The sequence below is a fragment of the Aedes albopictus genome, chromosome 3, assembly GCF_035046485.1.
Source record: "Aedes albopictus strain Foshan chromosome 3, AalbF5, whole genome shotgun sequence".
Classification (NCBI taxonomy): domain Eukaryota; kingdom Metazoa; phylum Arthropoda; class Insecta; order Diptera; family Culicidae; genus Aedes; species Aedes albopictus.
This window is the reverse complement of record NC_085138.1, coordinates 241,940,856-242,012,944: the sequence shown is the minus strand read 5'-3', so window position 1 is coordinate 242,012,944 and position 72,089 is coordinate 241,940,856. Positions and strand designations below refer to the sequence as shown.

Sequence of the window (72,089 nt, the reverse complement as noted above, 5' to 3'; positions counted from 1 at the left end):
GGTAAATTACTGGGAAAACCTGGTGGAATTACTGGAGGCATCCCTTGAACCAATTCCTGGTGGAATCCCTGGATTCTTGGAATAATGCGTGTATAAACTCCGAGAGGATGATTTCTTGAATAAATTGCTGTTGTAATTTCTAAACGAATTACTGCATTAAATTCTGCAACAATTCCTGAGGTAATTTCTGCAGGAGTTCCTTGGGTAGTTTCTAAGGCAAATCCTGGTGGAATTCATAAAGTTATTCCTGGAGAAGTCCCAAAATCAAATGCTGAAGAAATGCCTGGATGAATCTCTGGGGGAATCCCTATGAAAATCCCTATGAAAATCCCTGGAGGAATGCCTTGAGGTATTCCTAAAGGAATTCCTAGATCGATCCCTAGAGGATTCCCTTGAGAAGCTCCTGAAGGAATGCCTGGAGACATGTCTTTGCGAATTCCTGGACGAATATCTAGAGAAATTCCTCGAAAAATCTTCAGATAAACTCCTGGAGGGATTTTTGGAAGATTTCCTTGAAGAATCGTTGGAAAACTTTCAGTTAGAATCCCTGGAGAAATCCTATAAAAATTTCTGGAGAAATTCCTCGAGGAATACCTAGTGGAATTTCTACAGGAATTTCATGAGGCATCTCTAGAGAAATACCTGGAGGAATTCCTCGAGGAATCCTTGAGAAATCTCCAGAAGAACTCCCGGACAAATCCCTGCAGAAATTCCATTAGCAATTTCCAGAGGAATGTTTGGAGGAATTCCATGAAAAAATCTTAGAAGAACATCTGGATGAATTATTGGAGGAATTATCGAAGGAATTCCTGGAGGAATCTCTGGAAGAATCTTTAGAGGAATCCCTGAAGGAATTTCTGGTAGATACCTGGACCTATTCCTGATAGAATTCCTGGAGGAAATGCTGGTGTTATTTCTTGAGGGATCCCTGGTGAAATCTCTGAAGGAATCCTTGGAGCAATACCTGGAGGAGAAATTTCTGGAAAAACTTCTCTAGGAAACCCTGGAAGAATTCCCGGAAAAAATCCTGAAGGAATTAATTAAGAAGTTCTTGAAAGAATTTCAAAAAGGAATCCCTGGAGGATTTTCTGGATCAATTCTTGGGGTGATTCCTGGAGGTATTCTTGGTGACAATCCTGCAAGAAATGCCTGGATTTAATACAGAGTTCCTGAGTTAATGTCTGCAGGAATTCCTGGGGTAATTCCTCGTGAAATTCTCAAAAGCATTCCTGGAGAAGTCCCAGAATTAAATCCAGAAGGAATGGCTGGAATCCCTGGAGAAATCCTCATATAAATCCCTGGAGGAATGCCTGGAGGTATTTCTGAAAGAATTCCTGGAGGAATTCCTTAAAGAATTTGTGGAGGAATTCCAAGAGCAATCCCTAGAGGAACTCCTGAAGGAATGCCTGGAGAAGCTTCTGAAGGAAATCCAGTAGACACACCTGAGAGAATTTCTGGGAATCTCTAGAGAAATTCCTTGTTCTATCTTCTAAGGAACTCCTGAGAGGAATTCTTAGAGGAATTTCTGGAGGGTTTTCTTGAAGAATCACTGGAGAACTTTCAGGAAGACTCCCTGGAGGAATTCTTTGTCAATTCCCTGAAAGAATTCCTGGAGAAGTTCCTGGATGATTCCCTGGTGTAATCTCTAGAGGAATTGCTTGAGGTATATCTAGGGAAATACCTGGAGGAATTTCTAGCGGACTTTATAGGGGAACTCCTGGACGAATACCTGTAGGAATTTTTAGACGAATCCCTGAATGAATTCACAGAGTAATCCTGGAACAATTCCCGAAGAAATTTCTGGAGGAATCCCAAGCAGAGTGATTGGAGTCATTTTTAAAATAATCCCAAAAGGTTTTGTACCAGAAGCCTTTACCACTCTTGTATTCCAGCTACGTGTGGTCACCTGAAGTTCGTCTGGAGTCCCGTTGCATTCTGGGCTTTTAGCAAATAGTTTGTTTGGAAGAATCCATGCGTCGTGCTGTCCAGAAGTCCGACCTACAGCATCAGATCATGTATTCTGTCTCGAGTCCAGAGGAGTCCAGCGTCGTCTTCGCCGGACCGTTAAGTTCTACGTGGTGCCAGTTACTGGACACCACTCGACGCCACGACGCTACCACTCACGATACCTGTCACGTCGCATTACCCCCCTGTTGTAGAGTAGATAGAAATAAAATAGGACCACCCACATCCGAAAACTTCCCCACACTTACAACGTTCTGGGGCCCGGGTGCATTAGAAGCCTTCTGTGCCCACCCCGAAAGCGGCTGCGGCTCAGACCAGCTGCTTGGGGCCTAGTAACGTTTCCTTCTGGAGCGTGAAGATTCTCCCGGGGTCAAAAGCGAGTTTCACGCTCCATTTCGTGTGCCTTTAGTTTTAAAAAATGAACCACTTTTGAAATGTTTATTGCACATAATTGATTGCTGTCGACAATCGTCGTACTGCCTGCCTACTGTGTTTTTTGACACACAGCTCCTTAGAGAAGTGCCCCGAAAACTCATCTGCATGGAAGCCCCCCGTTCCAGGGACCGGAGAGGTCTCACACCAAGCTAAGAACCTTCCCCGGCCTCAAACATACCCTCATACAAAATTTCACACCGATCGGTTCAGTAGTTTCCGAATGCATAGCGGTCAGACAGACAGACAGACAGACAGACAGACAGACAGACAGACAGACAGACAGACAGACAGACAGACGGAAATCCATTTTTATATATATAGATAGATAGATAGATAGATAGATAGATAGATAGATAGATAGATAGATAGATGATACATAAATTATGTCACGCAAAAATCAACATTTTCCATAGATTTGATACACGAAAAGGATGGGAGATCTGGGGGTAACCGTTGGGTCCGCATCACCAATCATGGATAGGGGATATTCATAGCGTTCGTAAGGTGATACATTGTGTGGTGATATTAGGGGGTTGGGGTATAATGCCCAAGTAACATTTTCAGTTCTATGAAGCACTAGAGGATAGGAAAAACTATTCCATGTTCACAATGAACACTACCCGAATACGTACGTATAAAAGTAAACCATATGCAAAAGCAGCATTTAACGCCAGGTATCAATTATTAATTATTACTGCTTGTTTTCAAGATTATCTAGAAATACCAGAGTTCATTTTTATCAAGTTCCGGGTTTTATACATCCATTTTTCTTTTGGGTTCATATGTGACCCTTCCGGCCCCAATAGTTTAAAACCTCTCAAACCCATTAAGGCCACAAACCCTCATGAGCCTCTCTTCTCGGCTTCTTGCATCCCCTTTACGTGCAAGTTAGTTTTACATATTCTGAAGAAACAAAAAAGCAGTTTGTTGTGCGCATCGAAATGGAAATTTATTTTAATTCAATTATGTCTCGCTCCCTACTTCTACAACACAGTTTTCTCGCCCAAATTTTCTTATTCGGTTTTGAAAAACAATCAGCGTGTTTTTATAGGGGCAATTCTCGCTGAGACCGGCCCAGTATTTACATCTTGTCTTCAAACATGTTTAAGTTGCCGATTTTCTGAAGGTCCTCGCTAGAAAAGTAAGGAAAATGTATTTTATTACTCAAATTGTTGGACCCCTCGTTAGTTAGAGCCACAACAATTTTTGCCCTCGATTTTGGTCAAATGGTGGCTCATTTAAACCGTTGTAACGCGAAAGTTTCGCTATAAACCACCTCAAAACGACATGTTGTTAAAACGAGGAAAGATAGAGCTACTATTAAGAATAATAAAAAGTTGAGTTGGCCATATTGATTTTGGCCGCCATCTTGGATTTTTATACCAAAACATTTTTTTCACCATGATGCCAACCACCGATTTTCAAAATGTTGGCATCAATTGAAAGCTGAGACATTTATACATAACATATAAAAAAAATAGAGATGTCTTTTTCTTCTTCCATGGAGAAAACATGGTTTATTTTCAAAACTGCAGATAACTTTTGATAGGAATAAAACAATTAAAATATGAATCTGAAATCTGCATTTTTGATTTTTGAATATGCAATGTGCCAATTTGATTTGATCCTTAAACTCAAGCCAGTTGTCTCTCTTCTCTCTCACTTAAATCCCTCAGAAACCAAATATACTATATTAACAATATAGGTCACTCTCACGATTTTTTGGCGACACCTTTTTAGTGAATGTGGCGCCACCAAGCGTCAGAAGAGGTACTACTACACACTAAATGCATGCACTATCCGAATGACGTTTATTCTGTCGAACTGTAATTGCATGATGGAGATGCCCATTTCTTCTGAAATAATCGAATAACATTAATCGATTTTTTTCGACTAGGGAATCGCGCCACTTGGGCGGTGGCTTCTGTTTTCCACTATAACTCAGTCAAATTTGAACCAATTGACACAATTTTTGGAATGCAGTGAGATATGTATAGTATATACCCGTGTACAACATTTCAAGTCAATTGGTTCAAAATTGACTGAGTTATAGTGGAAAACAGACGAATATAGAAGCCACCGCCCAAGTAGCGCGATACCCTACTCAAATTATAACAAATTTAATTCTCTCTTCTTGAACAATTTTTGGCGTATATTATCGTTGCAGCACCACTCGCGACATGCGAAATAACTTTAAACTGATTAACGTACATAACAGACTAAAACACAGAAGACCCTAAACGAGCTTTCCGTTAGCGAGTTATGAACGGTATTTTCCCCGGAAATTACACAAGAATTTTCTTGTGGGATCCCTTTAAGAATTGCACCCTGGATTGTTTTTCTCCAAGATTCCTACAGAAGCTCTTGGGGGATTCCTCCTAGAAATAATTCTGGAATTATTTTAGGAACTCCTTTCGGGATTGCTTAGGGAGAGCGTTTCAGCGTTCCTCCGTCCATCCTCCAACATTTCTTTTTATCAAATTGCTCCAGCAGTTTTGAAAAAAATCCTCCAGATATTGGTTCTGGTTTTTCTCCAAAAGTTCCTTCTGGGATTACATATCTCCATGAATAAAACGCAATCAGTTTGTAGTAATAATCTGAATTTTTGTATAATGAGAAAAGAAATTCTCTGTTACTGCAATAAAATGGTAACTGCAATAATGGTATTGTCGTCGCGGTTCAAACCCGAAGATTCCCGACACCCGACTATCGAATTTTCTTATAATCCATACGTAAAACCTAACGTCGGACGTAGTGTGCTGGGCAGCGGATCTGGAACTCTATCCAGCGCACATTGCCCGACGTAAGTCCGACATACGGTTTGGGATAAAAATCGATTTTCGCGAGTCAAAAATTCCGATTTTCAACTGCACGAACAATAATAAAAAAGCAAGGGTTTTATGACTGCTAGACTGATTTGATGTTGTTTGAGCAAAACTTTGGGTAACTGTGTTGTTGTATTCTCATTTATTGCAACTTCAACAATATAGTTCCCCAAAGTTTTGCTGAGGCAGCATCACCGTTTCAATGCAGAGTTTAGCATCTCACCATACAAAAAAACCAACTCATTACTACAAATCTAGTATTCACTTATTCCTTCTGGGAATTCCCGATAAAGTACTTCTGAAAACATTCCAAATTTAAAGAAATCTTGGAAGGAATCACAAAAATAATTCTTGGAGGATTTGTGATACTTCAAAGAGAAAACTTCTGAAGGAATCCTGGAAAGATCCCTCGAAAAATATTAATTAAATTGTTCATATATTATTATTTATTTATTTACACCGTCTTCGATAATAAAAAACCGTACAGACTGCACTTAGTCTAATGTATCTTAAATACTAAACTACTTCACTAATCCGGTTTTTAAAAACAGCTTTCGTGATGTTGAAATCGTACACGTTTGAAACATCATTAAATGCTCGAATGCATGAGTCCAGTGGGTTGTTGTAGCCGTAGTTTGAGCGATGATACGGAACAGATAGTAAGCTGGAAAACCGCAAACTTCGGGGGGGGAACGTTGAACGATATCTGTTGCAGGAGTGCAGGGCAGTTGATTGTTCTTTGAATATTGCTTTTTTTGCACCGTATTCGACCCCCTGCAGAAATTTTTTGTCACACCACAATATGCTCCCACCAGTTTCAGCATACATTGGTTCGTTTCGCTGCTAGAAATTTTAAGCGTCGGTTACACTTTTTGGGTGGTGCATGGAATAATCGGTTTGTTTACTTGCTACTTTCTTTGGTGTTTGACGTGTGAACAAATATTTTAGACGATTGAACATTTGCACGGTAATCTATAAAGCAAAGCAAGATGCAATAACATCGAAAATAAACAAGCGCTGCAGCTTGGTACGTCTAGTGGACAACGGTTCTAGGCCAATTAGTTTACACCGTTCAGAATAAGCGGGAAGATTGATTGGGTCGTTCCAGGGCAGTCGCCTTAATGCAAATCGCACAAACTTTTTTTGTACACGTTCGATTGAAAGTATGTGCGTTGTATAGTACGGGATCCAAATAGGAGCCGCGTACTCCAGGATGCTGCGCACTAATGAGCAATAGAGCGACTTCAGGGCGAATATATCAGTAAAGTCTGAGGCATGGCGATGTATGAACCCCAGAACTGAGAAAGCTTTGGCAGTAGTTATCCCCACATGCTCATTAAATGTGAGCTTGGCGTCGATGGTTACTCCCAGGTCACAAATTGACGTAACACGTTGTAGTGGTTGCGCCTCTAGGGTATACTGGTGATGCATTGGATTCTTTGAACGGGAAAAGGAGAGAACTTTGCATTTCTGGCCGTTGACGAACATTCCATTGTCGTTGCACCACATTAACAAGGAGTTAATATCCTCTTGTAGAGCGGTACAATCATTTGGAGTCTCTATAATGCGAAAGAATTTCAGGTCATCGGCGAAAGACAGCTTGAACGATGAGAGGACCATGTTCAGGTCGTTTACAAAAATATTGAATAATAGAGGACCAAGAACGCTGCCTTGGTGCACTCCAGACATGACGCAGAATATTCTAGAGCATGCTGAATTGACCGTAACGTATGAGGAGCGACCGGATAAGTACGAGGAAATCCACTTTGTTATCCAAACCGGAAAGCCAATATGTTTGAGCTTGTCGACTACTAGGCTGTGGGGTACGGTGTCGAATGCCTTGGCAAAATCAACGTATACTGCGTCGACTTGCCTTCTCCTTTCCACTTCCCGTGATAGCGTAGAAACATAGCACATCAAATTACTAGTTGCTGAGCGATGTCTCATGAAACCGTGTTGCGAGTCCGAAATAATAGGTTTTGCGATATTGTAGATGCTGTTATGCATCAGTTTCTCGAATACTTTACTCAAGAAACATAGTATGGAAACACCACGATAATTAGTCACACGGTTGATGTTGCCGGACTTATGAATTGGTACGATAGAGGCAGTTTTCCACGCTACTGGGAATGTACCTTCACGTAGGGAACTATTGAAGAGAATGGCTATAGGTGCTGCTAATTCTGCGGAACAGTTCTTCAGGAACAGAGGAGGAATACCGTCTGTGCCGGCTCCTTTCTTGGAGTCGAGTTCGTCGATGGCCAGCATTACTTCGTTTGGTGAAAATTGAATGGTAGGTAGGTTGATGTCATACGAAGGAATGTGAACGAAGCAGTTCTCACGAAGCACTGGTGACACCTTGCTGAACACACTTTCAAAAAACTGAGAGAAGAGATCTGCTGCTTCTGAATTGGAACTGGCTTGGGTACCGTTGTAATTCACATTTCAAGGAATACGAGCAGATGATTTTTGATTCCTTACGAAGTTCCAGAATCTTGACGGGTTCTGTTTTAAACTGGACTGGATCTCGGATGGGCTCCAGAAGAAACTGCGGTCAAAAAAGATTCACCCCCGCACCAAATGTACCATGTACAAGACGTTAATAAGACCGGTGGTTCTCTACGGGCACGAGACGTGGACGATGCTCGAGGAGGACATGCAAGCACTCGGAGTTTTCGAGCGACGGGTGCTAAGGACGATCTTCGGCGGCGTGCAGGAGAACGGTGTGTGGCGGAGAAGGATGAACCACGAGCTCGCTGCACTTTATGGCGAACTCAGCATCCAGAAGGTAGCCAAAGCCGGAAGGATACGGTGGGCAGGGCATGTTGCAAGAATGCCGGACAACAACCCTGCAAAGTTGGTGTTTGCTAACCATCCGGTTGGTACAAGAAGGCGTGGAGCGCAGAGAGCACGATGGGCGGACCAGGTAGAGCGTGATCTGGCGAGTGTTGGGCGTGACCGACGTTGGAGAGCTGCAGCTGCAAATCGAGTATTATGGCGGCAAATTGTTGATTCAGTTTTATCATGAATTTGATGTTAACTAAATAAATGAATGAATGGATCTCGGATATGTAGGATTCGTACGTGGACCACAGAACAGATTTGTACGTTGCCTCTGCCTCACGTAGAATGGCCTTTTCGTTTTCTGATTTCGTGAGAAAGAAACGACGTCGCGCTTTCCTAAGGGTGTTACGAAGCACTATGGGGCGGCTCCATACAAAGTGGTGGCCAAAAATATTTTTTGGGTTTTTCCGCATTTTTTGGAAGTATTCTAGTAAGATTAGCATAACATTAGTCAAATTTATGTATTTTCATCACTGAATGAGTCTCTGGAAAAAAAACTCTAGGAGGAAACCAAGGGGAATGGCATATCCTTTTTTAATTGGAAAATCCGCATTTCAGGCCAAACATTTCAATAGGTCCTATCTGCATTTGAGAGGCTCTCTTTGTTTACTTTCTCTTTCAGTTATTGCAATATAATGGTACACTTTTTAACTGTTTTTGCAGTACAAATCAAAAGACGATTGTTTTGACCATCGTTCAATGCAAGGAGACAATCATAATTCAAATAAACAGCTGAGTTATTAACGAAAGAGAGGGAAACCAAAGAGAGCCTCTCTTCTGCAGATTGGACCTTTAGACATGTTTCGCCTGAATTTATCCGTTCCTAACCGTCGCTAACCGCTGCTAACTGAGCCGCAGGCGCAAGGAAACCGATTAGGCCGGAACAAAACTATCAGTATTCGAATAAACTCACAGTTCACTTCGGAAGAACAACGAAATTGATCGAAATTAAATATTTTCATTCTCAGGTCCGGTCCCGGAGCTTATTTTTTGTAAGCACGGGATGGATGCAATGTCTTGCACTATGCCACAAGAAATTTGACGTGCACTTCTCGCGCTTAGTATCATACGGGCGTATCTACAATGATCGATTTCTTTTCATCGACTTTCTCTTTGGTTAATAAATTGACCAGCAAATCATTTTCGGCTGTTTTTGTTGTTTTAGATGCTAGTTCTAGTAGTCCTTTACACGCCCAGAGATCATCCGAATATTGGTCGTATTTCCCGGGATAATCCAAAGGGAAAATCGATGAAGAAAAATCGATCATTGTAGATACACCTGTATGATACTAAACGCGAGACTTGGTTGGTGATCTTCCGGATTTTTTGTAAGCTATCCAATCCGATGTATGTATGTCAGCGTGGACATTAACCTTCCAGGACGCGCGCCATCAAACAACCGAAACTGCACCGCGCTCGCGCTGTATACAAAAAGCGAGGTTCTTTGGTAGTGTTGTACTTTTTACAACAGCGCGCGCGCTGAAGGGTTAAGAAAGATGACATTAAAAGCCATCGTTAAAGGAAAATAGCAACCACCAGGGCAAAATATAAGTTAATTTTGTTGGAGTAAAGTAGTAACAGCCCCCTTGTACTAGAATTATAATAACGATGAATGATGATTACTGATGAGATCTGTCTGAGTGTGTATGTGTACGAGTACCGACGAAGCATATTGCTGAATAATTGTGTTGATTGTTTTGTTTTTATCATTAGTCCGTACTAGTCCGTTGGCAAATAAACAAATGTAAAAACGCACTCTGAGAGTTAATCAATTTTTTCTTGGTTACGCGAATCCTGGGACGGTAGTGATGTGATAGATCGGTTGGAATTACAGTGACGATTCGTTCGTTGAGAGCTCGTTAGATGGGCTGTCTCGATGGTTGAATGTTCACTGGTTGGGGCAAAACCCAACTAAAAAGCACTGTCAATGTCAAAATAGATGTCAAAACGAGTTTGACGTCTGACCTCCGTCGCATCACAGCTCCTGTATACAGAACGATTGCGCAAGTATGTGAGTGTTCCGTGACGTATTTCTCGTCACTTGCGTGTGTCTAGAGCATTTTGATCAGTTGTCAGTTGCCCCAACGAACGAACACGATTCACTAATCGGGACGCAGTCGTGACCCAACCAACGAATCCGGACTGTATAACCGTGTCCACTGCGAGGCCAAGTTCAACAAATTTTGAGGGTGAAAATTTTAAATTTCGAAGTTAAACAATTGAAACTCCCTAGGTAATGTAAATAGGAATTCAGGGTCGTTATTCCAATAGGAACGAAGTTCCCCTTTTCCCCCACAGGCTGGGAGTAACTCACTGAACGGTAGGAACGCAAGCAAATGAAACACTTGTCCACAGGGGTGTTACATGCAACCGCTACGAACGTACCTACCAAGGTCTTTCAACACAAGAGGTCTCACAAGTCTAACGGAAAAAGCATATTTAAAGCAAACCAAAGGAGAACGAGGCTTGATGGCTCCCTTTTGGGCCCGGAGGAAACGTAAGTGAACCAGTAACCTTATTAAATCAAGGATGCGCTTTTGTAAAATAAAAATAGCGATCACCTTCATACATTTTACAACATTCTGGGTTTATTCGCCCATTATTGGGCCCTATAGGACGTCACACAATGATAGGGAGTACTTGCCGAAGGCATCGTCATGCCTGAAGATGTTGCGACTGCTGGACGGGCGGGAAGCGGGTGGTGCTCGGTCGGTTTGCCCGCCAGATGGGACGGGGCTGGTGGTGAGTCCTCTGAACGACCGCCGGGTGAGGCGGGAAGGGTGGTGAATCTTCTGAACGACCGCCGGGGGTGGCGGGGCGATGGTGAACCTTCTGAACGACCGCCGGGGGTGGCGGGGCGATGATGAACCTTCTGAACGACCGCCGGGGGGTGGCGGGGCGATGGTGAACCTTTTGAACGAGTGTACTGGCCAGCAAGTGGCCCGACACGATGAAACTGAGGAGCCAAGCAGGCGAGCCGATGCTCCGGCACTGCTCTCGGGGCTTCACGGACGGAGAGGTGTCACTGATGGCTCGCGGAGGGTATCGACCCGCGATGGCCGATCCAAAATGGCTGGAGGATGTCTATGGCCGATCCCAGAACTCTAGGCGGTTGGCGCGGATCTCTTCTGCACAACTTCGGGGTTTTTGGACGTCCACAATAGCGAGTGGTATCACTGGTGGCGCGCTGGGGTTACCAACCGGAATGGCGTCGGAGTATTCCTGGGAATTAGGCCGGAAACAAAAGAAAAAAGGCCCTGGTGTGGACCTACCACATGGCTTTAGACTCCCTACCGTGACGTCATAACCTATTGTTTCACTATCACCAGTTTTCTGCGTATAATTACCTTTTTTCAGCTTATTCTTCTTCTTAAACTATTAACAATAGCTCTTCACAATAGCTTGACAATAGCTTATTGTCGAATCTAATTCTTCAAACAATTAAACAAAAAGAATCACAGTTTAGCACATTTACTACAATGAATCATTTTTCACCAACCTAATTATTTTTCTTTTCACCACTACTTCAAATTTCTGTAACTATTTTCTAGCACACTATTTTATTCTAGAAAAAACACAAAATTAAATTAATAAGGTCACAGAGAAACACTTTTTACAAATCCCACCTTGGGAAAATTTGGAATTAAGCACGGCGCGCACTACTAATTGTCCAAAGGTTGTGACAGAAAAGAGGCTTTTTCCGTGTTGACTGAGTAGTTTTATTAGTTGGTGGAAATTCGGAGGGCAAACTTCGTAAAGATACGAAGTTTGACGTTTCAACAACCTCCTACCTTGGTATGTAATGTCTTGTCGAAATACATTAACGACCTCTATTTGTGATTTTGTTTGAGTGTTCAAGCGTTTGTTTCGCTGCGTTCGAACCGCTTACAACAAATTAGTCCGAGTTGTGAGTGAAGGGGAAAGAGGAATCGTGAGCGTGTCAAATAGACATGTGAGAGCCGGCACTCATCCTTCGTCTGAATTTGTATACACGGTAAAAAACATTATTATAATGTGACTTGTGTTGGAGGCAACAAGTGGAATATTTGTGACCATCGGTTACATTACCCCATCGTCCCCTCCTGAAAGAAAAAGCATTCGCATTTGCTTGATAATGTTCATTGATTATTACATCAGTTATTTGTTTTCTCTAATCATAACTTCAGCTACTGAAGATAAGATAGGAACAAAAATTTTAATTTTCAGCTGATTTTTTTTCAGTGTACGCTTTCACTCACGCGAAAGCGAAAATGATTATATCCATAAATGTCAATTATGAGTGCGCACTCAACTGGAGAGATCAAGAGCTAGAACAGTGTAGTTTGTTTTCCTTTGAACCATTCACTTCGCGAGGGATGCAGAAGAAGGTGAGAAATCCGGATTTAATTGAACCAAAAATCCACAGGTGAGCTCACAAAATTGCATAATTCTAATCTCTTCTTTTGGTTATGATTACTTTCAGCAGTTGTGTCGAATTAGCAGCGGGAGAAAGGTGCAATTTTTCGGATCGGCTCACCTCCGGCGGAGGAAAACGTTCCAACATGACAGCTCTTGGAGAATCAAATTGGAAACGTCCAATTGGATCGACGGAGATGGCAAACATCCTCAACCAGATCAAAATTGTTGCTGGATGGGAAAGAACAGGTGTTTTGTTTAGATAAGTGAACTAAATTTCTCTTCCAATTGGAGAGTAGATACTTTGTTTTTGGTATTTATTTATTTTTAGGAGGGCTTCAGATCAGCGGCTGAAAACACACCAATTGGTTTACCAGATTCATCGGCAAGCTCATAGGAACTGGTTCCGATTCTGGCCAGCACGGTACAGGGCACATAGCAAGGACCTAGCTTGGCGTTGTATTTGTCGATGGCCGATGATTGACGGAAATTTCGTTTGAGGACTTTTTGACCCACGGAGTAAACGGGGGCCTTCTTCGGGTGACGAAGGTTGTAAATTTTAACGTTCTTTTCGTTTTGTTTATGAAGGTTTTTGCAAACAAGGTCCTGAATAAAGTTATCAATGACTGTTTTCTTTTTTAGCCGGTTTTCTTCAGAGATATCTTCATTATCCCGATCGATTCGATGTTGATTCCCGGTTTCAACGATTTCGTGACCGTAGATAGTCATGTAAGGAGTGAATTTCGTGGCAGTGTGGGGGGTGTTGTTTAAAGCACACTCGATTTCTGACACTCGAGTGTCCCACAAAGTTTGGTCGGTGCGAACATAAGTCCTAATACAGGCATTTATCGTCCTATTGAGACGCTCGGTCGGATTAGACTGGCTATGATGCCTTGAGTTTGTCCAATGTTGAATCTCATATTTCTCCAGAAGCTTTTTGAATTCTTTGGATAGGAAAGTGGACGCATTGTCCGAGATGAGATACTCTGGAGCAGAATACCTCCTGAACCAACTTTCTTCTAAGATTTTACACACTTGTGGAGTAGAAATTTTTCTAACCGGAAACAGAAGACAAAATTTGGAGAATAGGTCCATAATTATAAGCAAGTGACAGTTGCCCTGCTTGCTGCGAGGCAACGACTGTATAAAGTCCAACGCAATAATTTGGAACGGTTTGGTCGTTATTCTCTGGTGTCCAACTGGTGGATACTGTGCCCTATTTGCCGGTTTGGATTCCTTGCAAATGGAACACTTTTGTATATGGAGCCGAATCTCTTTGGACATCTGCGGCCAGTAGTATTTCTTCTGAATCTTGGCCAGCGTTTTTTCGAATCCGAGGTGCAACGCGTTATCGTGTTCCTCGACTAAAACTTTCTCTCTCAGATCTGTGGGAACACAGATCTTCCACTCAAACTGATAATCAATCTGGTCGTGGGGGGCAGCTACAAACTTCTTTAGAATGCCTTCTTCAAGTTTGAAATCCTTAAAATTTTCTGGGTTGTCGGTTATGGCTTTGACCATTTGGGTGTACCAGTCGGTCTTCTTCACCTCTACTTGAAGCTCCTCTATGGCCCTGGATAGAGCATCTGGGACCACGTTATCAACTCCTCGGCGATGTTTGATATCCATCTCGTGTCTCTGGAGCTCAATGCTCCATCGACAGAGACGGGAAGAAGTTTTCCAGCTGCTTCTCATTATATAAGTGAGAGCAGAGGCGTCGGTAAAAACGATAAACTTTGTCCCCTCGATGTAGCAGCGAAATTTGTCGATCGATTTGATCACGGCCAGACCTTCTTTTTCGGTGGCACAGTATCGCTGCTGAGTGGTTCCCAACTTTTGAGAAAAGTAGGCCACTGGTTTGTCCACACCATCGTAGGATTGGGTGAGTACCCCCGCAATGGCCGCATCGCTGGCGTCGCAGTGAATACAGAAGGGCTTGGTGAAATCTGGGTTTGTCAAGATAGGAGAGCTAATCAATAGTTCTTTTATTTTGACGAACGCCGTTTCAGCCAGGGCATTCCATCTCACGCTTTTCGGTTTATCCTTGAGGAGATCCGTAAGAGGACGTACAATGTCACTATAGCTAGAAATAAATCTTCTATAGTAATTGCACATCCCTAAGAATCTCCTTAAGGATTTCAGGGACCCCGGCCGTTCAAAATTCACTATCGACTCTACGCGTTCCGGGTTTGGCCTCAATCCACTTCTGCTGAGTATGTACCCTAGATATGGTACCTCGGCAACACAGAATTTGGATTTGGCCACATAAATAGACAAATTAGCGGCCTTAAGTCTTGAGGCTACTTCCCTAAGCTTCTCCAAATGCTGTTCGAACGTGTCGCTGACGATAATAATGTCGTCCAAGTAGACGAACACGTTCGGTTCGAGTTCACTGCCCCTTAGCACTCGGTCCATTAGGCGAGACAAAGTCGCCGGACTGTTCACCAGACCGAAGGGCATTCTTGTGAACTGGAACAGGCCACGTCCTAGCACCGAAAACGCGGTATATTTCCTACTTTTGGGGTGCAAGGGAACTTGAAGAAATGCCTTCGATAGGTCAATGGTTGAAATGAATCTACAGGGTCCTAATCGGCTGAGTATTCTGTCGGCATGTGGGAGGGGATAAGAATCTCGGACTGTTCTGTCGTTTAGCTTACGAGCATCCAGACACAATCTTACGGTACCGTCAGGTTTATCTACCGGCACCAGTCGTAAAGCCCAATCGCTGTACGATTTTTCAATCACTCCTGCCTTCAACATATTGTCCAACTCTTGTTCAATCTGTTGTTGGCGTTTAGGGGAGGTTGGAAAAGGGTTGATCCTAACTGGGGGTTGTTTTTTGGACTCATCCGTTAGTTCAATGCGATGTGCAATTAGGTTGGTTTGGTCAAGGACTCCTTCTACCGTGGGCTTAAACAGAGCTACCACACGGTCTAGTTCCTGCTGTTGTTCAGGGGTAATGATTATATTCTCTGAGATGCCTTCGATCTCTTCGATCTGGGGACTGGTCACCGTGGGCACAATACCAAAGGCTGACCAAAAATCAGTGCCAAGCAGGAGTCTTCTCTTAAGGGACGGAATTACCAGAGCACAAATTAGCTTGGTCATCCCGTTAAAAGTGACAGGGAGATTTACGTAGCCTTGGACATCCAGTGTCTGTCCGCTGGCAGTCGTAACGTCTATGTTTGTCTTGTGAATTTTCAGTTTGCAAGCTTCTAAGATCTTGCTAGCTCCAATTCCCAAAATGGAACGGTTAGCTCCACTGTCCAACAGGCCGACGATGGGTATCCCGTAGATGCAAATCTTTACAAAAGGTCGATCATCTTGTGATACCTTAAGGATATGTTCATTAACTTCTAAATGGGTGGTATGTACATATTCTTGAGGGTCTACTTTTCGGTAGCCTTCCTGGAAAAGAGTTATTGGTAAATCTACAAAGTTGTGGGGGTTTTCAGGCAAATTTTGACCAGCCTGCCCCTTCAGACGGTCTACTGAGCGTTTTTTGTGCAGTATGGACAATTTTTAGTATCCACGTTGAGGAAACCACAGCGTGCACAGAATTTGTGGCGAGGACGATCACACTCTTTCTGGTGATGCCCCATCAAACGGCAATTAAAGCACATTCCCTCAGTGGGTGGACGGTAATTGTCCACTAACATTTTCATCACGTCTGGCGTCTTCGGAGGCTTATTTCCGGATTCGGTAGGTGTGTTAAGAATCTCTCGGGGTTTCTTCGGGGGTTTTTCATCTTCCGACACATCGGTTTTCGCGGATCTATAAAAGTTTCTCGTTTTTACGAATTTCTTTTCGTTTTCCGGTTTTGATTTCGGTTTTGTTCCGGTGCGTATTTCACTAACGTTAGCACGGTTTCGCGTCGACTCTTCCGCAATCGTATTGTATTTGTACCAATACGTGGCGTCTAATTTACGACCGAATCGCTTAAGGTCCGCGAGATTATCTATATTAGACGCGACCGCGTGTCCTTTATAGTCCGATCGCATATTACGGAAAACGATCTCAAACTTTTTTCCCTCTGATACCGGTTTAGTCAGAGAGTTAAAGATTTTCTGCATTTCATGCAGATAATCTTGAAACTTCTCTTTCGACCCTTGCTTCCTGGAAATCGCGCGAATCTCTGACACATGGTCGTGGTCCGGACTTAGAAATTCTTTTTTCATTTCCCTAACCAAATCGTTCCACGATTCAAACTCCTCATTCTCGATTCCTGTCATAAACCAAGTCTTAGCTGGACCATGGAATAGGTAAATAGCTGACCTGAATAGCTCCCTCTTCGAAATGTCTTCCGATTTCGCGAGAAACTCGGCCTCCCGTATGAAACGCATTAATCCTTGCCCGTTGTCCTTCCCGTCATAGCGGAGGTTCCACTCCGACACGGGTCGGGACTTCCGGATTACGTTACGGCTACGCTTCTTTTTCGATTTACGCGCACGCGAATTGTCACTCGAGGAAGTTGACGAGCTTTCACTACCGTCGGAACTGGCATTCGAATCGTCTGGACCGGATTTGTACGAATCTAACCGGAATCGCCTAAGTATTTGTTCTTCATCTGCCCGTGACAAATTAGATCCACCCGCCGCAGTCGATTTTAAATTTCTACGCGAACCTACCCCAGAATTTTCACCTATTTTTCCGGATAGCCCTTCTGACCTATTGTTCGTGGCTGGAGACTTCTGATTATCCGGTTTTGAAACCTGAGAAATGCTCATGTTAGAAAGAGACTGAACAATCTCATTCAATATCTCAGTACGAACCGCTGGGATTGATGAAAAAAGCGAAAAATAGTCGTTCATCAGTTTCCGTATAGAACATTTCAATTTGTCCAAGTCCTCAAGATCATTGTCCTCATCCGCTAATTCCTGAAGTCGGGCACAACGAACAAAATAGTGAATTAGTCTGGTTTTCAACGTATCTTTGATCCCATCGAATGGAACCTTGTTCTCTAATATTTCCCTAATGGAGAGAACATTAGCATCTACCAAATGAATTTCTTGATCTATAGACCGATCACAACGTGTGAGATCGATGTCCGGTGCATTTGAACCTTTCTCTTCCTTAAGGCGATCTCTCAAACGCCGCCGCAATGCTGCTTGAGTATCCTTTGCTTCAAATTGTACTGCTCTAATTAACAACTCATGTTCTAGTTCCTGCCTCTCAAGGTGGTGAACTAGTAGGCTTGAGTATTGGGTTTGGATTTCAAGATCCATTTTTGAATCACTCTATTCAGCTGAATCGTTAGGAGAACGATTGAAAAAAAAATAAACGAATGCTTTTCCTCCCGTGGTAGGGAAAGATTGGAAAATGTAATTGGATTTTACAATCCTTTTAGTTGGGCGCCAATTGAAACTCCCTAGGTAATGTAAATAGGAATTCAGGGTCGTTATTCCAATAGGAACGAAGTTCCCCTTTTCCCCCACAGGCTGGGAGTAACTCACTGAACGGTAGGAACGCAAGCAAATGAAACACTTGTCCACAGGGGTGTTACATGCAACCGCTACGAACGTACCTACCAAGGTCTTTCAACACAAGAGGTCTCACAAGTCTAACGGAAAAAGCATATTTAAAGCAAACCAAAGGAGAACGAGGCTTGATGGCTCCCTTTTGGGCCCGGAGGAAACGTAAGTGAACCAGTAACCTTATTAAATCAAGGATGCGCTTTTGTAAAATAAAAATAGCGATCACCTTCATACATTTTACAACATTCTGGGTTTATTCGCCCATTATTGGGCCCTATAGGACGTCACACAATGATAGGGAGTACTTGCCGAAGGCATCGTCATGCCTGAAGATGTTGCGACTGCTGGACGGGCGGGAAGCGGGTGGTGCTCGGTCGGTTTGCCCGCCAGATGGGACGGGGCTGGTGGTGAGTCCTCTGAACGACCGCCGGGTGAGGCGGGAAGGGTGGTGAATCTTCTGAACGACCGCCGGGGGTGGCGGGGCGATGGTGAACCTTCTGAACGACCGCCGGGGGTGGCGGGGCGATGATGAACCTTCTGAACGACCGCCGGGGGGTGGCGGGGCGATGGTGAACCTTTTGAACGAGTGTACTGGCCAGCAAGTGGCCCGACACGATGAAACTGAGGAGCCAAGCAGGCGAGCCGATGCTCCGGCACTGCTCTCGGGGCTTCACGGACGGAGAGGTGTCACTGATGGCTCGCGGAGGGTATCGACCCGCGATGGCCGATCCAAAATGGCTGGAGGATGTCTATGGCCGATCCCAGAACTCTAGGCGGTTGGCGCGGATCTCTTCTGCACAACTTCGGGGTTTTTGGACGTCCACAATAGCGAGTGGTATCACTGGTGGCGCGCTGGGGTTACCAACCGGAATGGCGTCGGAGTATTCCTGGGAATTAGGCCGGAAACAAAAGAAAAAAGGCCCTGGTGTGGACCTACCACATGGCTTTAGACTCCCTACCGTGACGTCATAACCTATTGTTTCACTATCACCAGTTTTCTGCGTATAATTACCTTTTTTCAGCTTATTCTTCTTCTTAAACTATTAACAATAGCTCTTCACAATAGCTTGACAATAGCTTATTGTCGAATCTAATTCTTCAAACAATTAAACAAAAAGAATCACAGTTTAGCACATTTACTACAATGAATCATTTTTCACCAACCTAATTATTTTTCTTTTCACCACTACTTCAAATTTCTGTAACTATTTTCTAGCACACTATTTTATTCTAGAAAAAACACAAAATTAAATTAATAAGGTCACAGAGAAACACTTTTTACAAATCCCACCTTGGGAAAATTTGGAATTAAGCACGGCGCGCACTACTAATTGTCCAAAGGTTGTGACAGAAAAGAGGCTTTTTCCGTGTTGACTGAGTAGTTTTATTAGTTGGTGGAAATTCGGAGGGCAAACTTCGTAAAGATACGAAGTTTGACGTTTCAACAACCTCCTACCTTGGTATGTAATGTCTTGTCGAAATACATTAACGACCTCTATTTGTGATTTTGTTTGAGTGTTCAAGCGTTTGTTTCGCTGCGTTCGAACCGCTTACAACAAATTAGTCCGAGTTGTGAGTGAAGGGGAAAGAGGAATCGTGAGCGCTTCACCTGTCAAATAGACATGTGAGAGCCGGCACTCATCCTTCACGCTCGTTGAAAACTACTCTCAAGTGAGTAAATTTTACTCACTTTTAAACTTTTACTAAATCTGTCAAAGGTGAGTAACATCAATTTGTCAAGGTGAGTTAATATCTACTCTGTCACATTAGATCTCTGCTTTACTCACTTTTGAGTAAAGCGTGTTATTTACAAAAAACTCAATGTTGTGATAGATTGCATCAGAAAGAAAAACAAAGTCACAGGAGTGTGTTGTGTGCCAACCGGTAAGCCGGCGGAAAACCTGCGGAAACCTGGGAAAATGGATCAAGTTGAAGCAGCTGTGGACCCGGCAACCTTCCGGCAACTAACAGGTAAAACTTTCAAATTTTTAAGAATGTTAAGAAGCAATTTCGTTAACACTTAATATTGTTAATTAAGGATTTCGTTGCCACCTGCCGACGTGTAAAATGTTTGTGGCTGGTTATGTGGCGGAGCTGAAACGCCACTTCCGGGAGGTTCATTTACTTAACACCAGTAAACCAGCTAAAGTACCATTCGTATGCTCGGAATGTGGGAGCATATACAGACGGTTCACAGCATTGAAACGTCACATAATATCACTTCATCCTCCGAAAGTCGATGCGCGACAGGAGGATAAATTGAGTGTTGCATCGGGAGGGGCGATTGATTCCGTCTGTTTATCTTCTGATGTCCCGGATGCGGAACATTCCGGCATCCCGATTGAAAAGTTTTTAGCAACTACTGTTACTCCCGAACAGTTGAAAACGGCAGCCGCTGATTTCATCACAAAGATGCGGTGCGACGTATCAATTCCGGAATCCCGAATTCTGGAGTTCATGGAAGCTGCCGATCAGCTTCATGAGCAACATGAAATATATTCAGTAGGAGTATTCAAGGAATTTCTTCGAGCGAAATCAATTCCGTTCGACGATAAAGATGCTGTAGAAGCGATGAATAAACTATCCTTGAACAGTTTGTTCTCGGATGTTCGCACTCCGGAAGATAGTTTAGCTCATCTTTCGAAGGCTTCTAAATATGCCATACCAATTCCAAAGGAGGTGATGCTTGGGCGCACCAAAGTCACTAGAGTTACAAACAGACCAGCTAAAGTAGAAGGCCGTCGTCTTCAGCCCAAACAAACAGTAAATAAAATTAAAGTGGTCAAGCATGTGGCTCATTATGTGCCAATCAAAGATACACTGGCACTCATTGTACAGAACCGTAAGGCAAGGGACATGATACAGAAGGAAAACAATGACGGAGTTCTACGCGGATTCAAAGACGGCACACGCTTTCAAGAGCACCCATTTCTGTCGAGCTTTCCCACTGCTATAAGACTCTCGCTGCATCTTGACGATGTGGAACACAATAATCCTTTGGGATCCCGCAAAGGGATAAAAAAGATGACTGTGTTCAGTTTTAAAATTGAAAATTTTGATTCAATCGTTAATTCTGATCTCAGTCGTATTTACTTGGCATTAATCGTAGCTTCTAAAGATCTTAAGAAGTACGGCCACGAACAAGTCCTACAACCTCTAATTGAAGACCTTCGCCAATTAGAATCGGACTCAGGAATTACCATCAAGATCGGAGAAGGCGATGACTTCGTTCTACGTGCCGTACTGGTACATGTGATTGGAGATACGCTGGCAATCCACGATATTTTTCGTCTCATGGGGCCCCAGGCGAGAATGTTTTGTCGGTTTTGTTACATGCCACGAGATGCGCTTCGTCGAGGATGTCCACAAGATTCTTTTCCTTGCCGTACATCAGAAAGTGTCAAATGTGATCTAGCGGCGATTCAAAGTAAGCAACAGCAACCGTCTGACTTGGGAATCGTAGGTGACTGCGTGTTCCATCAACTCAAATACTTCAACATAGCTACAAACAACACCATGGACCCGATGCATGACTTACTCGAGGGTGTAGTTCCCAAGGTTATCAAGTTGGTTATGAATGATCTTATTAACAACAGAAAACTAATATCGATAGATGAGGTCAATTCGATTATTACCAATTTCAACTACGGAACAGCTGAGTCTAGAGATAAGCCTTCGTCCAACTTTTCAGCAAAAAGTTTAAAACCTCCAGGATACAGTCTAGCTCAGTCTGCTGCTCAAACTTGGACACTCCTGAGAGCATTTCCATTTATGTTTAAAAAGATTCTCTTTTGTAATCCTAATTATTTGATTCTTATTGGTTCGTTGTTGAAAATTGTGTACGTTGCATTTTCAAACAGGATAAGCCAGCAACAGATTACAGAACTCGATCAGGAAGTAACCAATTTTCACAACCTTTTCCGCATATGCTTTCCTTACGTTAACTTTATCAACAAAATGCACCATCTTGTCCACTATTCTACAATAATTCGTAATGATGGTCCCATTGTAAATTTTTCGTGTATGCTTTTTGAGGGAAAATTTAAGGAAACAAAAAGACAGACTAAGACATGCAATAACTTTGTAAATCTATCATTAAGTTTAGTCAAGCGGTTTAACCTTAGGCAGGTTCAGGCAATTCTTAACCATAGTTATGAAATTGATGCCGTAGTCATAATATCATCTGTTTGTATCCCAAAAGTATCATCAAACTACTCACTTATGCTGTACGATTTCCCAGATTCTGTCACTGTGGTTAGGCACATGAAAATCAATGGAACCAGTTTTCGTCCTGATTTGATAGTACGGTACAAGATGTGTGATGAAATGTTTTACGGAGAAACGAAAGAAATAATATCCTCAAACGACGTTGTTGTATGCTTAGTTGAAGAGCTCAATTGTGAAGCATTCTATGAAGAATACAACAGTTTTAAAGTTTTGCACACAGGTAGAATTATTCGCATAACAACAGATAAACTAAGCACAAGAAAAACATACAGTCTTTGGCAGTTTCAAGATGAGGATGGCTTCTATATTAGTTTGAAATACAACGATGAGTAGTTTAATTTGACTATTAAGTAAGTGTGCAGTATCTGTCAAATAAGAATATGAATAAATTTCCATTGTTCAAATATCATTTGTAAAATTTTTGTTTCATTCCTATTTAAAAGACTGCAATAAAACCTGTAATGATATAAATATCCCTTCAGGTGCCTATCTAACCCTTCTTGTGAATTGGGGTAGGTATTTTTTTTACCCAAACTGTGCCTTACATCAGCGAGCTGATCCCAACGTGATGCATTTGGAAGATTGAATCACAGACAAAAAGACGTAACTCTTCAAACATTTGCTAACTATCAAATTTTCAAATAGATCGTTAAATCGGTGTACGATGGGAATTACTAGAGTGCTGGTGTTATGTCTGTTTGTCTGTGGTTGAAGTTTACATATGATTAAATAAACAACGTAAAAGTTCCGCGACTGAATTAAATTGAACTGAACTGCCATGTGCAGCATAGCTATCTCATGTTACTTTTTGTATTCCATGGTATTTCGTGGTACTCCATGGTATTTCGTGGTACTCCATGGTATTCCGTGGTACTCCATGGTATTCCGTGGTACTCCATGGTATTCCGTGGTACTCCATGGTATTCCGTGGTACTCCATGGTATTCCGTGGTACTCCATGGTATTCCGTGGTACTCCATGGTATTCCGTGGTACTCCATGGTATTCCGTGGTACTCCATGGTATTCCGTGGTACTCCATGGTATTCCGTGGTACTCCATGGTATTCCGTGGTACTCCATGGTATTCCGTGGTACTCCATGGTATTCCGTGGTACTCCATGGTATTCCGTGGTACTCCATGGTATTCCGTGGTACTCCATGGTATTCCGTGGTACTCCATGGTATTCCGTGGTACTCCATGGTATTCCGTGGTACTCCATGGTATTCCGTGGTACTCCATGGTATTCCGTGGTACTCCATGGTATTCCGTGGTACTCCACGGTATTCCGTGGTACTCCACGGTATTCCGTGGTACTCCACGGTATTCCGTGGTACTCCACGGTATTCCGTGGTACTCCATGGTATTCCGTGGTACTCCATGGTATTCCGTGGTACTCCATGGTATTCCGTGGTACTCCATGGTATTCCGTGGTACTCCATGGTATTCCGTGGTACTCCATGGTATTCCGTGGTACTCCATGGTATTCCGTGGTACTCCATGGTATTCCGTGGTACTCCATGGTATTCCGTGGTACTCCATGGTATTCCGTGGTACTCCATGGTATTCCGTGGTACTCCATGGTATTCCGTGGTACTCCATGGTATTCCGTGGTACTCCATGGTATTCCGTGGTACTCCATGGTATTCCGTGGTACTCCATGGTATTCCGTGGTACTCCATGGTATTCCGTGGTACTCCATGGTATTCCGTGGTACTCCATGGTATTCCGTGGTACTCCATGGTATTCCGTGGTACTCCATGGTATTCCGTGGTACTCCATGGTATTCCGTGGTACTCCATGGTATTCCGTGGTACTCCATGGTATTCCGTGGTACTCCATGGTATTCCGTGGTACTCCATGGTATTCCGTGGTACTCCATGGTATTCCGTGGTACTCCATGGTATTCCGTGGTACTCCATGGTATTCCGTGGTACTCCATGGTATTCCGTGGTACTCCATGGTATTCCGTGGTACTCCATGGTATTCCGTGGTACTCCATGGTATTCCGTGGTACTCCATGGTATTCCGTGGTACTCCATGGTATTCCGTGGTACTCCATGGTATTCCGTGGTACTCCATGGTATTCCGTGGTATCCCGTGGTACTCCATGGTACTCCATGGTATTCAATTCATACCATGGAGTACCACGGAATATCACAGAGTACCACGGAGTTTCACAGAATGCCATAGAGACCCACTGTTTTTTTAAATCGCGTAACTCCAGTGCATAAGTTAATTTCATCATCATTGGCAAGCGTAACAAGGGTATTGTTCACCATCGGTAGATTAATGCAGGTTTTTTTTTTAATTTTTAGAAGAGAAAATCAACGATGCGTCGTTGATATTGCTAGGTAACACCGAGCTTATCAACCTCGGTGTCAAGCAAGGTCCTCGAATGATTATACTGAAGATCATTGAGGGCCTTAACGCAGCAGTCAATAATGACGAAGGCAGAAAGAAGGAGCCTGGTCCGCCTGGTCTACCGTCAAAGGAGGTGAGTTAATAATTTATTTATTTTTTCAGAAGGTGTTGGATAATGCTGATTACTACAACTACATATTATTATTTTCAGCTGTGTGACAAATAATACTAATTCGTTTTCTTTCTGCAGGTTTGCCGAAGGATGCTTGAAGAAAACAGCAAGTTCAGACTGAACGTTTTACTCCCTGTACTGGATAAGGGTCTGGTGCCCGATGACAAGGACCTTCGATTTCTTAACAGGGTTGCATGTAAACCATTTGAGACAAGGATTGAACGCGGTGGAAAGTAAGTAATTGATCATTGATTAAAGATACGACGAAGAGAAATTGTTCTGTAACATTCTTCTAAATTCGATGCCATTTTCGCAAGGGTACGTCAATTTGAATTTTAATAGAGGGATTTACTTAACTGCGTAAACCGCTTATTAAAGTTTATTCTGATTAAACGTCGTGATCACCAAGGCAATCTTGGATTATTTCATTCACAATTTCAAATAACAGAGAATCATGGCTTACACAGCAATTTAAACTATTTAGTGAGTCTCATTAATAAAAATTTGCCTATCCTAATCAGTTTGGCTACCATCTGTATTTTCATATGCTTTAATTTTCTGCACAAAGATCAAAAATCGCGTGTTTGCAACTAGTGTTATAGCTAAAATAACCCACATTGTTTTTTTTCGGAATTTTTCAAATTTTCTTCTAAAGAAACTTTATATGCTTCATCCTATTTCGAATATTTACCCACGAAATATATTTAAACTGGCTTTCATTTGAAGTTAAACAAATGTAAATCGCTTATCTGGTTTTGAAATTACAACTCTAAACATTTGAATGTTTATCTGTCAATCATCAATAATAGGGAATATTTCAAAATTTTTAATTGATGGGATAAATCCTGCATTACTCTCATAACTAATCCGAAAAATGTTTCACACTCCCTGGGCTCAAAACCGTGTAAAGCAGTATAACTTATGGCTACAAATAATTTATTCATGTTTCGTTTAAGCAAATCTGCTAATAATGTTTTCTTTCTAAATTAGGTATCCTTCAGCAGATGAACAGGAGCGACTAGCGAAAGATTTGGTAGAACTATTTCCACAGCTCCAGTACAATTCTACCAGACCTGAAGGTGCACCAAATGAGGTAATAACAACCATACGTTATAAGAGAACCCTCGAGAGAACCTTTTCACCCTTTCATGTGGCTTACACCGCTATTTTAAACTAATCTTATTGAACTGAATTATTATTAACAATTTATACTTTGCAGTGGATGTTTTTCTGGAGGAAGAACGGAACAGAAAAAGGCAAGCACAGTGGCTTGATTTATCATCGTGTGCGGAACGTAATCAAAGAGCTTCCAGCTGAAATGCATCTCTACAGACGCACAACTGCCCCTAGACAAGTTCATGTTCCAACTGAACTTCTGCAAAAAGCTGAGGCTCTGCGCATCGTGATAGCCACTAAGCACGAAAAGAACAGGATTGCTACCGAAATGGACGAATGCTTCCCATTGTTGAAGTTGATGCTGGCCGAAAACAAAAGCCCCACCGAAATCATACGAATGTTTCCTCACCTAGTGGCCTACAACGGATACATAGTAAGATTAACCATTAGATACACGTAAACATTCTAAAACCTATCCTTTATTTTTATCAATAATAGTGTACCAATGATCGCATTTCAGTCCCATTTTCACTTGATTGCCTAATCATATAGGATAGTTAGTTATGCTACCATATTTTTGTGCGACGTCCAAATTTCGTGCGGGTCCAAATTTCACTCACAGCTAAGATTAAGTCCAAATTTCACTTAAGCTATAATGCTTCTTCTATTTACAGATTCATAACTCGTTCAAAAAACTCTTTCCTGCTGCTGAAGTGAGCCCAGATTACAAAGGAGTTCTGTCGAAATGCCTCCTGTACTCTCGAGATAAGTTCGAGCGAATTGAAGATGGTAAATTAACATTCAAAGAAAATAAACAAAATGAAGCATACATATACATACTGATTTTTTTTTTTCATTTGTGTCTAGAGTACATTAAAGGATTTCTTCGAATGCTGTACCAGTTACCTGTACGAGGTCTTAAGAGGAAGATTGATGGAACACCTGCGGTTTCCGAAGAACGTATGGCAACACCGCTTATTCGTTGGGTAAAAGTAAGTTGTCTCTATTTTGATCTGGTATTTAATAAGTTGTAGTGATCAACTGTTATCTAATTTCAGCCCATGACTAACAACGACGACGATTTGGCTGATCATGTGCGGTCATTTCTACAAGTAGAACCGCACATAGTTTGCATGGCTCAGCCCCTTCAAATGGGGCAACTGTTCGTCGTGATGAACAACCAAATCATCGTCAAAGTCCAAAATTCCATTTCAGCCATCGATATATTTTTTAAGTCCTTCAAAGTATTCGGCCTTACAATTCCTAGCGAATTAGCCATGATGATTGATTTCCTGTAGTGTGCGCTTTATCATACTGTTGGCCACAGCTCTCGGAAGTCAGTAAATCTCATGGCTATAGCATTCAAAGAAGTAGCCCATGCCGAAGATGCGGTGTTCAATGAATAACATTCAGTACGTACGCTTTTGACTACGCTCCCACCGGGCATATCGCCGGGTTGCTCAAGTATTAAGTGACATTCAGAACTTTTATCATCCAAATGATTTTTATTAACCATAATTGACAATGCAAAAGCTGATCTATCATAAAAGATTCGACTCCTTGTTTTAGAAATAATCGACTACTGAGTAGTCGCCTATAAGTGTGTTTTAAACCTTTTTATCGTTTTCTTTTTTGTTAAAATTGATGTCGAGAATGGTAATTTATGAATTACAACCCATTCGTTTGATTAGCAGGTTACTACAGGGAAGTTTTAAAGTGATTTAATAACTATATTATAATGTTGTGTTACATAAATGCATATTTCTAAAAAATAAAAGATTTTTGCTCAATTTTTTTCTGGCGTTTGAATTAAATAGGTCGAAACTTCATAGGAATCACAGCAAACTTTGGACCTATTTAAATCAAACGCCAATTTTAGTGTTTTTTTTAATTATTAAACCGAATAGAAATTCCTAAAATCATCCCGCGGAATATTCATTTAACATCTACTCACTTTCGCTAGTTTTCGCAAAAATAAAAGTGAGTAAATATTACTCTCTTTCTACTAAATCAATAATTACTCTAAAGTGAGTGAATCCGTTTTACTCTCATTTGAGCTGATGCACTTAGTAATGAAGTGAGTAGAATTCTACTCACTTGAGAGTAGTTTTCAACGAGCGTGTTCGTCTGAATTTGTATACACGGTAAAAAACATTATTATAATGTGACTTGTGTTGGAGGCAACAAGTGGAATATTTGTGACCATCGGTTACACAATTTCGGTGACTTTACAATGAGGGAGCATTCAAATTCTTCTACAGATATTGAGTATTTTACAGCTAAGTAGACTATTTATATTCGTAGATGTCATCTAATGAAATTTTATTTTGTTTGTGTACCTATATTGTAAATCGATTATTTATTAATCGATTATTTGGGAACAAAAAACTTCGACATCCCTAACATCTTTTTTCGAGAAATGTTACCTTGCACGGTAAACTAAAATTGATCAAAATTCAATTATTGACTTTTTCTAACAACAGGTGGTGCTGTAATCATTCGTAAACGGCGTCTCCATGTCGTTGTCTCGCAAGCACTGTTAACACCCCAGAGTCAGTTGAATTGAGCAGTATAATTGAAATCCTTCCGATAATAAGGAACAGCCAAGCTAAAAGTGTTTGCTAGTTAGCCCGGTTAATTGGAGGAATCGTACCAAAACGGTTTGACTGCGGAGGTGGACTGGTATGCATTTCTTTCCAAGAAATATGAAGGAATGTGTTTCAAACCATAATAAATCTTGCGAGATGAAGGTAGCTACCTGGATGTTTTAAATTTGAGCGGAAAATTGAAAAAGGGTTGCAGCTTTTGATAGATTTTTCTCAGTGCATCTTTGCTGCACTCAAAACATTCAATGGCCAGTTGCAATAAGCGAGGAATGAACACATTATGCACAGTTCTGTGCGTTTCAATTATGAGTAATTGAAGCAGAATGATAGGATGAGAAAAGTGCTTTTTCCCGGCCAATCGATGGAAGTCTTCGGTATGATCTAGAGTTTTTTATATGGTAGAAGATTCAAAAGATAAGGTGCTCGTAGAAATATGCCTTGTCGAGCAAGTTTTTAATTTTTGCTTTTCGATTTATTTTTGAATGTTAAAACATCTTGTTATTAGCTGTGAGAACACTAGCCCCTACTGTATTTTCGATATAGGTATGTTTAATACCCCACTCTTAACTTAGGCCATTTAAGCTGCATCCCCAGACGTCACCAAACGCATGCTGCCATTCGAACTAGTGCTAATTACACCTTTGAGTATCCAAACAATCAAAGTATATTGAACTGAAAAGAAAAGATAAAAAAAAAATAAATAGCAATGATATCACTGATAAATAAACAAAACTTACTAGTTGCAATTGATATATAAGAAAAGTACGACATTGTCATAACCATTGCCGCTGTACTGATGTCATAAGCCGTTTTGCCGCTGTTTCTTATGTCGATACCACCTCCGATGCAACCGAACAATAGATTAACAATCTGCAGCACGTAGCAAATTAAGATGAGGTGTAGATAGAATTTAATAAATTCCACTCGATGCTGTAAAGAGGATACTTTTTAAATAACATGAAAACCAATCATGACAATCATTAAATCAAATTACAACCATCACGCAACAAAAATGACAATGTCGCAACCTGCATTTATTGCGACAATACAACCAATGCAACATAGGTTTGAATAGGAAAAAAAACACACACCACGAGTTTAGAGATTCTCAAGCTTTCAATGCTACAATGCTATTGAAGATCTACCATCGATTTTGGGATAAATAATCATAATTGAGGGGCCCAGATACAAAGAGGGTCCAACTGACCAATTTGTCGATAATGAGCTGAGCATATAAGTCTCCAGTTTTCCAGTTGAGCATGTCACATTTTGTGACACATGCATTGGCGTATCTAGGATTTTTTCCTAGGGGGTGCCTGGGGGGTGCCAGTTTCAGAGGCTTCCAGGATGTTTTGCTTTTTTTTTTGTAAAAGAAATGCCGATCCACCCTCAACTTCTTAGTACAATGATATACTGCGTCGCGGGACAAATTAGCACGAAAATTTAAACGCGCTATATTTTAATGAAGTTTTTTTTTTAATCTGAACCATTGTACTGACTTAACACTCTCCCTGCCATGTGAGGTTTGAGAACTTGATAACATTATACGTAACCATAAGGTGGATGTACCAAATATGGCACTACTAAGGAAAACTATTTGTACAAAAATAACAAGAAGACCAGTGAATGTCATCAATATGTTAAAAGGTAGCTAAGTTTCCACACTTTACATGAAAAATATAGAAACGGCAAACTACTTTGAGTATTTATTACAGCGTGTGCCAATGATAGGAACCCTGTACCAATTATGGTTACATTTTTTAACTTCGGTTCCTTTTCGCAGAATCATGGACGAAAACGGCTTTCCTGGGAAGCTGACTAGACTGATTAAAGCAACGATGGACGGTGTGCAAAACTGCGTAAGGGTTTCGGGTGAACTATCCAGTTCATTCGTATCTCGCCGGGGACTGCGACAAGGTGACGGACTCTCATGTCTACTCTTCAACATCGCGCTGGAAGGTGTGATGCGACGAGCCGGGCTCAACAGCCGGGGAACGATTTTCACAAAATCCGGTCAATTTGTGTGCTTTGCGGACGACATGGACATTATCGCTAGAACATTTGGAACGGTGGCAGAACTGTACACCCGCCTGAAACGCGAAGCAGCAAAGGTCGGACTGGTGGTAAATGCCTCAAAAACAAAGTACATGCTGGTAGGCGGAACCGAACACGACCGGATCCGTCTGGGTAGTAATGTTACGATAGACGGGGATACTTTCGAGGTGGTGGAGGAATTCGTCTACCTCGGATCCTTACTGACGGCTGACAACAACGTGAGCCGTGAAATTCGGAGGCGCATCATCAGCGGAAGTCGGGCCTACTACGGGCTCCAGAAGAAACTGCGGTCGAAAAAGATTCACCCACGCACCAAATGCACCATGTACAAAACGTTAATAAGACCGGTAATCCTCTACGGGCACGAGACATGGACGATGCTCGAGGAGGACCTACAAGCACTCGGAGTTTTCGAGCGACGGGTGCTAAGGACGATCTTCGGCGGCGTGCAGGAGAACGGTGTGTGGCGGAGAAGGATGAACCACGAGCTCGCTGCACTTTACGGCGAACCCAGCATCCAGAAGGTGGCCAAAGCCGGAAGGATACGGTGGGCAGGGCATGTTGCAAGAATGCCGGACAACAACCCTGCAAAGCTGGTGTTTGCTACGGATCCGGTTGGCACAAGAAGGCGTGGAGCGCAGAGAGCACGATGGGCGGACCAGGTGGAGCGTGACTTGGCGAGCATTGGGCGTGACCGAGGATGGAGAGCGGCAGCCACAAACCGAGTATTGTGGCGTACTATTGATGATTATGTCTTGTCTTTATGATGTGGAACAAATAAATGTATGTATGTCCTTTTCGCACTATTTGCATGCATTCCTTATGGGATTAGCCATAACTGGTACACTATGGCGAAAAAGGGTGCAAGGAAGCCGAAATTTTTAGGAAAATGATTTATTTCTACCATAATTTGAGCAAAATGTTAAGTTTAAATGAGTGCAACCATCTTTTGTGAACGTGATCTGTTGTCACAAATTTTTCCTTGTTGGTTTACACCGTTAAAGGGTGAAAATCAACTATGGCGAATGATTGGTACTATAACCATAATTGGAACACTTACCCTACATGGAATTTGTATTTTCAGTTTGAACTTTACAATCATCACAACCCCTTTGTTTTGTGGATTGAATACATTGATCAAGAATACATTTGTGTTTTCGGCAAAACATTGTTTTGGTAATTCCTCAGGGAATATTCCCGGGCAATTTATTTGGAAATTGTTGTGCAATTTATTTTAATTAGGACTTCTTTTAAAAATCTCTCAGTAATTCCTTTAAATTTGGCAAACTTCTTCGACAATTTCTTTAAGAATTTATTTGGTTATACGTCTGGAATTTGATACTAAACACTTTTTACGCATCTTTTGAAAATTTCATCGGAAATTACTTTGGAAATTTCTTCGGAAATTCTACTAGGAGTTTATTTGGCTTTTTTTATTCCATTAGCAAATCTTTTGAAATGTCTCGGGAGTTCCTTCGCGATGTTTTGTTAATGTCAGCAATTCTATTGATATTTGCTTTTTGAAATTCTTCAATTACTCTTTTGGCAATTCCTTCGGGAATTCTTTTAGTGAAGCTTTTGGTAATTCATTCGATATTGACTCTGGGAACTTGATTTCAATTTTTTTGGAAATGTCTTCGGCAAATCATTCTACTTTTTTTTTCTCGATTTTCATCGATTTTTTGAACTTCCATTATCTATGCTGTAAGGTATGTATTCACCTTCTAGATTTCTTCAGTAATTATGTAAGGAATTCCAGCAGCAGATGATTTCGGAACACCTTTGGCATTTCCGGTGTTACTTGCATGGAACATTTATTTAGGAATTGGAAACTTCTATAATTACTTTAAGAACTTCTTCGGTAATTCCTTTGAAAAATAATTCAGCAATATTTTTAGAGTTTTCCTTCGGGAATTTCTTTGGAAAAAAAACTCTGGTGGTTCTTTAAAAATATGTTACTGCAATTACTTTCGGAATTCTTTCTAAATTTTCTTCAGAAAGTCCTTTGATGATTTCGGATAATTCTTTGAGAATTTCTTCGAAATTTTTTGTCAATGTATGTGGAAATTTTTATAGAATATATTTTGGCAATTAACTGTGGGATTGGATTCCGCCAATTTATTTAAAAAGCCTTACTATTTTCATCAGGAATTCCTCTGGTAGTTCTGATATGAACTCTCTTGAACTACTGAAATACTTCGAAAGCTCTAAGGTAATTTTGATGGAATTTTTTCCGGCAATTTTTTTGGGAATTTTTCAGGAAATTTTTCATGAATTTCATAGGATTTTCTTTAAGCATGTCCATTTGAGGATTTCTGAATTTCCAGTTCAGCAATTTTCGGAAGCAATAAATTTAAATACAATAAAATCATAAATAATTACAAAAGTAATCACAATAAAACTGCCTGAGAAATTTTCAAAATAACTGAAAAAGAAATCGTTAAAATAACTACGGAGGAATAGCCATTGAAATATGAAAAAAAATAAAAGAAATTGTTGATTGCATTCCCAAGAAACGTAACTAGCTGAATATCTGTTTCTTGAACTATAGTTTGCTTAAGAGTGGTTTGTTCCTCTCATAAAATGCTAAAATGTTTGTTGGGTTCCAATGAAACTACCGTAGAAATTAAAAAAAATGACCAAGCCTAAGGAACCTTCAAAGAAATGGCCATAATGCGGTTTAGCAAATACAGAGCCATGTGTTCTCGAATCCCACCAGAACGCGATTTCATTCCACAAATTCATCTCTCATTTAGTCAATTAGCAACATGCTGTGCCTTCCAATTAATTACAAGTTTTTCCCGTACATTCCTATGAGATTTCACTAGAGATTTCTCTAGTAATACCTCCTAGAGTTTTTCCGGAAATTCCAACTATTCTCGAAATTCGTTTAGGGATTTCTCTAGAAATTTCTATTGGAATTCCTTCAGCTAAAATTCCTTGAAGAAGGCCAAGAGGAGTTCCAGGTTTAATACCATGATTAATTTCCAGAGTAATCCATGAATTCCTGGATGAGTCTTTAGAAAAATCCCTGGAAGAATCAAAGACATTTATGGAAGTATCCTAGGAAAACTGCCTAGAAGAATCCCGCAAATTCCAGGAGAAATCTCTAGAGGGATTCCTGCAGGTATCACAGTAAAAATTTCTTGAGGAGACCTAGGAGGCATTCCTGAAACATTAGAAGCAGCAGGAATCGCTTATGGAATCCCAGGAGTAATTCCTGGATGAAAGTCAAGAGGAGTTCCTGGAAAAGTCCAACAAGAAATATTTGGAGAAATCCCAGATATTTTTTAGGATTTCTAGGAGGACACACCGGAGGTACTTCTGCAAGACTCCTAGGAGATCCCAGCAAGTTTATGAAGGAATCCTTGGAGACATTCTTAGAAGAATTCCTAGAAGAATTCTGGGAGGTATTACAGTAAGAATGACTGGAGGAGTTCTAGGAGGAATTGCTGGAAGAACCACAGCAGGAATAGCTTAGGAAATCCAGTTGAAATTCTTGGATGAAGGCCAAGAGGAGTTCCTGTAGGAATCCCATGGGGAATTTATGAGAGAATCCGTGGACAAAATATCTTGGATAGAAATTCCTAGAGGAATCACCGCAGAGTTTCTGAAGAAATCGCAGGAAAAATCTCAGGAGGTATTCTTAGAAAGATTCTGGGATGTATCACTGAAGAAACCTCAGCTGAAATCCTAGAAGGAATTGCTGGAGAAAACTGTACAGGAATTTCTAAACAAACCCCATCAGTAATGCCGGGGGAATCCAAAGAAAAAATCCTTGGAATACCTAGAGAAAACCCTGCAAGAACCGGTAGAGGTATACTGGAAGAATCTATAGAGAAGGCCCTGAAGAAATCACAGGAAGATTTTCTGAAAAAAAAACCCAGGAAGAATTACAGCCATAATGTCAGGATAAATTCGTATAGGAATCACTAGGAAAAAATTCTGGACGTATCATAGTAAGGATTTCTGAAGAAATTGCTGGAAGAATAACAGGAGGAGTTGTTTGAGGAATTCTGGATGAATTCCTGGGTGAGTCCTTGGAGAAATCCCTGGTGGAGCAATCTAAGGATTTTCTGCAAAAAAATCCAGGAAGATTGCCTGGAAAGATCTCAGCAAAAAAACAGGAAAAAGCTCTAGAAGAATCCGTAGTATAATTTCTGAAGTACCACAGTTAGAATTTTTGGAGGAAGAATAGCTGGAAGAACCGCATGAATTGCTTGAGCAGTCACAGCTGGAATTCCTAGAACTCTGGGAGCTATTATAGAAGTAATTTCTAGAGAAATCCTAGAATAATCAATGCCTGGGGTATCTTAAGAGAAGTTCCTCTAACAAATTGCTGGACTGTTAAAAATGCTTTTACATCCATGTGCACAACACAACATGTGCTCGATGAACAAATTGAGAATTGAATTATGAAAAGAAATCCATATACTCCGGTGAGACTCGAACTCACGACTTCCAATTCGCTAGACGGGCGCCTCTATTCCTTCAAGCTACGGAGTCACTCGACTATCTCCGTCGCCAGCAGGCCTAGAACTGAACTCGATTCCACAGTCGCACATGGTTATCTTCTTTTTACAATCCAAACCTCCTTCGGATGGGATTAGATGACCATCTAACACATACACTGTTGTGCACATGTGTGTCAAAGCAGGTGTGGAATCGAGTTCAGTTCTAGGCCTACTGGCGACGGAGATAGTCGAGTGACTCCGTAGCTTGAAGGAATAGAAGCGCCCATCTAGCGAATTGCGAGTCGTGAGTTCGAGTCTCACCGGAGTATATGGATTTCTTTTCATAATTCAAATCTCAATTTGTTCATCGAGCACATGTTCTGTTGTGCACATGGATGTCAAAGCATTTTCAACAGTGTAATTTCCCACATGGCTTGGTCAGCCAAAGCAAAATCAGGATATTTTCAAATTTCTGGAGGAATACCTACAGTTCTCCTTGAAAGAATCGGTAGAAGTATACTGGAGGAATCCCTGATGTAATCGCAGGAGGAATTTCTGGAGGAATCTCAGGACATTTCCCGGAAGTATTGCAGCAAGTAAGTATGCCAGGAGAAATCCTTGGAAGTATTTCTGAAGGAGTCCGAATGTGAATTTCTTGAAGAATTCCAGCTTAAATTCTTGAAAGAAGTTCAATAGAAGTTCTTGGGGAAATCCCCTGTGGAATTTCTGGTAGAACCTCTGTAGAAATTCCTGGATATGTCCTTGAAGAAATGTATGGAAGAATCAATGAAGGGATTTTATATTAAAAAAATCCCAGGGAGATCTTCCGGAAGAACTTTCCTAGTAGAATTCCAGAAGGTATCACAGTGAGAATTTTTAGAGAAGAAGAGAAATCGCTGAAAGAATCGCAGCAGGAGTTGCTTGAGAAATCCTAGCCACAATTCCCGGATGAAGGCCAATATAAGCGCCTGGAGGAATTCCATGAAAAATTTCTGGAAGAATTTCTGAAATAAATCGAAATTTTTTGTCTAAAACCGATCTAACTAATGACGCACGGTGTCAAAATTTTGATTATTATCGAACTTTCATGTACCTCGGATTTTTCTTCATAGAATGTTGGAATTTCGGCTATAATGTATAAATGCAAAATTTGAAAATATTTTATCGGGGAAAATTTGAGTTAGGTGAGTTTTTGGCTATTTTCCATACTAAAAATCAATAACTACTATTTTAGTCCAAAAAACGTCCCATACAAAATGTATGGAAAATTGTTTGCCGATGAAATATTTTCTAGTTGTTCGATTATGACTATATAGCCCAAAAACTAATCATTTTCGAAGAAAAATCCGAGGTACATGAATGTTCGATAATAATCGAAATTTTGACACCGTGTGACGTTGAAGTATAGCCTAGCTAGGATATGCCAAAAACCTTTGCCGAAGACCGCAAAGTGATCCGACACTTGGGAAAAAAGTTATAACGTACAGATTGCACGGTGGTGCTTAACATTTAACATGTGAAGGAATAACATCAATAATAAAATCTCAATTTTTGGCCTGAGTTACCAAGCGAATAACTTATTTCACAAGCGTCGGATCACGTTGCGGTCTTCAGCAAAGTTTTTCGGCATATCCTAGGCTATATCTGAACGTAATTAGTTACATGAAATTAGACAAAATAATTCAATTTATGAGTAAAATGCAAAAAAGTACGTTTTCCCATACTAACTTTCATACAAAGGGGCTGTCCATAAACCACGTGGTCATTTTTTTGGGACTATTCAACCCCCCCCCCCCCCCCCGCGTGGTCATTTGTCCATACAAAAATTTTAATTTGTCCATACAAAATGATTATTGGCCGAACCCCCCCCCATGACCACGTGGTTTATGGACAGCCCCAAATTGCAATCGCAATGCGGAATACGGGGACGCAACCAATCGCTTCCAAATTTTACACAGTTGTTTTGAACGCCAATATAGATTGAAAATAGAAGTTTACGCAACAAGGTGCAGAATGATGATTTTTACAGCACGAGCCGTACATTTATCCAACGAGGCTTGCCGAGTTGGATAATTACGATGAGTGCTGTAAAAATCGAGGTCTGCACCGAGTTGCGTACAACGTTTTTTGCAACTTCATAAATTACCACTTGAGGATAGTTTTGAACAAAACTTTTTCATAAGACGGCACACTGATGTTCATAGTCATGATTAAGTAAGTCTGATCATAGCGGGTGTTACTGTGCAGTTGTCACAATTTTTCAAACCTGCGTCCAGAAAGCATCAATAAGTTGATCAAAACTGAAAACAGTGCTGTAATGGATCATTACGCAACGCAAATCAGTGTTGTAATGAACCATTACAGCACTGTGAATTTGGTGTGGGAAAGTAGGCCTTTTCCTGTCAGATTTGCGTGAGGTAAAATGGCCTATCACGATGAGAAGTTGCAAAAAGCTTTGTTCCGGGTTGATGCGATCAAATTTAACTTTTCTCCATACAACGTTGACCCATTCTAGTACATAGGGTAAAAAATATAATTTGGACATGCATGGATGTATGCCTTGTTCCGGAGAGCTAATAAAAGTAGATGCTTCTCAATATCGATTATTGGATCAAATAGACCCTATTCTGATGACTTACGTTGAAAATACGCTCAACAATTAAGAATTTACTTCAAAATTATCGAAAATGTAATTTATTTCACTAAAACCCCTCAAATGCACAGGTATGCAAGACGACATACACTATATAGTCCCGTACAATATTTACCTCAAAATGGTTGAATTAATAATTGTAAGAAATTTAAAAGCCTTTTTGTAATGAAAAATGTTCAATAAAGAAGCATTAGGCAGCCAACTCTTGGAGGATCGCAGTAGGCGTAGCCGCGTGCAGACGTGTTTTGTTTTGCTCGTCGCGTTTCTTTCGCGTTCGCCAATTTTTTTTGTGATTCTGCTGACGGTTTGGCCGGTGCTACGCCATCCGGATAGCTTCCGCGTGTGAAAGAATGCTTGTTTTGTTAGAATTTTTATAGTGAGGAATGCATTGATGGAATTCGAAAAAAAATTACCAAATGAATCGTGCGATAGCGGAGGTTTTCAAAGATTGTGTGTGTTTGAATGCCGCTCACGATGCCGCTGCTAAAGTAGTTCGGGTTAGGAAACGGTGCTAAAATTCGTTTCGAAAGTGTAGCAGGGTGTCTACTCAATTATGAAAATGAAATTCCCTGATATTTCCAGGATTTTTCCAGGTTTTTGAAAATAATTCCAGGTTCAAGAAACTTTAACAAATCGACTAAACATGTTTTCAGATTTCTAGAAATTCGTGGAAACGCAAATTTTTGGCAAATTTCCAGTTCCAGCTATAATGACATTTAAGGAGAACATTCCACCAGCATTTAGGACGGAAGCACGAGACGATTTTCTGATGGAATTCTTAATACAATCCTAGCGATAATTTAGGAGAATTTTCTGCATAATTAAATGAAAATTTTGTTTATGAATTTCTGAAGGAATTTTGCAAGGGAAACAACAAGAAATTACACTATATTTTTATAAAAGTTAATCGCTGTTCCAGCAGAAAATCTTCCGAGTAGTTCCTAAGCAAACTTTCTTAAATATTGTCAGAAATTTAAAAAAATGCAGCTAACGCTTTTAAACAAATCCTCCAAGAAACCGTTGACGCAGAGCTTCAGTTTTTGCGCATGAAGACCTTCGTTGCTTTCGCAAAAGATTCGCTCAAGTATGTATTTTTCAAGAATTTTGCTAGATTCTTCGTTGAAGCGATTCCTTCTTTTGTAGAAATTGCTAGCAACAATGTTAGATATGTTTATATGACTTCAGTCAGGAAATCCTTACAGAGTTTCAAAAGAATTGACTTCAAATAGTACTGCCAGTTACACTTGATTTTTTTTTTATATGACCCCATAAATTCAACTAGAGAAATTCTGAATTTCATCAGTATATTTTATTTATTTTCTCCACAACAAATTTGAACGAATATTTCACGTCAAAACATCATTTTTATCAAAAGTATATGAACAAATATTGCTACAGATGGACTATTTATAATATAAATAGAAAAAAAATGATGTAATTCAATAGTTTTGATTGTCAATAGTTCCGATCTTGAAACAAGAAATTGCCAACTAGAATATACTAATAAGTTGGCAACCATGTTCCAAAACTATTGCGTTACATCCATCGAAAATAGTTTCTCTCGAGTTTGTTAAAATATGCGGAGCTCATTAGCAACTATGGGAAAGAAAGAGAAGAATATTATTTCAAACATTGTTTGAAATTATTTATGAATTGTTCTAAAAACGTTTCAGAAATGGTCAGAAAAATGTTTAAAAATTCTTCCAGAAGCCATCTAGTTAATTTCGCTAGAAATACTAACATCGAATCCGCCAAGAGTTCCAACTGATCAATAATATTCTGCAGAAGTTTCAGGAACTGCGCTCAAAATGTATCTTTAAGTTCCCTTAGATATTTTCCAACATCTACAGGTGATTGCGAATTTGTTAGGCACAATAAATTCTGCAAAGTCACTATGTCAATATTTTACGCTGCAATAGGTTGGAAGATTTGAGAATAATTATTATTAAAACATTAAAACATAAAATGGGAGGTTGCTGTGGAAAAAGTACAAGTTAGTTTAAACGTCAAGGGTAATGAATATCTGATAAATAAAATTTAACAAGCGGATAGGTAGTAGCGGCGCAGCCGAAATTTTTATTCGCTTTAAGGCATTTCTAACTGAAAATTTGTATTAAAATGATAAACACAAAAATTCCCTGATTGTCATCAGAATTGCCTGAGAATTCCAGGATTTTTCCAGGTCAAGTAAAATTCCCTGATAATTCCAGGTTTTCCAGGTTTTTCCAGGTAGTAGACACCCTGTGTAGGAATGTGCTGTTTATTTCGCGTTTTGACGGCGCTACGGTGCAATGGCGCTACGCCTTCTAGTAGCTTTCCATTGTAAAGTTTTTGTAAAGCCACTATGACTGCAGTTTTGTTTCCTGTTTTGAGCTAAAGTGACATGTGTTCAAATGATGACTGACTGCAAGCGCAACGGTGGCGAGACGAGGAGGAGGCCTGACTGCACAATGAAGACGTTGCCATGGTGATGGCAGCGCTACCTTGGATTGCATGGATTCCGGTGAGAATGTTCTGATTACTTTTACTACAACAAAATGAACTACATACGCGCCAGTTTCAAAGAATTTCTTTGAATTAGGAAGTGTGTTTGCATTATCATTATCCAAATGATAACGGTAATGTACACATGCGGGGCTTATTGGAAGTGAAAGTGACTTCTGAATGGACGTGTCTCTCCAGCCATTCTGAAATGGGTCTCTGAATCTGCAATAGAGCTATCACCTTCTAACTCCCGGACTAAAGCTTTTTGCAATAACATCAAAATGATATTGCAGAAAACTTTCTTCCATAATACCACTGCCGGACAGTGGGGGTTAGTTGGATCATACACACACACACATTAGGCAGCCAACTCTTTACATTCATCTAGAACGCTTAAAATAGAAGGTGTCCAAAATACATTGCATGGTTTCTACTGTTAATATATTTTGGTCATCTGACGAACTACATGGGGATGCTGTGCGATTGCATACTTGGAGGCGTATTCTGTGGGTCTGGCGATATTTCCTCGATTTTAACAAAAACTGTAATAGTTTTCAAAATACCTAGATGCGTTATTTTAGGTTTAAAATCTTCTAAACCACTAATAACGCCTGAAGGTAGGCAATGGTTTGAGAAATTGATATCCTACTATTAATAAATCGTTCAATAAATTGAAAAGGAGCACTTTCATAGAAGTATAATCCATGAAATCGAACTCTGGGATATAATATTGAGTTAAACAGTGATTTCTAACCTCAAATTGTATCTATTATTCATGCCCAGCATGATTATTTGAGAATGGACCTCAAAGCGTCACAAAACATCAGCGTTTGGAACTTTTCCTCATTCTCACGAAAATAATATTCTCCCTCCTGCCATTTTTCAGCGAATATCTGGTTTCCCGCACAAAGAGGAGAGTGATTTTTTTTTCACTCACTCCCAAAGCTGCGAGAGTTTCGTTTGCCCTCCGTAGGCCGATTATGTTGTCTTTCCTTGACTCCTACTCCTAAGACGTCGAAGCGCTTCAAATAATAACTGTGGTAGTGCTCAAAGAATATTAAGTTGATGAGAGGCAGGCCAAGTTCCAGTGGGAATGTAGAGGCGAACAGAAGAAGAAGATATATAAAAATCTTAAGTATTCAAGCTTTTAGGAACTTTTTTTGGTTTATTTCTACGGTGATTATACTGCTCGACAAAATTTTACAAAATTTGGTGTTATGGGATAAGAAAAAAATAACAGGGGTTTGAGACCCTAGAAGTGTCATAGTGAAAGAATTTTTGAAAAATATTGGACCGGGCCTTCACAGTTTAAAACCAAAGTTTGTATGGAGAACTTGGGGTGTTCAATTGATATGTGCATTAGAACGTGCCGTGCATATTTTTACACGTTTTCGGTATTTGGATTATGTTGTTTTCGTTTTTGCGGCGGTGCTACACCGCTTCGTGCTACACTTTCCACTGAATAAACGAACATTTTCGGTGCAGTTGCATTGGTGTGCGTGTACAAACACCATAATATTGACAACTTTGCAAACGCTGATTGGTGGACACGGTGTGCACCAGCTACACTCCAGATTTTTTGAGTGCTACGCTATCATGCGCGGTGCAGAAAAAGTGCTGCACAGTGTAGCACGAAAATCAAAAAAGAAAATTTTCGGTGCAAAAGTGCTACACCGGTGTAGCACCACCGCAAAAACGAAAGCGGCATTAGTTTCGTTATTGTCTAACGCCTAAATATATGCACAGCGTCTTCTAATGCACATATCAATTGAACACTCCAAATTCTCCATACAAACTTCGGTTTTGAACTGTGAAGGCCCGGTCCAATAATTTTCAAAAATTCTTTCACTATGACACTTCTAGGGTTCCAAACCCCTGTTATTTTTTTATCTCATCCCATAACAAAATTTAGTGATACCCCGTCCAGGAGTTGGTGTCTACTACCTATGAGGGCTTCGTGGTCGTAAAAGTAAACGGGGTCTTCTTCTGTAGCTGTTATGCGCCTCCGCGGTGGCCGATCAAGCTATTCACGCAAATGCTGAACCGCTTAACGACCGTGCTAACAGGGCGAAGGCCGGTGGTAATAGCGGGTGACTTTAATGCCTGGGCCATGGAATGGGGAAGCCGTTTCACGAACCAGCAGGGTCAGATTCTGCTAGAAACACTGGCCATCTTAGATGTTGACATGGCTAATGTCGGTACCAAGAGTACCTATAGTCGAAACGGAGCGGAGTTAATTATTGACGTGGGCTTTTGTAACTCTGGCTTAACAAGTAGTTCGAACTGGAGAGTAGATGATGGCTACACTCACAGCGACCACCTGGCGGTTCGCTACAGTATCGACTACAACAACAGCAGACAGCGGATAGAAGAAGAGGCGGCAAGCCCTCGCAGGGGGAAGACATCATATTTCGACGAACGGGTATTTAGGGAGGCACTCCGCCGTGAGCGAAACTTAATCGGTTTAGACGGCGACGAGCTGGTAGCGTTGCTCTAACGTGCGTGTGATGCGACCATGCCTAGGCGAGTCCACCCTAGAAATGGGAGGCCTCCGGCTTACAGGTGGACCGACGCGATTGCGGACCTGTGCTGCGCCTGCCTACGGGCTAAGCGGCGGATGCAGCGACCACGATCAGAGGAAGAGTGAAACGAACGGCGGGTGGTGTTCGCCGCTACAAAAGCCGCGCTTAAGACCGAGATAAGAGCAAGCAAAAAGGCCTGCTTTGAGGGTCTCTGACAGAGTGCCAATACGAACCCGTGGGGTGACGCCTTAAGAATCGTAATGGCCAAGACGAGGGGTGTGATGGCTCCTACAGAGTAATCTCCAGAGATGTTGGAGGGGATCATTGGAGGACTTTTTCCGCGTCATGATCCTAGTCCTTGGCCTCCTTTCGTAGGACAGACGGGGACTGGGGATGGCGATGAGGAGAGGGTCACCGATGTGGAACTTGCTGGGATAGCTAAGTCCCTTAGCGTAGGTAAGGCCCCAGGTCCGGACGGAGTTCCGAACCTGGCCTTAAAAGTAGCTATTGCAGAGGCTCCCGAGATGTTCATGTCTGCTATGCAGAAATGCCTGAACGCGGGAGTTTTCCCAGAAGCTTGGAAGAGGCAGAGACTGGTACTATTGCCAAAGGCGGGGAAACCACCCGGAGACTGGTCGGCATATAGACCAATATGCTTGATTGACACGGCGGGGAAGGTGCTCGTAAAAATCATCCTCAATAGAATGTTGAGGTTCACCGAGGGCGAAAATGGTCTTTCGAGCAACCAGTACGGCCTCCGGAAGGGGAGGTCCACCGAAGACGCTATCTTGTCGGTTACTAAAACCGCCGAGAAAGCACTCCAGCCTTGGAGGGGAATTCGTTTCTGCGCGATAGTGACTCTGGATGTAAGGAATGCGTTTAATAGCGCCAGCTGTTCTGCTATTGCCGATGCGCTCTTGCGTCTGGGGATACCGGAGTACCTGTACAAGATTCTCGGAAGTTACTTTCAGAATCGTGTACTAGTCTACGACACGGAGGTGGGTCGGAAGTGCTTTCACATAACCTCAGGAGTCCCGCAAGGTTCCATCCTGGTTCCGGTGTTATGGAATGTCATGTACGACGAGGTGTTGAGGTTAGAGTACCCAGTGGGAGTGGTGATTGTCGGACGACATTACGCTCGAAGTCTACGGTGAAACGATCGAGGAGGTGAAGTTGACTACCGACCACTCGATCAAGGTTGTGGAGGCATGGATGCGGTCCAGGAAAGTGGAGCTGGCTCACCACAAGACAGCCGACAGAAATCAGTGTAGGAGATTGTACTATCCTGTCCAAGCGCTCCGTCAAACACTCGTCGATCATCACGACGATTAGCTTACCTTCGGTAGCCACGTCGATTATGTATGTAAAAGAGCCTCCACAGCTATTGCGGCACTGTCCCGGATGATGTCCAATAGCTCTACGGTGTACACCAGTAAGCGCAAGCTTCTGGTTAGTGTTGCTACGTCCATACTTAGGTATGGCGGCCCGGCGTGGGGCACCGCGTTAAGTACTAAATCCTACCGACGGAAGCTGGAAAGTACTTACAGGCTTATGTGCCTGAGGGTTGAGAGCGCGTACCGTACCGTGTCACACGACGCTCTCTGCGTCATTACTGGTATAGTGCCTATCAGCATTCTTATCAGTGGGGACATGGAGTGCTTCGAAATGCGCGGCACAAAAGGCATACGCAGGACTGCCAGGATGGCCTCCATGGTCAAATGGCAGCGCGCGTGGGACAGTTCCACCAAAGGAAGGTGGACCCATAGGTTGATACCGAGGGTAGATAGTTGAATTAATAGACGCCATGGGGAAGTTACATTCCACCTGACACAGGTCCTTACAGGTCATGGTTGCTTCCGACAGTATCTACACCGTTTCGGGCATGCGGATTCTCCCGAATACCCAGTGTGCAATGGTTTAGAGGAAACGGCGAAACACGTTTTGATCGTGTGCCCGCGTTTTCGCACAATGCGTTACCGCATGCTTGCCACATGCGGGGAGGACACAAACCCGGACAACTTGGTCCAGAGGATGTATAGGGATGAGTTTGGCTGGAACGCCGTTTCAACGGCTATCACCCATATCGTCTGGGAGCTACAGAGGAGGTGGCGCGTGGACTCGGAGAGTGGCTAGTCCAGATGCAGTACAAGAGGTGGTCCAGGGGTTCAAAGTCGGCTTCGTAGATCATACCGGTGCCTTGCGGTCGAGATCGACTCTTACAACGATTAAGTGGCCGCGGAAAGGAAGTCCCGGTAGCGGTGCTGTCGTGGCGTCGGTCTACTGGGTTGGATCCGAGCCCGCGGTTGGAAAGGGATCCCCGGCAAGGGTCGTGGTAGGTGAGACCCTGCCGTCTGCAACCTTCGTATGCATCTGATAGGGCCTGAAAGGCCCTTTGCGGGCAGGTCAGATCGGGTTGCACGTGGGTATCAGTTCTTGATGTCTGCCAAGCAGTAGGGCGCGGGCGGGGTTGACCCTGCCCGCCTTCCGAGGACAAAGGGAGTGGCGAGGACCACTCGGGAAACTGGCTAAGCGCCAGCATGTTACCGTGATGGACTCTCCAGAGTGAGTCATCGATGTTCGTTGCTGCTGGCTACGCAGCTAACCTTGAGGGTGCGATGTGCACTAACCCCTCTCTGAAGCAATACCTTCTTGGTGGTTCCGGAGAGACGTAGGGTTTGGTGACCATAGGAATGTGTTTTAGTGGGTCGAGGAGAGATTGGTCCTGGTTTTTACTAGTGTTGTAGAAGACGGCCTTAACCCCACACTGCCCTAACCTTCCTGTTAGGGTGTCTGTTGAGCAGATTTTTCCCCCTATGGTTTAGAAGGAAAAAAAAAGTCGAGTCAAGTACAAGACACTGAAGACGACCTTACAGTTGAGGTCGAAATACGTATCTGTCAAAGGATGCAAATTCATAGTGGAATTCAAAGGAACCGTACTTAACCCGATTTTCTTTTATTTACAGATATTCCCCTAACAAGCCCAGGTTAATCATCATCAAAAAAAAACCTGTTATTTTTTTTTCTCATCCAATAACACCAAATTTTGTAAAATTTTTTCGAGCATTGTAATCGATGAGCACATAAAAGCATCATATCTTATTGAGAATCCTCTCAGCAAGCATCAGTTTGCTTACCAAGAGGGTAAATCATCAGTAACAGCACTGCATAAGCTTGTTAGAAAACATGAAAATTTTTCAATGCCAAAGAAATCGCTCTTTCTGCTGTTCTTGAAATTGAGGGAGCTTATGATAAATCATCTCTCTCTCTCTCTCTCTTCTTGGCGTAACGTCCTCATTGGGACAAAGCCTGCTTCTCAGCTTAGTGTTCTATGAGCACTTCCACAGTTATTAACTGAGAGCTTCCTCTGCCAATGACCATTTTGCATGCGTATATCGTGTGGCAGGCACGAAGATACTCTATGCCCAAGGAAGTCAAGGAAATTTCCTTTACGAAAAGATCCTGGACCGACCGGGAATCGAACCCGTCACCCTCAGCATGGTCATGCTGAATACCCGTGCGTTTACCGCCTCGGCTATATGATAAATCATCTCATAATTCAATAGCAACGGCCATGATGAAACGAGGTTTTAGTAAATGCGATGTTGATTGGATTAATGAAATGTTAGCCAAAAGATCAGCAAACCTTGGAAACTCCTCTAAATCTGTTAGAGCAGTGAAGGGTGCCCACAAAGGTGGCGTGTTATCACCTCTTCTGTGGTTTTTGATCTACTATTATGCCATTTACAAAGAGGAGAATATTATCTATAAATAAGCTAAAACTGAAAGGCATACCAAAAGATCTTTCAAATACAGTCAAGTACGTACCTCGGAGTAATCCTTGACAGCAAACTGAATTGGAATTTACACTTGGAGCAAATAAGCACAAAAGCAACAAATGCTCTTAGGATAAGCAAAAAAAAAACATTTGGTAAGCAGTGGGGATTGAAACCGAAAATGATTTATTGGATCTTTTCGGCAATCGTGGAACCAAGGATTATCTATGCCTCATTGGCCTGGTGGCAGAAAACCATGGGATCCGTCGCTCAGAGAAAACTAGGAAGAGTGATCTATGGTTTAAAAGATCTACGAACCTCTTGGAAGGTGGCCTTAATGAGCATCTTAGTATTCTAAAAACTTTTAATATAAACTCCATAGTTGTGAACAATGAAGACTGGATGGAGAAAAAGTACAATTTTGACCGTCTGTTTCAAGTTTTTAACCCTGATCGAAGCTCGTGGCGAGACGATGGTCCAGAATTTCGACCGGGATCAATCATCTTTTATACGGACGGTTCAAAATTGAACAACAAAGTGGGATCAGGAGTAACTGGCCCAGGGATAGAATTGTCGATTCTCATGGGAAAGTAACCAACTGTATTCCAGGCAGAAATTCATGCAATTTTGGAATGCTCTAATATATGTTTGCAAAGAAACTATAGGCATTCAAATATATGCATTTTGTCTGACAGCCAAGCAGCGCTAAATGCTTTTAAGTCAGCGACATGCATGTACATCAAAACATGTTTGGGAGTGCATTAAATCACTTCAAACACTGTCCTGCCGTAATCAGGTCAACTTGAATGGGTTCCTGGCCATTGTGGAATTGATGGAAATGAAAGGGCCGATGAGTTAGCAAGTTCATAGGGCCCGAACCTTTTTGTGGGCTATCTGCATGTGCTCTACGAATAGAGCTCAAAGTGAGTGAATCCGCAAAATTGGCGGATAGTTGGAAAAACATTCGTATAGCTAGGCAGACAAGGCGATTCATCGTCCCAAATGTCTCTATGACTCGCAAAATACTGGATCTTTCTAAAAAAAGACCTGATATCGAGCCGATATCACTTGAAGCTTATGGGAAAACTTCAAAATTATGTGTCGCTTTTGCGGCACAGATAAAGAAGACTCACAACATCTCCTGTGTCACTGTTCGGCACTTTTTACTATCAGACGTGAGTTCTTCGTCAATGGGCTGATAGAACCCTCTGACATTTGGAGAACAACACCCAGTGCGGTAGTGCAGCTCATTCGAAATTTCGAACCATGCTGGGGTAATGCTATTAATCAAAAGATGGCGATCACTCACAACAGTGGTACGTCATCCTGATAGCTATAATAAAACTTTTCAGGGGCATATATCACAATAGATAAAAAATGGTCGCAGTGATGGAAATAGCAACCCGACACGGAATACACAAAAAAAACTAGTAAAAGTTTCGTGATGCTTTTCGCTTTCTAGGATGTTACATTTAGTTGGGAAAATTATTTTTAGTTCTTACAAAACCCCTCCACTGACTGACTAATAGGCCATCCCTTATTTTGAAAAAAAATGGAAATGTTATAAGTTCGTTAGTGGAAAATGATCGTCTTAGCTAAGAAATGATCGTGTCAAAATTTGAAGTCCGTATCTCAAGGCTAAGTGGTCCCTCAAAGGGGTTAAAGTTGTCAAAAATGGTATGGGACCAAAAAAACATGATTACGCCACAGACAAACAGACGTAACACTCCAATCATTCTCATCGTACACCGATTAAACGACCAATTTTAAAATGTGATAGTTGGCCGACGGGCCACCCGTGGCGCTTCCATCAGTTTTGTTAGAGTTTGACGTTTGCGCACTACCGCCACCTAGTTCATGGTTGGCCAAACTCAGTCTTTTTAGTATTGGGCGAACATGTAACCGTGACTATTTTTCTAATCGGAAAGTGTTCGAAGTGTTACGTCTGTTTGTCTGTGATTGCTATTCTTGCTATTCTGCTAAAACCGGTGATTTTAGGACCCTTAAGGGCCGAAAATGTGCTTAGAATTGTGATATCTCTGCTTGTTTTTGAGTTATTGAACGAAATAGGGTAAGTTTCCTTAGGGATCTAAAAAAATGGTCAAAAATGCTGATTTTTCGTTTTTTTTTTTTGGCGAAAAAATTTCATGTTTTTTTTTAAATCCCATACCATTTCTGTTGACGAACAAGATAGCTACCCTACACATTACTCAGCCAAGCACGATAATCTGTCGGACAAGGCGAGTCACTCGATTAGTCACTCAACGGTTGGAACGATCTCACCAATTTGGATGACCAGTCGACCGATGATGACCAGGAGATGCTGGGAAGAGATCGAGAGAGTTTAGTTGTCCACTACCACTACTCGCGACCGGTCACCGGAGGGCGAACCTCCGTTCGTTTTTATGTGTCCAATTTACGTAGTTTTAGAAGTTAAGAATAAATGTTTGTCGTGAAGAATAAAGTGTAATGTTGCATAGATTAAGAGAATAAACTGTGTTATGTGTGTAAATGGTGTATACTAATTGTGACCAAGAAGAAATGCTGAACTACCGAGCTCAGGGACCTCAACTTTCCAGCGACTTCTCCAAGTTAACTCGCTAGACGAAGGTCATCTGAAGGACGATAGCCAGCGGATGGACAGCGAAGTTTTAGAAGGTATCCCAACATAAACTGGTCCTTCGAGCCGGATTCTATCGACCGGCAATTCGTTGGTTGGGACCTGGAAGCTAATTCCGCCATCGCGCTGGCACTGAAGAGCCCTTTGTGCCAGCTGAAAGGATTCGCGCCATCGTAGAGGGCTGAAAGGATCTGCGCCATCATAGGACGACCTCAAAAGGATTCGCGCCATCTAAGAAGACTTCAAAGGGATCTACGCCATCATAGGAGAGTCTGAATACCTCAGCCGCCATCCCGACTGGCTGATTCTACTCCTAGGCATTGCCCATCGGTCAGCTGCGCCATTGCGAGATTCGGAAGGACAACACAATCGTTTTGGAGAATCGATATCTAGTTGCAGCCCAAGCAAACCGACATCGATAGCTTTCAACGTAGAATTTCGAGTGCCTTTTGGACGGATTGAGGATTTTTAGGACTACGTAGGCGGCTTTAGTGCTGTTCTACCACCGGTCAGGTAGGTTTGAACACGTATATGTCTGGCCGAAGCCTTCTTTCAATGTCCTAACACGATCATTTCGATCTACTCTCGTCCTTCTACACTACGATATCGATCGACGACCGGTGTTCCAACCGGTGTGTGAGCGAGCTAGCTGATCATCACGGGATTTGCACGACGACGTGCAGTGACGATTCGTGGCCGAGGTCTGGCCAGACGTACGCCAAACGAGTTAGAGGGAACCTACGAGGCATCGACGACACCATTCGAGCTTGGGCAGTGCTGCACAATCCTGTCTCCCAGGTAAACTTATATATAGATATATGCCCAGCCGAAGCTGGTTTCTTGTTGATGCTCCACAACAATAAATTTTACCCTTTTCGACGAAATTTGGCTCAAATTTCTTACGGACGCAATCCCTATACTCAAGTGCTTCAGTGGTCGAAGCCTTGAGGTACATCTGGCGCCATCTTTAGTTCTCCAGGTGAGACTAAGAGTATATGCCCTGCCGTAGCAGGCCCCCCTTTCGATATTACATTGCTGTTTTCCTCCTCTGATGCACTGGATTACTGGTTTCGAGACGAATTGGAATTGCGCTTTGGGAACGAATGCGAACGTGTGATGCGAGTGTGGCTGTTGGCGTAATCTGTAGTTCCATAGGTGAGCTTTACAGTATATGTACAGCCGAAGTTGACGTTTTTGAATACTACATCCGCCCTTTTTCTGCCTTTTGCTTGCTCACTGGATCGCCTTGGAGTCTGTGCTACTGAATTACCCGTTTGTGTGGAGAGACGCTACAAGTTTCAATTTGGTTTCGATCGGCTTCGGGAGCGACACTGCTTTCTCTCATAGGTGAGGTGAACAGTATATGTCCAGCCGAAGCGGACAAATTCTTGAAACTACATCCACATATCTTTCGCTTCTCGGAATTCAACTACCGTGAGACTCCATTATGGCATCCAAGGACTTGAAAACATTGAAGGCAAGGCTTAGAGGACTTCGTGCAACTTTTAGTAACATCCGTCGGTTCGTAAGTGACTTCAAATCAGATGTGACAACAAATCAAATCAATGTTCGGGTTTCGCGTCTGGATGAGTTGTGGCAATCAATCAACGAGACTTGTTGGGATATTCAAGCGCATGAGGAATTTGAGGAAAGTGAAGTTTTCTTGAAGGAGCAAGCGGACTTCGAATCCAACTTTTATGACGTCAAATCATTCTTGTTGGATAAGTTGAACGAACTGAGCGGTGTCGATCCTCAAAATCAAACCGTTCGAGTAGATGATGGTTCGTTTCATGGTGTGGTGGATCATGTTCGTCTGCCGCAAATTAAGCTACAGTGTTTCGATGGCAATATTGACGAGTGGCTCAGCTTCAGGGACATCTACACATCCCTGATTCACCATAAGGCAGATCTACCTCCTGTTGAGAAGTTCCACTATCTCAAGGGCTGCCTTGGCGGAGAGGCAAAGGCGCTTCTCGACCCTCTGAAGATCACTGCGGCCAACTACCAAATTGCGTGGGATACGATGCTTAAACGTTACAATAACAGCAAGCTTCTGAGGAAAAGGCAAGTGCAGGCGTTGCTAAAACTGCCATCTCTTGCTAAAGAATCTGTCGGGGAACTACAACGACTGGTAGAAGGTTTCGATAGGGCTGTCCAAAACCTGGACCAGGTAGTTGAGGCTGCTGAGTACAAGGATTTGTTGTTAGTAGAACTCCTCAGCTCTAGATTGGATCCTACAACCCGGCGTGGTTGGGAGGAACACGCGTCTGCTAAAGACAAGGACACCGTCAAGGAATTACTCGACTTTCTTCAACGGCGTATCCAGATTTTGGAATCATTACCAGCGAAACCAGAGATGAAACGGGACTCTACTTCACAGGAGAAACGGAAACCATTCTTCCAAAGAACGAGCCATAATGCGATACAGTCCAACAGTGCGAAATGTCCATCCTGTTCAGAAGTCCACGGATTGCACATCTGCCCCGACTTCCTGAAATTACCGATGTCCAACAGGGAATCTTTTCTGCGTAGCCATTCTCTATGTCGAAACTGCTTGAAGGGAGGTCACATTGCAAGAGATTGTTCTTCGAAGTACAGTTGTCGAAACTGCAGAGCCAGGCACCATACCGTAATGTGCTTCAAATCCGAGGAACGTAGTTCGAACCACAGTTCAACTGAGGCTGGAAATTCGACGGAAGGCGCTAAGCAAGGTCCATCAGCTTCAAATCCACAGACGTCATCGAGAATAATGTCTTCTAACATGGCTAAGGTGTCGTACTCTCAAATTCTCCTGGCAACTGCGATTGTTCTTGTTGAAGACGACCAAGGATCACGCTATCCTGCACGTGCACTGCTAGACTCCGGCTCGGAATGTAATTTCATTTCGGAAGGTCTGAGTAGGTTGATGAAGATCTCTGCGAAAAGGGTCGAAATTTCAATCCAAGGAGTTGGTCAAACCAATACGAGAGTTACACGGAAGATTGAAGCTACAGTCAAGTCTCGAACCTCGGAATATTCAAGGTCTATGGAGTTCCTGATTCTGCCGAACGTTACAGCTTGCTTGCCTACAGCTACTGTCAAGATCAATGGGTGGAATCTACCACAAGAAGTCGAGCTAGCGGATCCGGAGTTCTTCCGCTCTCGAAAGGTGGATATCGTTCTGGGAATCCAAGCCTTCTTCAGTTTCTTCCAGTCGGGGAAGGAAATATCGTTGGGCCAGGGGCTACCCACACTCACCGAATCAGTTTTCGGGTGGATCGTATCCGGAGAAATCTTCGCACCGGTGGATGGTGCAGTTCAAGGTCGACTCTCGTGCAATATCGCTATTTCGGAAAACTTGGTGGAAATATTGACACGGTTTTGGTCCTGTGAGGAAGTAGGAACCGTCAATAGCTATTCGCCGGAGGAAACGCGCTGCGAGGAGCAGTTTGGGCGTACAGTGCGAAGGGAAGCAGATGGTCGCTACACCGTTACTCTTCCCAAGGACGAGCAGATCTTGCGACAGCTCGGAGAATCAAGGGAAATAGCAGAGAAACGACTGCGGAGTGTAGAACGACGGTTGTCAAGAAACCCGGAACTTCAAGGGCAGTATAACGATTTCATGGCCGAATACTTGGAACTTAGCCATATGCGGATGGTGGAGGACAGCAACGACGCAGTCCAACGAGTCTACTTACCACATCATCCGGTAATCAAGGAATCAAGCACCACAACCAAGGTCAGGGTGGTGTTCGACGCGTCCTGCAAGACGTCTACAGGCATCTCGCTAAACGATGCGCTGTTTGCAGGACCTATAGTGCAACAGGATCTACGGTCAATTATCCTACGGAGTCGACTACGACAGGTAATGGTGGTCTCCGACGTGGAAAAGATGTTTCGTCAAATTTGGGTCAACGAGCGCGACACACCTCTACAGTGTATTCTATGGTTTGGCCCGGACAACGAAATAGTCACCTACGAGCTAATCACGGTCACATATGGTACAAAATCTGCACCGTTTCTAGCTACTCGCACCCTCAAACAGTTGGCGGAAGATGAACGAGAGAACTTTCCATTGGCTACGAAGGCCATTGACGAGGATGTCTACATGGATGATGTCATTTCCGGTGCAGACGACGTGGAGTCTGCTATCGTTCTACGTTGCCAGTTCGATGCCATGCTGCTAAGCGGAGGATTTCGATTGAGGAAATGGGCGTCGAATCGTCCAGAAGTTTTGAAGGATATTCCCAAGGAGGACTTGGTCCTACCTACTGCTGATGGAATCGATTGGGACCAAGACGCTGAAGTCAAAACGTTGGGACTGACTTGGCTTCCCAACGCAGACTGTTTCAAATTTCAATTCACCATCCCACCATTCGTTGAAGGACAGCAATTAACGAAACGAAACGTGCTAAGTATCGTTGCGAAACTATTCGATCCTCTAGGGCTGCTGGGTGCGACTATCACGACTGCGAAGGTCTTTATGCAGCGCCTATGGACTCTGGAAAATGAGAAGGATCGAAAACTAACCTGGGATGATCAACTACCGCAAATGGTGGGCGAGGAATGGCGAAAATACCACGAACAACTTCCGCTTTTGAATACGATCCAAGTTCCGCGATGCGTTATTACACCTGGAGCTCGATCAGTAGAGTTCCACTGTTTCTGTGACGCGGCGATGGTAGCCTACGGTGCAACAGTCTACGTGCGCAGCGAGAACCAATATGGCACAGTTTCCGTCCATCTACTTACTTCGAAATCGAAGATTGCACCCCTTAAGACCCAGTCTCTACCGCGGTTGGAATTGTGTGGAGCACTCCTGTCTGCGCAGCTCTGGGAAAAGGTGTCGAACGCTGTGAAATTGGATGCCAACGTTTACTTCTGGACAGATTCAACATGCGTGCTGCAGTGGATCAAATCTGCACCTGGAACCTGGACTACGTTCGTGGCGAATAGGGTCGCCAAAATTCAAGCCATAACGGAAGGTCGCAGCTGGGCTCACGTGTCTGGTAAAACTAATCCGGCGGATCTCATTTCTCGAGGAATCCTTCCAAACGAAATCCTAGAAAACGAACTTTGGTGGAGTGGACCCAACTGGCTTAAAACACCCAAGCATCAATGGAAAGCAAGTCCAATCCCAGATCAAATCCCTCTGGAAATGCGGAAAACGTTCGCTACATGCATTGCTAAGGAGAATTCGTTCGTTTCGGATTTCATAGAAAGGTTTTCAGAGTACAACAAACTGATTAGATCTACTGCTTACTGGCTACGACTAATTGCGAAACTGAATCACGATAATACATGCAAGGAAGGTTTTCTAACCACTGGAGAGCTGCAACAGGCAGAGGCGTTGCTCATTAGGAAGGTTCAGGACGAATACTTCTCCAAGGAAATCAAGGCGTTGCATGAAGGTTGCGCAGTAGGTCGGAATTCGCCGTTGCGCTGGTTCTATCCCCGAATCACTGAAGACGGCGTCCTGCGTGTTGGTGGGCGACTAAAGCACTCCAGCAGCTCGGAGTCAGCGAAGCACCCGATGATCTTACCGGCGAAACACCATCTAACCGAGCTGATCTTCCAATTTTATCATCTAAAGATGCTTCATGCCGGGCCACAGCTCCTTCTCGCTACCGTACGACAACGTTTTTGGCCTCTCGGTGGCAGGAACGGTGCCAGGAAGATTGTTCATCGTTGTCAACGTTGCTTTCGGGCAAAACCTTCTCGCATCGAACAACAAATGGGCGAGCTTCCTTCTTCCAGAGTAACCGTTGCAAGACCATTCTCCAGGACTGGGGTCGATTACTTCGGTCCTGTTTACATCAAGGCTGGAAGACGTCGAGCAGCGATCAAATCTTATGTTGCAGTCTTTGTATGTATGACCACGAAGGCCGTCCACTTGGAGCATGTCTCCGATCTTTCAACCGAGTGTTTTCTCCAAGCACTGCGACGGTTCTTCGCACGACGTGGAAGGTGTACCGATATTTACTCGGACAATGGTACTAATTTCGTGGGAGCTAAAAATAGAATGATCGAATTATACGATTTGCTACGAAATCAAGCCCACCGTGAAGCCGTTACCAATGAATGCTGTGGAGAAGGCGTACAGTGGCACTTCATACCACCCGGAGCGCCCCACTTTGGCGGCTTATGGGAGGCGGCTGTTCGATCGACCAAATATCACCTTCTTCGTGTTCTTGGCGAAAATGCGGTGTCTGCTGAAGATTTCCGCACCTTGCTGGTCCAGGTCGAAGGATGCCTGAATTCTCGGCCACTAACACCCATCACCGATGACCCAACAGATCTTGAACCGTTGACACCAGCTCATTTCCTGACTGGTGGACCACTTCAGGCATTACCGGATCCAGATCTTGCTTCAATCCAGCTCAACCGTCTTAATCGTTGGCAGCTAGTTCAACGTCAACTGCAAGATTTCTGGAGACGATGGAGGACGGAATATTTGTCGCAGTTGCAGGCACGAAACAAGAATTGGAAGCCTGCTGTTGACATCGCTGTAGGTAGTCTTTGTGTCATCGTTGACAGCCTACAATCACCAATGAAATGGAAGATGGGGCGAATAATCCAGCTTCATCCAGGAGCCGATGGTGTGACTAGGGTAGTTACACTGAAGACCGCTACTGGAACCATGAAACGAGCAGTCACCAAAATTTGTCTATTACCAAATCAGGATTGAAAACTACAATGAAGCGTTGCAGTAAGGATTTCATCTGAGGGTATCCAGTGCGTCGAAAAGGGGTATGTTTGTATCTTTTCAGAAGTTCCCGAGTCACTTCAGGGTGGGCGAGGATGTTGACGAACAAGATAGCTACCCTACACATTACTCAGCCAAGCACGATAATCTGTCGGACAAGGCGAGTCACTCGATTAGTCACTCAACGGTTGGAACGATCTCACCAATTTGGATGACCAGTCGACCGATGATGACCAGGAGATGCTGGGAAGAGATCGAGAGAGTTTAGTTGTCCACTACCACTACTCGCGACCGGTCACCGGAGGGCGAACCTCCGTTCGTTTTTATGTGTCCAATTTACGTAGTTTTAGAAGTTAAGAATAAATGTTTGTCGTGAAGAATAAAGTGTAATGTTGCATAGATTAAGAGAATAAACTGTGTTATGTGTGTAAATGGTGTATACTAATTGTGACCAAGAAGAAATGCTGAACTACCGAGCTCAGGGACCTCAACTTTCCAGCGACTTCTCCAAGTTAACTCGCTAGACGAAGGTCATCTGAAGGACGATAGCCAGCGGATGGACAGCGAAGTTTTAGAAGGTATCCCAACAATTTCTAAAAAAATTAGGCCCTTTGAGGGGCCACTTAGCCTTGAGATACGGACTTCAAATTTTGACACGATCATTTCTTAGCTAAAACCATCATTTTCCACTAACGAACTTGAGGAATTCCACGGAGTCATGTCAGTCGATCCTGAGCGACCATTTCAAAAATATCTGAAACTTTGCACAGTTTTTCAATTTCATATAAATCGCCATTTTTTGATATTAAACCTTCATATTCACTCACGACTAACTTTTCAAAAGGGTGTATGCGAAAATAGTTCTAAAATATTCTAAAAGCTGTACAGCAAAAACGGATTGTTCGATTGTTATAAATTTTTCAGCAAAGTTAGATAACTAAATGATGATTCCTTAGAAAATATACACTGTAAAAAATTTCTTTTTCTACTTTGAAAAAATATGATATTTGTCACAAAAACTCAAATATCTCAAAACCCTATCTTTTTACCAACTTCAATTTTTTAGGGGAAATGGCCCATTATATCAGCTATCTACCATAAAATTTTGGTGATGGTAAACTGATAAACAAAAAAGTTATGACATTTCAAACATTTCACAATTTTTACATTTAGTAACAAAAAAAAAATTTTTTTCTGTGTAAATTATTTCGAGAATTATATTTTGATGCTGATTTTATTGTAAAGGCTACCGCCTGAATTAAACAAGTTGTTTTCATGATACTTTAGTTTGATTATTCGTAATTACTATAGTATCTATTTGAAACTTAGACGCGATCCAGTGTTGTGATCAAAAATATTGAGATTGTCATACTTTTTATTGTACGTGACTGGTGAAAAAATCCCTTGATAGTGTTGAAAAGCTGTTGATTATAAGAAAAATTGAATTGAATTTATTTTTAAGACAAAAGCTGTATAATAAAAGTTTTTTTATACGCGTATACGTCTAGTTTATCCGCAAAAAAAATCCCTCTTACACACTTATTTCTGAATTGCCTGTTCGGTACTTTTTTGAAGAGATTATAACAGCAGTACGATCTCGGTAGTTTCGGTAATCGATTTTACTGAGGCTCAGTAAAACAACTGTCAAAATCGTATGGAAAAGGTAAACAATGCATTTTTGCTGAACGAGTTCGGTGCTCAGCAGTTTTAATCTCGTCAAAAAATTACCGAACTCGGTAATCAAAATTAAGTGTGTAGAGAACAGACTTTATGATCGGAAGAATGCGAGTAACTTCAACAACAACAAATGCATAAGAGGTACATACCACAGACAAACAGACGAAACGCCTAGAACAATTTTAGTGAAAATTCATCGCACAGTTCACACTATCACCACCTGGTGGAAATGTTTCACGAAACACTGCGTTGTGCAATATCGTCATCAGAAGGCGCTAGTGTGAAACGTCAAACGCAAAGAAAAACGATGGGCGCTCTTCTTGTTATGAAAGCCACAACCAAGATTCAAAATGATTGTTGAAGGCGTGGTCAATGAAAATTTCGCCAGTGTTACGTTTGTTTGTCTGTATACATACCTGACAATGCTCACGAAAAAAACAAAAAAATACTACCGCTATGAATATTAAAAATTGTATAGTATTTTTTTTCTTCAGCCACCAACACCAAACAAGTAAGTTAAAATTAATAAGTGATTTTGTTTATTATAATCTAACGAACAAGATGAACAGTCGCTTTCTCAAAGGTCTTCAACTCAACGCTCTCTTGTAGACCGTTTGATGAAAAAAAAATGTTCAAAAGAGTTACGAAATCTCACCGAAAGCACCATAGATAAACTGAAAGAGACTGGTTATGCCCAAATGTCCACATTGTGTACAAAATTACGCATTTGCACGTCCTGCCGTCTAGAATTTGACAAACGAGCCATCTGTATATCATCGGTAAAGCAGGGCGCAGGAAGTTCGAAAACGACAACAACTGAGAAATTGCCATCAGCGACATCTGTTTAAACAATTTAATTACGCCCCTTTTCAAAAATGCCCTGTAATATTCTTCAACATCTATACCCATTTCAATATTTTTAACGTTGCAAAACACGCTTTCAACATTCATCTTGAAGAAGAGGGAAAACACTTGTCCTCAAATGTAACAGCAAATTAATGAATAAACGACTAATGCGCGGAGGGCGTGATAAAATCGGAACATTACGGTACATAGTATATTATATTATATGTATATATAATATATAATAAAAACAACTTGTTTTACTCACGCAAGGCCATTAACAATAAAATCAGCATCAAACTTCAATTTCCGGCCGAAATACTTTACACTAAAAAAAATTATTACTAAATGTGAACATTGTGAAATGTTTGAATTGTCATAACTTTTTTGTTTATTTTCATGGTAGATTGCTAATACAATGGACCGTTTTCTCTAAAAAATTACGTTGGTAAAAAGATAGGGTTTTGAGATATTTGAGTTTTTGTGACAAAAATGATACTTTTTAATTTTAAAAAAGATTTTTTTCACAGTGTATATTTTCTTAGGAATCGCCATTTAGTTATCTAACTTTGCTGAACAATAAAATCAGCATCAAATCGCGATTCCCGGCCGAAATAGTTTACACAGAAAATTTTTTTTTACTAAATGTAAAAATTGTGAAATTTTTGAAATGTTATAACTTTTTTGTTTATTAGTTTACCATCACCAAATTTTTATGGTAGATTGCTAATACAATGGACCGTTTTCCCTAAAAAATTCAAGTTGGTAAAAAGATAGGGTTTTGAGATATTTGAGTTTTTGTGACAAAAATGATGTTTTTCAATGATAAAATAGATTTTTTTTCACAGTGTATATTTTCTTAGAAATCACCATTTAGCTATCTAACTTTGCTGAAAAATTCATAACAATCGAACAATCCGTTTTTGCTGTGCATATTTTTGAATATTTTTGAACCATTTTCACATACACCCTTTTGAAAAGTTAGTCGTGGCTCTAAATAAAAATTTGATATCGAAAAACGGCGATTTAGATGGAACTGAAAAACTGTGCAAAGTTTCAGTTCAATAGAAAATCATGAATTAAAAATTTTCCTTAATTTTGATGCTGTTGCTTGGAATCGCTCACTTATAACATTTCTGATTTTTGCAAAATAAGGACCGGCCTACTGCCTAATTTCACACCGAAAGCAAAAATATTAGGGGTATTCACTAAACTGAATTAATTGCTGCGTAAGCCATGATTTTCTGCTTATTTGAAATGTTTCATGATTTTGCGAATGAAATAATCAAAGATTGCCTTGGTGATCGTAACGTTTAATCAGTTTAATCAGTTTACGCTGTTAAGTGAATCCCCCTATTATTGCTGTAAAAGTTTCAATCTCGTTGGTCGCACTTATTTTAAGGCAATAAGTTGAGAGAATCTTTACCTAAATCCGGTTCAGTATTAACCCATCCTTAATTTTTCTGAGAATAATGTTCTGATTCGGCATATTCTAAATAGGCGGAACTTGCGTATTCTCGAAAGTTTTGAACTTTTCGTCTTGGGGTTTTTTAACCTATTGAACTCAAAGCAGGCGTCAAAATCTTTCCCAACCAAGCTAAATAATACGGCCAAGTTTTATGCAATTTGGTCGACAAAAACTTTCCATGATGAAGAAAACAAACCAGCTGATAATTCCCATCGTCACCCTATATCAATAAAAGCATCAATTTTCAATTCTAAACGCATTATAAGACACCGTAATTCGTGATGGTGATGGTAAAAACGAATCACTGTACTCAACGGGGTTGAACAACGTTTTTATCTTCCCGCGTCGAAAGCAGGGTAAATTTATGTTATTTATACTCACCTTTAATATTGCGAACATAAGAAGAGCATGGAAAATCAATAAAACTAGAGATACAATGAGCATCGTAATGCTGAGGCCACTGATTGTTTCACCTGTATAGATAAAAAGCACGTGTTATTTTTTTTTATTTATTATTATATTATTTATTAAAACACAAAATGTGGACACACCTTCAATAACATTAGTTGATTTCAGTGTGATGCTTGAATTAATTGCTAATAAGAATGATCCAGTCATAATCAGACCGGTATAAATGATGCCCATGACACGAAAATGTTTATTTGAAATCATCTTGGAGGATTAGTAGTCAAAGCGATGAAGACACACTATAAACTAACAATATTTGCTGCTTGGCTCTAGTTGCTCGAACGGTTGAATCTAGACTACACTGTCCCTCCCTAACCAATCTTAAATGTAGCTCTATGTTGAGTGGCTTGCTCAAGGGTGATACATGAAATATGTAATGAAAAATTTGTACATGAGTAATTCTCGCTGAAACCGGCACACTATTTACATTTTGTCTCCTCCTCCTAGTTTCCTCTGAACGTTCAAGATGGCGACCGAATTCAATATGGCCCGCCAAAGTTTGATAACTTCAAATAGTAGCTCTATAGATATATCTTTCCTCTTTTCAACAACATTTCGTTTTTAGGGGCTTAATCTTTTAGTGAGGACTTTCAGAAAATCACGAACTTAAACATTTCTAAACACAGGATTCAAAAAGTGGACCACCTCTCTCCCTTCCGCAATTGCAACACTTTTTGTATTATTTATTTTGAATTTGGTAAAATTATGACATATACACACATATATATACGTAATTTTTACGTAACCCCTCATGCAACTTCTTCCGTATGCAAAAACCACTACATATGTTTGAAACATATATGTATGAAACTGATGCCAGCGGAAGCCTTAATCGCGCCCGAATTTATTTTCATTTATTTTTTGATAAGCAGAAGAAATACCGTACGGTGTAACATCACGCTTATGACACAAAGCAAATGTGAAATTAAAAAAATCATTAAGGCTCTCAAAGACAAATGTTTACCTCAATTGCAGTGCGTCGGCAAGCTGTGCTTACAGTAAAAGGTGACAAAGGTTAAACTTAGATTTGTTTTCATCTGCGGATCGTCTTATAAATTTAATCACCAAGAACACTCTCAATTGAGAAAACTGGGACAATGGAAATTTGCGAATTCGCGGAAGCCGCGAATTCCGCGAAATTGACCATTGATCGGTCGCGAAATTTAAGAAATCCCGCGAAATTTGACAAAATATCAGTGAAGAGAATTGTTGGACAAAAGTGGCACAAAACAAGCAACATAGAAGTTGCGACGATTACTCTTTATCCCTACTGGTAACAGATAATGACATGATCTCGAATTTTTTTTGTTGCAGACAAAACAGAAGCTGAATGTTGCTTACTTTTCAACTCGTGAATAATCAATTACTACTAACCCAAAGTCAAAACTGTTTGATGATAGATCTTCAACAGAGTTGCAGTGTTTATCGACTCGAAGTTACCGTTCGAAAATCGCAATGCAAGGCTTGCAAACTCGTGGTATTGGGTTTCTTGTTGATGTTTAGACTACTGTGATAATTTGAGAATCCACTGAATCATCATTTCCCAGCGACATTCCAAACTAATCAAACTGATTTTGTTTACCTATTGTGCATCCGACGCCCCTGTGATGAACTGAACGGAGCTTGTGTATGCTAGCCGCTGCGAAGTCGTGTGCGAAATTCGACTGTGATGATAATGAATTTCGGCCGAGTCTAAATGGGTGCAAATGTCGCAATATATGATGTTTATCCTATTATTTTCAAGTTGGGACAAACTTATGTTGCATTGGGTATTATACCTCTCAAGAAAAATCAGAATATGGCGATTATCCGCCTCTGACTTCTGATATAAGCGTGATAGTCACTAATCATAACAGCGTCACCAGATTAAAAAGTATATAATTCCATTATATAGGGTTTGACAGCAAGAACACTCATTCCACTGAGCCACTCTTGCCGTTCGTCACAAATACATTCAAAAACATCTGTCACTTCGCGAAACCCACGTGCTTTTGTTTTTGACGGGAACACTTTTTCTTTTGTTCTGCTTTGTGACTGTCATGCGGCGGTATGCCTTGCGAGCGTACGACCGCCGCAGGACTCTACTGCCGGTGGACGCATAAATGTCCCATGTGCAAAAACAGACAATCGAGAAAATCGCGTCCAAAGTTCGAAAAAAGTAAATTGTCTCAACTATGAAGTATAAGTGCTGAATCGTGTTCTAACATCAACCAATTTTTAATTTAAGCACTATTTTTTGTTTTAGAGCGATTTTATAGTTCCATAGGATTTCCAATGAAACGTGACGCTTATGCGTCCACTTTTAAGAATGTTACAAATCGGCCATGCATTTTTTCAACAATTTTCGGAACAAACTACCTATTTTTATTTCCCCATATGATAGTACCCCACGATACATGGTCATGGGCTGCAAAATCTCAATATTGCCAAAAATGCACATGGGACAATTATGCTTCCACCGGCAGTCTAGTAAAAGATAAGCGCGACAATAAATTGTCGCAACAAATACAGGTTGCGACATTGTCATTTTTGTTGCGCGATGGTTGAATTTTGATTCACTATATTTTGTGAAAATAGCCTAAAAAATCGACCAATTTTGAATTTTAAAACATAAATCAGCTAGCAATTATCAACAGTGTAAAGTTATTTAGGATTCCGAGTCCAGCATAATAAAGTATAAACCATTTTACATATCTGTTTTTTTTTTCATCATATTTGTTAAATCCAAGTAAATGATTCATTGCGCATGCAAAATTGGTGTTTTCTTCAGGTTTTCTTCAACGATACGATCAAATATATGGAGCCGCAAATTCGCCGCGAAATTCACAATGTTGGTTCGCGAAATTGAAGAAATTTTGCCGTGAATTTTCATTGTCCCTAGTGATAACCATAGGCAAAACGGTTGAATTTTGGACCCCTAGAGAACGTTAGTTTGAATATAAGTCAACATCAAGGAGTATAGAGCATGATTATCACGTTAGTTTGGTCGTAGAAGCATCGACTGTCTGTTAAAAATACCCACAAAGTCATTTGTGGCTGAAAATTTGATAAAAAAAATAGCTGATTTTGAAAGCATCAACTTTCACTTTTTTGGACTCCCCGACTCATTTTGAATCTTCTTTTGGACATCCGATGTTTCAACCTATATTTTAATGAAACTACTTTCAAAGAAACTACTTCAATATGATGGTTGTAACGTTTTGACGTTCTTATTCCGTTAAAGTAAAATGAAGTTTGAATTCAGTTGGATAAATTTTGATAAACCTGTTTATTTTAATATTTTAGATTTCTATTTCAAACTTCCTTTTTTTAAATTGTTACTTTTTCAGTTTATTTGTAGTGTTCAACGTTTTTCTCTTTTTAAGCAAAATTATCATTGAATTCGATTAATGCAATTTTGTTTATACCTGATTTTGTAATTTTAGACGTGTTTGAAAGACAGCTTTAAGCCAATCAACCAAATATTTTTTTCTCTAATTTTTTTTAATTAGCGTAGAGCCTTACGTAACTAGGTCGATAGTTTTGGATGACTCACCCGATATGATACTGAGCAAACGTAACTGAGCCCCCGTCCGAGTCCTCGCTCCTCTCGGAAATTTTTCGGAGAATCAGCTGCCGGCGAGCCGGCGAAGAATGGCTGGTTGCTCAATGATCATGGGTACTCCACAGCCCACCGTCGTCGGTTGAAATTTTGCGCGCTAACTAGAGGATCTAGTAGAGTTAGGAGCAGGCACATTTCCAGGTACTTTTAGAAACCCGACAGCAGTTCTTATGCAGTTCCCCTTCCGCAGCTTACGATTTTCTTTCGCGATCCATTCCGATTGGTAGTCAGAGCACATCGTATAAATATCGTCGTTTTATGCATTCGGGAGATCTGTAAACAGAAAGTATGAATCCAAACTTGTACAAAATCTTTAAATTTACGTGTTTTTTATATTTTTTTTCTGAAATGTTTATTTTGAACTTCTTATCGCGACATTTCCGCATTAAGTCTTGGGTATATTCCCCAGACAAGAACCGTAATAAAAATCAATCAATCGATCGCATTGGAAATGGAAACAAAGTCCATTAGCGATGTTTACTTTTAACAACGTCGTCGCGAAGGGAACAATCACCTTTTTGTAACACTATCAATTACCTGCATACTTTACCTCAAGCTTTTGCTTTACCATTTTCGATAAGTCCTGTTCTTCCGATGAAGTCCCACGACGGATACCTGTAAATATAACATAAAGCAATTATTCCTTAACCTTCCAGGACGCGCGCCATCAAGCAACCGAAACTGCACCGCGCTCGTGCTGTATACAAAAAGCGAGATTTTTTGGCAGTGTTGTACTTTTTACAACAGCGCGAGCGCTGAAGGGTTAAAACTTAGACGAAACCCTGCAGGGGGATGACGAAGGGCAAAAATCATCTACCCAGCATTCAATTCAACATGGCGTCCAATGTTTTGTTTTGATTGCTTAATTCATGGAAAAAATGCGCTGGAAACATCGACGCTGCTTCGCTGCTACATATAATATCGTGCAAAGTGATAAAGAAAGAGAAACAATCATCAGAAACAACGATTTTGTTTAAAATGTGTAATTTCTGAAATAAGCACTAGCAACACACGAGCCACACACCCGAAAATCAGGAGCAAGTTAGGGTAAACCGACCAGAAAGTGGGTACCAAAACGTGCCGTACCAAAAATGATGATGGGATGAGCGGCGATGTACCGAGTTTGACAGCCGTGTCACCCCACTGGACGAAACGTACTATAGGGCACTGCATTGTTATGATTTAGTATGGGATTTTGACGTTTCTTGGCCTTGTTGTTTACAAAATTTATGTAAGAGTGAAAGAGAAGGAGAGAATTTCGTGCAGTGCCCTATATGCTCCCCCGGTTTATCGAAGAATTCCTTTTTTTTTCTCGTTTCTCCTTCCGCGACGAGCATCACCGATTTTGACTATTGTTTTTGTTTTAATTTCTTGGTTGGTAGTAGAACTTGCATGCAAGATTTTATGCTGTCAGTTTACATTGGATGTTTACATGGAGCTGTGCGATATTTTTTTGCAGATTCTTAGTTTTGTCAAATTAAGTTTGATATTTAGAATTTGTTTCTGCTTACGTTTATGCAGCGTTCGATTGCAAATGAGTCAGAGCTTTGATGTGCAATCAGCTGTGGTTCAGTGCCGTTACGTTAAGGAAAATCAGGGATGAGGTCAGACGCAATGAGCTGATGGACTCTGATGATCCGAGTTTAAGCAGTTTGGTTTACGATTGTGTCAACAAGAGTGTTGATGATGCAACCAGCTGTAGTTCCGTTACGTTAAGGAGACACAGGGAGGTCAGACGCAATGAGAAATTGATGGACTCTGAGGATCCGAGTTTAAGCAGTTAGATTCGCGAATGTGTCAACGAGAGTGTTGATGATGCAACTAACTGTAGTTCCGTTACGTTAAGATCACGGCTATGTTCAAGAAGTAACGGTTATGTAAGTTGTTTGACAGTGGAAAATTCCCTTTGTGGTAGTCGTGTTCGAGTCTTTCCGTATTGTTAATTGCTCTATGGCCATCAATGTAAACTGGACATAAGTTTTGTATTTTACGTTAAGTTTGATTCAACTGTGTAGTTTTTCTTTTCGAGTGTTTTGTGAGTTATGAAAATATGATCAGTTTCTCTGATCAAATTATCATAAAACTGAGTGGTGATGTAACGTTTTGACGATTTTATTCTGTTTAAGTAAAATAAAGTTTGAATTCAGTTGGATAAATTTTGATAAACCTGTTTTTTTTCAATATTTTAGATTTCTATTTCAAAGTTCGTTTCTTTACATTATTACTTTTTTCAGTTAATTTGTAGTTTTAGACATTTTTATCTTTTTAGGAAAAATCTTATTTGGATTGGATTCAAATAAGTTTTAAGCGTTTCATTTAGCAGAGATTATCCGTTTCGTGTAAGGTTGGTGTCTAGGCTAAGCTAATGACGATTCATGTTACGTATCTTATAGGACTTTTTCGATGACGCAAAATAGTTTTAACGGCCATGTGCGATTTGGATTTGGCGCACTTGTAAATAATAATTTGTAGATTCAATAGACGACTGTGTCAATAGCAGGAAATTTACTTGAGGATTGGACTTGACTCCATCACTTCATAGTTGAGTCGGCTGAAGAGCAGAAGTAAGCTCCGGCGACCTTCTCCCAGTTTGTTCTGTATTAAAGGTGTGTAGTGTTTGTTAGAGTTATAGTTTAGTGAATTAGTGTTGTTTGGAGCTTGGTTTGGAGTGAATTTTAATTAAATTGTCTTTGTTTTTCGTTTCGTTATTATTTATATTGGATTTTGTCGCCAGGGGCAGACACTCTGCTCCCTGTGCACAAACTTGTTATTTCAAAGGTAATGTTCAATTGAATTCGTTTTTAGTGTATATTGTTTTGATTTTGTGTCTCGTCTTTGGACCTTAGCGTCCAAGATGCTTTTAATTTTGGACTTTAAGCCATATTCAGTGCTCTACTGGTGCTCTTCTCGCCCGCCAATTACTGGCAGCCAAACGGAGTAAAGGGAGACCTTCCGGCCTACCTGCGTGCGGTTGCGCATGATCGGGCAAAGTACCGGACCGCCGACACCCCCTCTGCATCGTTAATTCGGCGAACAATCGGAAGAGCCCACCAGAGTGTCTGAAAGCTCATGTATACTTCAATGAGATAGTGTGCCATGCGCATGTTTGAAAATGTGTTTCAAGAAATTTGCGAGATTTGAAATCGTAGCACGCTCATAAAAAATCTAATGTATGTCTTGTGAGACTCGTCTCATTGAGATTTTTGGCAGTTGAAATTAGCGAATTAAAGAAATTGTTTTAGAGGCCCGTATCAGATCTTTTGAACCTGGTCTTGCCCGGATGAAGAACACAGACTTGGAAGTGGATGATTTTCATGGGATTTAATAAGCTGAGATCGATAATCCAGCAAAAATGGCTTGATTGTCCAGCGATAAAATGTATTTAGATTTTAGTTGTACGTATCGACGGTGAAAACAATTGACATACACAAAAAAACAGGTTTTTTTTGCAGACACACCATGTGGGCCGTACTGATTCCAACACCTTACCAGAGTAAATGACCACCAATCAACAGGATTTAGAAACCTAGTAAGATGTTGGGGTCTATACGACCCAGAACGGCATGCTGGGCGTGCACTACGCCGGCCTGATGTGCCAATCCTAACATCCTAGGTGGATTAAAGAATATTTCTTTTCCTGTCCATTTATCTCTTGAGAAAGTTTTCATGATTTCTGACACTCCCTTTCTTATGAGAAACTCTCATATGATGACTTGTGTTTCTCGCGTTTTGTGTTATACGAAAAAAAATTTCAACCACCTTCTCCTTGATTCATCTTTACGTAATTAATGGACGTTAATATATGCAGATTTTACAGGTGTATTTGGGTTTGCATTCCGCAACATAATAAAAAAATGATGTCGGTCGTTGTGAATCATTGCTACTACATAAAAAATCTGGGTTTCACATGGGTTTTGTTCACGGATATCATAAAATGAAAGAAAAAAGTGTAGCTCGCTAGGTGGCTCATTTCTTCGGAAATTGCAACCTGCGCTTGCACTGTTTTATAAATTCTATTTGAAATTAATAGTGATGTCCGCGGTGCTTTGCTGTTTGCTGTTGGTGATGCCAATTTTGTCTCCAATAACTTAAGTTCACATGCACATTGACCAAACGCAGTGGGATTGTTGTAGGAAGAAACTCTTGAAGCTGCAAAAATCAAATAATTTTTAAAAGCTAGTTTATGATTACCTACCCGACTCGACAACTTTTTGGCATAATGACAGGTGCTTTGAGACTTGTCTCATTGAGATGGCTCATTGAGACTCGCAATGCTAATGTGATGTGCGCTAGCATCGCGAGTCTCAAGCTCACAGAATTTTCATGTGCTCAAAGCCAACTTTTCTCAATCTCGTAATGAGATTTGTGCGTACAGATACTCTGGAGCCCACCGTCGTCGACAATTGGCCACGAAGAAAGCATCGTCAACGACCAAAAACCTGCGCAGGTACGTTATCTATGGCCATGATTGCACACACATACAACACACGCACACGTACACAACTCATTTTGACGCTCATTTTGTGAAAGACAATATACATTCAAATGAATTCAATTGCTTTGTTTTACTTGTTTCTATTGTTTTTTTTTATTTTAATTTTTGTTTAGAAGAACCGTTAAATAAATTCATTTCAGCATCATTTAATAGTTTGGTAGTTGTTTTCAATTCCGTTTCGTTACGTAAGTTTCCGTTATTGATCAGTACCTTCTATTTGTATAGTAGATTCGATGCGTTTAAGTATTTTACTTCACTCATCGACCGTTCGAGGAAGCCCTTGAGATAAGAGTCGTCGATTTAGTCGGGCAAACTTTTAAATTTACCGGTGGTCTCTCGTTCGCGAGAGTGGCGCAAAAGCCAACGAGTTTTGTAAACCTCTTAAGCGAATTCAACGAACGGTTACATGGTTCACATTCTAATCACTTGATTGACAAAAGCTAATAAGAAGAACTTCGCGATTTAAACGCGCCAGAACGATAAACATTGTTGTATACATCTGCTGGAGGAAAAGCACCACATTCTCTTTTTGTAAGCATGTTGCGTCACTCACATGGATGACGACATTGATAAAAAAATGATTTCAAGGCAAATGGTATTTTTTGAGAGGAAATGATTAATAGCCATCTAATCTTTCGTATGAGTCTTGGTAATTGAAACCAGAGGGTCCAAAATATATTATAGGGATCTAATTTATATTGATTAGCTTAATACTCGAAAAGAATCGACTTAAACAGGGTGACTGGTAACTAAGATTTTAGATTGTCCCAAAAAGTATTGGCAAGACAATACATTTTTGTTTGCATCTTAATATATTTATCAACTTTATTTGAAGATATGACGATGCCACTCCTTGAATTTTCAAGAGCACAAATCTTATCAATTCAAAAAAGGGTTTCCACTGGAAAGTTGATCCATTGATCATCACCAGTGCAGTAATAAAACAATTGATCAACCTTCCAGCGCAAACTGACATTTTGTTCTTCAGATTTGCGCTTGTTAAAATTCTAGGAGTAGCTTAGTCATATCTTCCCCTTACAACTAGTTTTTTATTATTAAACTAGCTGTCCCGACAAACGTCGGCCTTTTTGACTCACAGCTACAAAGAGCAAATTCATCTGTTTGGGAACCAGGTCCATAGCATAAAAATTAAATAAAATCTCATTGTTTCTGTTGCCCAAATAAACATTTTCTGTGTAACCGTTCACTAAACTGTTCTTGAGGGTCGATAAAGTGCGGTGACTTAAGGTGAAACTTCAAGAAATCCCATTGCAATTTTTCATACAAAGCTTAGAGGCACAAATCTGACGAACGAAGCATCGAACCACGCCGCTTTTGATTATCCTGGCTTTGCTCACTTGCAAAAAGGCAGCTTTTCCAAATAAAGGTCATTTGATCACGAATTTTTAAGATTTGTGCTCTTGAAAACGTGAGTAGGGGTCCAAGTCGGCCATTGTGGCAGCCATATTGGTATTCTTTGAAGTTTCTCCTTAAGCGCCACTCTCAGAGAGTGACCACCAGTCGTGTTGAAGTATGCCCTACTATGTTAGAGAATATTTCTCTCAGGGAGGTGCGGCTCAAATAGCGTGTGTTCTGGCATCCAGCGGCTGAGTACGAAATGCTGCATCACGCCCAGCTAGATCCAAGATGGTAGCCCCATCAGCGTGATCGTCCCTGTGTTGGTTGGGACGTTAGAAAGTACAGGCACGATGGCCCTCCGGCGAGACAGGAGCGTTGGCGAATAACAATAACATTGTGAATAACATAAGAGAAAATACGACACGATACAATCGCCAAAGACTCACGCGACGAAATAAGGACTACGATTGGAAACTTGGAACATGGAATTGCAAGTCATTTGGTTTCGAACTACATCCCCGCAACTTCGACATCGAGGCGTTGCAGAAACTTTTTTGGATAGGACAGAAAGTGTGGAAAAGCAGGCATCGAGCGGATACCTTCTAATAAAGCTGTGGCACCACCAATGAACTGGGAACAGGATTTTTAGTGTTGCGAAAGACGCGACAACGTGTGATTGGGTGGCAGCCAATCAACAATAGGATGTGCATGTTGAGAGTTAAGGGTCGTTTCTTCAACTACAGCATCATCAACGTCCACTGTCCACACGAAGGTAGACCTGATGACGAGAAAGAAGCGTTCTACGCGCAGTTAGAGCAATCATACAATGGTTGCTCGCCACGTGACGTGAAAATCGTAGTCGGCAACATGAACGCGCAGGTAGGGAGGGAGGAAATGTGCAGACCGATATTCGGGCGAAACAGCCTGTACGCCGTATCGAATGATAACGGCCAGCGATGCGCAGCCTTCCGTGGTATGGTAGTCCGAAGCACCTTCATTCCCCGCAAAGATATCCACTAAGCCACCTGGAGATCACCCGACCATCAAACAGAAAACCAAATCGACCACGTTCTAATTGACGATAAATTCTTCTCGGATATAACCAATGTCCGCACATACCGCAGTACGAATATAGATTCGGATCACTACTTAGTCGCTGTATGCATGCGCTCAAAACAGTTATCACCACGCGTAGAAGTGTCTCAAGACTACGCGTAGCAGTTAGCAGTGGCCCTACCAACGGAAGAACAGCTTGGCGCAGCTACACTTGAAGATGGCTGGAAGGACATCCGATCCGCCATAGGTAGTATCTCGGCTGCAGCACTAGGCTTCGCGACTCCGAATCACAGAAACAGCTGGTACGACGGCGAATGGGAACAGTTGAAAAACGAGAAGAATGCAGCATGGCACAGTGGCGGGGCTCCATACAAATGCCGGACAAAACCTAAAACTTTCTCCAAATGCACTGAAATTCACATGTCTACATAATTTGGGTGTGCTGAATCTATTTCTGGCATCAAAAATTACATAACTTGCATTATGTTTGTATAAAAGTAGGTTTAAAGTATTAAAATAGCCTTGGTTTCAATAAAAATAATAAAAAGCTCATAATAAATAAGTCGGCATCATGTTTATTTGTTTTGGAATATAGTTTTAGTGCTCTATGTTATAAAAAAAAAAAGATTGGATGATATGTTAATCTACATAGTTTACTTGATGAAGCATGTAGAATTGTATAAAAATGCGAGTTAACAAGGCAAAAATGCTACACACTTTTTATTAAGTGAGGGTTACATTCTATTCACCATGTCCGCTTGTCACACAGCGAAAATAACAATGACGATATCTCATACCACATCTAGGTGGAACAAAAGTCGACAATACAAGCTCACAACACAGACAAACCGACATCTCATGCTACTCACTTCCCATTGATCCTCGTATTAACAGTTAGTTCAAATAATCGGTAGTTCGTAAATCGTACACTCATGGCTCTCGCATTATTTTTGCTCCTGTTTGACGTTTGTTCACTACCGCCACCTAATTATGAGGTTGCGAAACATTGGCATTGATTAACGGATTGATTGGCATTGAGCGATTATGTTCTCGTGACCATTATTTAAATCGCAATTTGCTCGAAGTGATGGGTCTGTTTGTCTGTGCGTTGGTCTGTGGTCACCATTTCAGTGGCTTTTTTGAGTTAATCATTATTGAAATTAATGTCGCCGAATTTCCGAGAACGTAGTTTAGCAAATGAAACCTTGGATGATTAGTTGAAAAAATAATAAATATGCATTAGAAAGGTATATACGTTTTTGAATGTACAAGAAATCCGTTATTTTATTATACTTATTAAAAGGTAAACTACATATAGCTACTTACTGTAATATAATCGATAAAAATACAGTCTATCACAAAACCATTCAATAACCACTCTGTTATATTTGCTCAAAAATGTACTTGTTGAATACAGTACCAACGTAATGCTGTCTCAAGAGATCGAATGCGCGAC

The 72,089-nt window shown here is 41.4% G+C and overlaps 2 protein-coding genes across 4 annotated transcripts; one reads left to right on the top strand and one right to left on the bottom strand.

The window, feature by feature from the left end:
* The first annotated feature begins 19,660 nt into the window (after positions 1–19,660).
* LOC115260973 (uncharacterized) lies at positions 19,661–26,994 on the top strand. Of its 2 annotated transcripts, XM_062859799.1 has the most exons (6): positions 19,661–19,909; positions 24,481–24,659; positions 24,777–24,931; positions 25,689–25,791; positions 25,918–26,247; positions 26,489–26,994. In XM_062859799.1, exons 1-6 carry the CDS (start codon positions 19,858–19,860, stop codon positions 26,846–26,848), a joined length of 1,179 nt encoding a protein of 392 aa, XP_062715783.1. In that variant the 5' UTR covers positions 19,661–19,857; the 3' UTR covers positions 26,849–26,994. The 2 variants fall into 2 exon arrangements, with proteins under 2 accessions (XP_062715783.1, XP_062715784.1); XM_062859800.1 differs by having other exon boundaries at positions 25,918–26,621.
* A 1,711-nt stretch (positions 26,995–28,705) lies between these two features.
* LOC109415909 (uncharacterized) lies at positions 28,706–64,342 on the bottom strand. 2 transcript variants are annotated; one of them, XM_062859798.1, is made up of 4 exons: positions 64,261–64,342; positions 60,036–60,127; positions 29,158–29,350; positions 28,706–29,092 (listed from the first exon to the last, which is right to left on the bottom strand). In XM_062859798.1, the coding sequence occupies exons 1-4, from the start codon at positions 64,292–64,294 to the stop codon at positions 28,998–29,000; spliced, it is 414 nt and encodes a 137-aa protein (XP_062715782.1). In that variant the 5' UTR covers positions 64,295–64,342; the 3' UTR covers positions 28,706–28,997. The 2 variants fall into 2 exon arrangements, with proteins under 2 accessions (XP_062715782.1, XP_062715781.1); XM_062859797.1 differs by lacking the exon at positions 64,261–64,342 and adding an exon at positions 60,206–61,376 and having other exon boundaries at positions 28,731–29,092.
* Between the last annotated feature and the right edge of the window lie 7,747 nt (positions 64,343–72,089).

Excerpts from the sequence above, each read along its gene's own strand:
- LOC115260973 (XM_062859799.1), top strand. The coding sequence starts at position 19,858 with ATGGATCAAGTTGAAGCAGCTGTGGACCCGGCAACCTTCCGGCAACTA. Across the intron at positions 24,660-24,776 it reads CTGGTCTACCGTCAAAGGAG|GTTTGCCGAAGGATGCTTGA; the intron begins GTGAGTTAATAA and ends TTCTTTCTGCAG. Across the intron at positions 26,248-26,488 it reads TGGCCTACAACGGATACATA|ATTCATAACTCGTTCAAAAA; the intron begins GTAAGATTAACC and ends TTCTATTTACAG.
- LOC109415909 (XM_062859797.1), bottom strand. The coding sequence starts at position 60,326 with ATGATTTCAAATAAACATTTTCGTGTCATGGGCATCATTTATACCGGT. Across the intron at positions 60,128-60,205 it reads ATCAACTAATGTTATTGAAG|GTGAAACAATCAGTGGCCTC; the intron begins GTGTGTCCACAT and ends TTATCTATACAG. Across the intron at positions 29,351-60,035 it reads TTATGTTCGCAATATTAAAG|CATCGAGTGGAATTTATTAA; the intron begins GTGAGTATAAAT and ends TCCTCTTTACAG.